Consider the following 72,089-nt stretch of genomic DNA (forward strand, 5'->3'; position numbering starts at 1 on the left):
AATTCCTGGGGCTTTCCCAAATTTAACTTTCTTCATTGCTTCCACAACTTCTATCCTACAGATTTCTTACTGTCTTCTCACCTCCCTCCTTCTCCCAGCCATTCCCCAGCCACTTATACTCGCAATACTTCCATCCTGTATGTTCAGCAATTCCTTAAAGTGTTCTCTCCATCTGCTCACTTTTTTTCCCTTCTCCACTAGTAATCTACCATTTTTATCTTTCACTCTCCTGCTAACTTCACTTCTGCCCTATCTTACTCTCTTCACCTCCTTCAAGAACATTTTCTTACAGTCCCTCCAATTTACACTGAAATTCCTTCCAAATTCCTCATCCACTTTCTTCTTGCTCTCTCTTACTAATATTTTCACCTCTCTCTTTCTTTCTACATATAACTCTTTCTTCCGCCTCTCAACTTCTTCCATGCCCCTATTTCTCATCCATTCATTGTATGCATTCTTCTTTTGTGCCACTGCCTGTCTCACCTCTTCATTCCACCACACTGTTCCATGCACTCCCCTCCGTCTTCTCTTTATCCCACACACTACATCACATGCTGCACATATTTCTTCTGTGAATATCCTGCACACACCTTCCACATCCCCCATCTGCTTCAATTCATATTTGCCCAATCGTTCCTCCACTTCTCTCTTATATTCTGCCTTTTTCTCATCCTCTTGTAACCTTTCCAGTCTCCTTGCAAATACTCCTTCTTTCCATCTTTCCCTTCTTCTATTTTTCCATCTTATTTGGATCTTGATTCTGGCCACCACCAAGTAGTGGTCAGAAAGTCCACTCCCCCAACCCCTATAAGCTCTTGCATCCATTACACATCTTCGCATCCTTTCATCCACACACACATAATCAATCATTGCCTTCCTTTCATTCAGTTCACCTCCCACCCTTCTCATCACTCGCCATGTATACCTGTGGATCATTTTATGCCTGAAGAGGGTATTGGCTATCACCAACCCCCTCTCAGCACAAATGTCCACTAATGCACTCCCATTCTCATCTATCTCAGCAGGCACACCCCACTCACCAACTACTTCATCCACCTTCACATTCCCCATTTTACCATTCATATCACCGATCAAAAACACTCTCTCATTCCTTTTAAACTTTTCCATGCACACTTCCACATTTGTCCAGAACTCTTCTCTCACTCTGCTTGCACGATTTTGCTTTGGTGCATACACGCACACAATCACCCACATTTGTATTCCAACTTTCAATCTTACCCACACAATCCTTGACCCAACTGATCCATATTCTCTTATGTTCTTCTTCCATCTTTTACTCACAACTATACACACTCCTTTTGCCCTCTCATTCTCACCTACTCCTGCACATATACCCCATCCATACTCCCATTCTCTCACACTCTCACCTCCCCATTTAGTTTCAGTTACTCCACATACATCAACTTTTGCACCATCGTGCACCTGGACAATCTTTCTCTCTTTCACCTTATCATTTGCACCTCTTACATTCCATGTTGCAATTACCATGTCCTTTGTCCGGTCCTTGGTCGTCATCTTTTGGTCAGTCCTTGTCCGATGCTACTTGTTCGTCTTTTTAGTTAGTTGTTTTCCGGGGAGGGGTACTAACCCTCCGCCAACCCTTTTAGTCGCCTTGCAGGGATACTGGGGGAGTATTCTTGAAAAAAAAAAAACCTACCCCCATGGGTATAGTGGTAAAGTGTGCTTTTTCATACATGGAAGAACGAGGGTTCGCGTCCTGCCAGGGTAATAAACTTTGGGAGCATTCTTCCGGCCACATACTGCTTTGGCAGAGGTAAAGGGTGCTGTGGTTGAACCAGTGTCACATACTATACAGTATGCTTGTACCGAGTCGGGTTGCGTGGGCCAAGTACTTTCGGTTCACAGACTACACACACATCCAAAGCCACTCCAACACTACAATTACACTTATAAGCACCTCTCACCCTACATACAATCTCTACCAGACAATCTAAGCCACTTGGGAGAGATACATAGTAGAGATGTGCCGATAGTATTGGTATCGGCAGTATCGGCCTTTTTTTTTTGTAAGTAATCCCTGTACTTTCCGGATGCCCACTTTTCGGACATCCCCACTTACCGGTTATTGTGGGCCTAGATCTTCGGAACCGAAAAATGGCAAAAGAAAAAAATCCCCCCAGAATACGAATTTTTTCCCACCCGTAATTCGAAATTGCCGCGCGGCCCCAAACAGCTGTTACATTATGGACCCTTCATCCCTTCCTTCCTCCCCCCTCCCCTGTCAGGTTGCCATTTGGTATTTTTCATTACCAAATGTGGGCCAGTTTGGTAATGAAAAATTCGTCTGGTAATGAATCAGAATAATGCAATACCAAAAGGATTTTTCACATGTATGAGGATACACAGGATGGAGATGGTGCATTGTTTGCTCTCTCTGATTAATCTGCTAGCCAAGATAGCGTGAAAATAATCAACATGCTGTTAATTATATGAAGAATAATTACATGTATTTCCACTTGTATATATAATTAGTGAAGAATAAATGCTAGCTTTATGAATTTGGTAATGAAAAGTTAAATTTGGTAATGAAAATTGAGGAGTTTGATAATGTGGCTGTTGCGATCTGGCAACTCTGTTTCCCCGTCATCAACAGTTATAGCCTAACTCCGATTGAAAGCAGATGCTTATCGCAATGATAGCCACACATGCTCATTTTTTGTGTGAATAAACTGCAATACCTCGCCACTAGACCACACGGGAATTTACAGTGTTGAACAGTGTTAAGAAATTAGAATTTAAGGTGCAGAGGATTAACTGTGGAGTGCATATTGGCGGTTGATACTGGCGGTTGTAAGTGGCGTGGTGCAGTTAAGAACACTGTGCAGTGTTAAACAATTATAACTCACTGTGCAAAGAATTAAATGCAGCACAACACTGGATTACTGTACGTGCTTCAAGAGCATTTTCACCACTGCCAAAGCCAGAGAAGGCGGCCACAGATGTGCTGTAAGTACCCTGGCTGAGGTACAGCCACTTCTAATTCCTCATTCTTTGGTTCCTTTTCATTTATATCATTCTTTATGTCCATCATTGGTGTGAATAGGGTCTTAAATAGGTTTAAATAGGTGCTATGCATGTCCAGTTGGGAGTTATTTAGGTGGCTTTCAAAGTTAGGCTGGGTTAGGGTCCTTAATTACCAGTCCAGGAGGCTGGGGCCCACTATCCGGACGGGACCACTTCCTGGACATGCCTTTGGCTCTATTGCATCGGATAGTGGAGAGATTACTGTATCAGTATCGGTATTGGCAAGGTAAAAATATGGCCAATACTCTGATACTTTTCTGGTTTATTATTTGTTTCAAGACACTCATGTTTCATGACACTGAAAAACAGATGGTTATGATATTATATTACATTATAATTACATGTATGATGTAACATTATAATATATTATAGTAAAGTGATGGTCTTTGAGAGAGGTGAAGTCAGTGAATGTACAGCGAGGTTGGATGATGAGGAATTGGAAAATGTGAGTACGTTTAAGTACTTGGGTAGTGTGATGAGTAAAGATAGAGGATTAGAGGGTGAAGTGCTTGAAAGGGTACAGCAGGGAAGAAAGGTTGCTGGTTCTTTGAAAGCAGTGATAAGAAACAGGGAAGTGAGCATGGAAGTGAAAAAGTTACTACATGACAGTATTGTGATACCAACTCTAACCTACGGAAGTGAAACTTGGACGTTGTTGGAAGGACACAAGTCGAGAGTGAGAGCAGTGGAAATGAGTTATTTAAGAGGAGCCTGTGGAGTCACATGGAGAGACAGGCTGACGAATGAGGATATCAAGGAGCGTTGTGGTGTGGATGTGGATGTGATAGGAAGCGTTATGAGGAACACATTAGGTGGTTTGGCCATGTGGAGAGGATGGAGGGTGAAAGACTGACGAAGAGAGTGTATGTGAGTGAGGTGGAGGGGGGAAGAGGGAGGGGGAGGCTGAGGATGAGATGGAGGGATGGGATGGAGAGGTATATGAGAGAGGGGGGTGTGACTTGGGAGCAGGGCAGTGAAATGGTGGGAGCCAGGGCGACTTGGAGGTGATTTGTTTGTGGCCACCGCAAAACAGGATTGAGGCATCTGACAATAGATAGATAGATAGATAGAATTTTATATATCGACTACTATATTGCTTCTGCATTAACAACACTAACGTTACTGGCATCAAATAAATCAAAATAAAATCAAATAAAATTAGAAAAAGTATTGGTATCGGCCATTTGTTTGTATCAGAGTATCAGTATCGGTTGAAAAGTGTGTATCGGTATCGGCCAACATCTTGGCAAATTTCAAGTTTCCCTTCTGCAACCCACCATCCTCCTTTCGGGGGATAGGGGATCAGCTGAGGGACGCTTGCATAACCAGACAATTGAGCCGTTCGTACTATCGGTGTCACCATAGATATATTTTGATGCCTTCTACACCCAAAAGCAGCACAGTGCTGCTGCATTTCTAGGTAAATTGTGGTCAGCTTTGCCCATCATCAGGAACACGACATTCGTCTGCCTCAACCGTTCCAAGATGGCGGCCGCACAGACGCATGTATGTCATCATACGGCATCTAGGCTTATTATATCTATGGGGTTAAAGGGGGGAATAACATCGTCCAAGCTAGTACTTCTGTCATAAAGACTTTGTAGTTACTTGTAGAGAAGTATATTTTAGACTTGTGGTCGAGCGGCTTTTATATCTTGTAGTAGTTTCCCCACCAGATGTCATGTAGTGACAGGAGAGGTAAAGAATAGTATGGGACTATTTTTATTTGTCTTGGAAATATTAAACAGGTATAAGAGTATAAGTCCCGGGTAGCTACCTCCCTGTCTCGCTATCTCTCTCTCTTTCTGTTCTAAGGCTAATCTCCGTCTCGACCTCTCTCTAGGGTCGCTTGTCTCCTTCTAAACTCTCTTTTCTAAAATCTGGTGTAGTAGGGGTGTGTCACGTATGTTCCTCATGGCAACAGATCTTTCTCACGAGAGGACTGCTGACAGCTAACTGCATCATCTCCTTACTGGCCGCTGTCGTCAGCTTTCCTCCGTGTAAGCATGTTTAGCGCTGCTAGATTCTCGCAGACACAACACCTTCTCATCATTTGACTTCCTGCTTCTATCTGTCTCTCTATCTATCTATTTATCTATCTATCTATTATGTAGTCCTATATTTGCTCGGCCGCGCGAAAATGGCGTACCATCGACATTTAATAGTTATAATATATTAATACATACTACATACACATTATAATGAACTTATAAGCTAATTAAGTGAAATACATAATATTGTAAAGTAACATAATTGTATGAATATTGTATACATATATTATTCATAGTAAATAGTGATTATTCAGTAATAATACATTTTAAATAAGTTGAATACATATTGGAATAAATGCATTAAAGTAAATTATTTAACTGTAATACAGTATGTACTTGGGATATTATAGTGAAATGCATACATGCAAGAATAAAAATAGTTTAAAATTAAGATTATTGTAAGAGTTATTAATATTTCATTCAAAGATAATGGTACTGGTCTGTCATATATGGGTCATTCTTCTTTGTGTTATTATTATTATTATTATTATTATTATTTTTTATATATAATTAATTAATACTATATACAAAATATATACACTTCATTCAGGGTGGTTAACTGTGATGTTAACTCTCCCCCCACTAAACAATGACTCCAAATTAGCAATTCTTGCATGCATTCTGTGCATGGCCAACAGCAATACTGCAACTACAATGCAGATGATTATAAAGACAGAAGGTGCTTGGCTATACACATAATATGGGTTGAACATACTCAAACTCAAATCTTCCCAGGGCTTCATTGTTTCATTGATCAGCTGCATAGTTTCAAACTTAGGTGAAGTCAGCTTAATACTTGTGCTCATGTTTAAGTTCATATCAGGCAGTGGGTGGAAATGTTTGTGTGTATGGTTGATAATGGCGTAGTGATTGATGGTGGAAAAAGTAGACATGGATGGTGTAAATACCGCACAGTAGTCTGGTGCTATGTATAATCCTGAGGCTGATGTATGAGATGGTGGTATATCATGACAGACTATGTAAACTGATGTGTTATGAGGGAAATAAAAAAACTGCGAGTGTCCAATGCGTTGATGGTGTACAAGTTTATCTGGAGCAAAAGTGAAGTTGCAATGATGATGAATATTGTTATTGCTGATGATAGCCATTTCACAAGGGACCGTATCAGTAGGCTGAAACGTGAAAATGTACGCAGGACAAAGATGAACAGCATGTAAGGATGTGCGGCACTTTCGCTCAATCGTTGACTCACTTGCGAAAGTGACAGTGTCTCGTCTCTTGGAGACCATGATGAGTTCGGTGTCTGTGTTGATGTTGATGATGACTAAAGTGTTGTTGTTTCTATAGGGGAAAGGGTGTATTTGGTATACTGTGAACAGGTCTTCCGTGATGAATGGTACATGAACTATCACTGATGTTGGTGTTAGTGTTGCTTCTAAGTATGGGTAATATTGCATAAATTCCCTACTGCGGAACAATGGCTTCAATTTATGTTTATGTATGCCTTGACTAACTATCTGACGTAGCTCATGAACTGGGAGTAAGTCATTTGTGATCTTGCCATCACCAGCATTCGAAATTCCTTGCATAAGTGCCCTGAAATGATCTCTAGTGTTCTCTAATTGTAGTAGAATCGTGTCAATATGTTCTGTGATGATGGAGAAGTGCTGGAAAAGAGTAACGTTGCCCTCTAAGTCATTTATTTTATCTATACTCTCGAGAGCTACGTTTTCTGCTTGTTTCAGATTTTTCACAATTGTCTTCATTGCCGAGTTCTGTCCTGTGATGAATTTATCCTGGTATGTTAGTACCTGAGCTATCTTATTAAATTTGTTGTTTATTTCTTTAAGGTCATCCTTTGTAGCCAATCCAAAGATGTTCCCAAGAATTGCGCCGCCCAGATCGAACAAACCGCGCTTTTGGCGAGTACGTGGGATATTGTTCCTGTCGCCCAGTACCTCCGTTCCATAAGATGGGAGATCTTGGATCATGACGAGCATAGTTGACTTCGCCTGTTCTAGTTTCCATTTCGCTAACTTCACCATTTCATCCACTTCCTTGGTGATATGTGATTGTGAAACATAATTCCCTATCTTGAAGTCTAGAGTTCGCATCGGCGTCGCAAGTCTTTCTACATAAGTAGGTAAGTCATACAAGTAATCTAGACTTATTTCAGTACTCATGACGTCCTTGACGATTGTAGTCGTGGCCGTTGGAGCTATGAGGCATCCTTGTCGTACTATATGCTTGGGGTCTAGGTGCGCATATACTCTTACTATGTATAGGAGAATCCATAGCATAAGTCCCTTCATCGTAACCTACCGGAAAAAAAAAATCTATTAATTTCCTATAAAGCTGTGGTTGATGATAGTGATGATGTGCGTTACGGTTGGCTGTTATTTCATTTATAGAAGGAGTTTAAATCGATATTTAATTCTCGTAAATGATGTACTGTAGATTTCATTGGAATAGTTGCACCTATGTTCGATTGTTTGGTATATGACCTTAATTTCTTTTTGTAATCATTGTTGTGTTCTTGCTTGGTTTCTTGAGGTACGTTCACCTGTTCGGTTGTATCCGAGGCTGAATAATTATGTGATAATTCCCTTGAAACTCGTTTTAAATGGTAAATATGAACTTGTTTTTCCTCGCCACTTGAAAGTGACTTAATTAAAACTTTGTTTGCCTTTATGTTAATTACTCTGTATGGGCCCTCAAATTTAGGGGATAATTTATTGTCTCTCGTATGAATGACTCCGTAAACAATGTCTCCTAAGCTGATAGGTGAATCTTTTGCCTTCCTGTTAAATGCCTCCGTCATTTCTTCCTTGGACATCGTTAATTGTTTTTTCACTCTTTTGTGAATGTCCTGGAATTCACGTAAACGGAGTTTAGAGTAATCATCGTAATTGTATATAGGCATGCTGTCACCTTCTAGGAGCTCATATGGTAATTTTTTATCTGTGCCATATATAATGAAATGTGGTGTGTCACCAATGGATTTATTTATAGACCCATTAATGGAGGCCTCTACTCTGGGAATCCAATCATCCCAGCTTGCATAATTTTCACTGAGAATGTGTCGTAGCACATCTAATACTTTTTATTTTGTCTCTCTACCAACCCATTCGATGCTGGGTGATAGGCCAAAACGTTAACCTTTTTAATGTTGTATTGTTTACATATTTCTTGTAAGATCTCAGAATTAAATTCTCCTCCATTATCACTTATTAATACCTTTGGGGTAGTAAAGCGACATATTACATTATCTGTTATTGCCTTTGCTACTGTCTCTGCTGTCTTATCTTTAATTGGAGCTAAAATGACATAACGGGAAAAATGATCCGTTGCTACGAATAAGTATAGGTTATTATTGTATGATAATGGCATCTTGAGTAAATCAACAGCGACAACGTCCCATGGTTGATGTGGTACAGGGTAATTACCCATCGGTGCAGGTGTGATTGGGTATCCTTTGTGTTTCGCACATGATTCGCATCTGTCTATATGATTGTTTATATCTCTTCGTAATGAAGGCCAGTAATATAATAGCTGGGCTTGGTTGAATGTCTTATCCTTTCCAGGGTGTCCTGCATGTGGGCTGTCGTGTATCATTCGTAATACTTGGGGTATCATGTCATTAGGTACTACCAACTGGTTAGTATTTCTTTGGCGTTTTGGTTGTTTAGAGTTAATTTTGTATAATGTATTATTGACCATTGTGAATTGTTCAAGTGGGACATGCAGTTTGGGTAATTGTATGTCATCTCCACTTTCTAACTTGTATATTACTTTTGACCATACTGGGTCAAGTCTTTGTGCCTTTGCGATATCCTCGTGGTTTGGGATATTTCCTTTGAGATCTAACGCCGCGACCTGAATTGTGTTCGGGTTCCTAGGTAATGCGTCAGCTACTATATTCATTTTACCTTGTATATAATGTATTTGTACATTGTAGTTTTCAACTGTACATTTCCATCTTGCTCTCCTCCCAGAAAGGAGTTTTTCTTTAAACATACCCACCAGTGGTTTATGGTCGGTGAATAAGTGGATTTCGTAACCATATACCAAATCTCGAAACTTTTGTAATGCAAAAATCACTGCAAGTGCCTCTAAGTCTGTAGTGCTATAATTTTTCTCCGCACCTCTTGTCTGTCTGCTGGCAAATGCAACTGGTTGATTCTTTCCTCTTTTATCTTCCTGCATCAGTACAGCCCCTAATCCTTTAACTGATGCGTCTGTACAAATAAGAAATGATTTCGTGTAATTCGGATATGCTAAACAAGGTGCATTCGTTAGTTTAATTTTTAGATTGTTAAATGCCCTTTTTTGTTCTTCTTCCCATTGGAATACAGCATCTTTTTGAGTAGTTGGAATAGAGGGAAGGCTATATGAGAGAACTGTGGTACGAAGGACCTATAGTACCCAGCCAGACCTAAAAATTGTCTAACTTCGTCAGTCGTAGTGGGTTCAGGAAAATCTCTCACTGCCTGTATTTTGTCATCAGTGGTGTGAATACCATCAGAACTTAATTTGTGGCCTAAGAAATTTATTTCCTTAAAGCAAAATTTGCATTTAGAAAGTTTAATTTTTAATCCAGCATCACTAAGCTTTTGTAAGAGTAAGTCTAATTTCCTGAGATGATCCTTAATATTCTTCGTTGCGATAATAATATCGTCAAGATAAACAAATATTCCTTGTCCTAAAATTCCGGACAATACGTAATTCATAAGACGCTGGAACGTACCGGGGGCTGTCCTCAGTCCCATTGGCATTCTTGTATATTGATAATGGCCTCTGTTTGTTGAAAAGGCAGTGTATTTACGTGACTCCTGAGATACCGGAATCTGATAGTATCCGTTTAGGAGATCGATGGTCGAGAATATATTATTCTCAGGACCAATATTCTGTAGAACATCACTTAGCAATGGCATGGGAAATCTGTCTGGGATTGTGTGATTATTTAGTTTACGGTAATCTACTACCGCACGCATTTCTCCATTTCTCTTGGGCACAAAGAAAAGGGGAGCGTTCCACGGAGAAACTGAAGGCTCAATAATTCCAAGCTTTAACATTTCATCGACATACTGATTTGCAAGTGTACGTTGGGAGTGTGGTATGCGATAAGCTGGTACGAAAATTGGTGGTGTTTCTGGGTGCACATTAATCATGTGATTAATCAAGTTAGTACACCCTAATTGTTCTCCGGGCAATGCTACGGTGTCCCTGTGTGTTTCCAGCAGGGTTAACAAATCATTTTCTTCGTCAAATTCACCTGAGTGAATTAAAGTCTCTTTTATCCTTTCTCTATCCGTAGATTTTATCTCACTTGTTACTCCACCAATATTTATTTCCTTCACAGGGGCGAAACATTTTTCAATATTAACTATGCAAGTTCCCTTCTTCAACTGAACTTCCCCATTCATGTGATTAATAATGAATATCTGAGTTAGCCCTTCGTCGTTCGTATGACATAATGCGTTTTCTACTGAAAATCCCTTTACTTTACATAATTCTTCTAAGACAAGAACAGTACTATTCCGTAATTTGCTCTTTATGGTAACCTTCATGTATGAATTAGGTGGTATAACCAAATCATTAGTGAGATGGGCTGGAAAAATTGATAAATCAGTACTGTTATCTGGGTCACTAATTCTGGAGGATGGGGTTGCTGGTGTAAGTGGATCTATACACTCATCTGTTTGTGTATGTTTGTTAAAGCCTTTAATATTACCAATTCTTTTTGGCTCTCTTCTACCAATCGGTGAGGGCTCTGAAAGTATTTCCTCTATGAATTCATTATCAAAGTCTATTCCATTCATTTGTGGGAGTATAGTTATGTTCTCAGTTCTCATGGATCTTAAGCCCAGTAACATATGAGCTTTAATTGCTAAGTTTTCAACGATATAGAACAATGCAGAGAATGGTCTTGTAGTTTCTGTGAAACTGAGATTTAATCTTATCATACCTTTTACTGTAATCTCTTGACCATCTACTGTGTATAATTCTAAATCAGCTTCATCCAGAAAAGTTACTTTCTTTTTATTTTTAAGAATTCTATTTAGTTCTTCATGTGTTATTAAGTTCACTGGAGAGCCTGTATCTAAAAATAAGGAAACGTTTTGATCCTCACATACAGCTGGTATCAAGATACACTCATTTCCCAACATGCCTCCTATGTGAAGTTTAACCTTGTTCTTCTTTACGTTTGTTCGTTTTTTGTCATGACTTGGTCTTCCCGATTTGAACATAGACACAATTTTTTCTACTGTTTTGCAATCACTAGTCCAGTGCCCTTGGTATCTATGATGCCTCCAGTAAGGACCAAATCCTTGTGTCTTTTGATTATCCTCTTTTGCCTTGATAAAGCATTCATACCTTGTGTGTCCTGGTTTTGCACAGTAATGACACAGAATGGACCTATCCCTTGACTGTGACCTACGAGGTGATTTCCCATAAAAAGTGTTGTTTATGGCGCGAGACCTGCTCGGGCTGCGCGAAAACTTATGAAACTGCCTGTAGGAAGGCGTGTGGGAACGAGGTCTAGGCGTCTTTGTTTGTTTGGGCTGCCTCATTTCTGGTCGCGATCGATTTTGTTCTCTGTTTGGGGTCGGTGTTGATGTTTTCACAGCAGATACTGTCTCAGGTACCCTGATTCAACCAGAATGTGCATGTGTGTCGACCACACCTGCTTTACTGCACTGCATCTCTACCTCGTTCATTAAGTCTAGTAAGCACATTCCCGGGGTGTACGCGATTGTTTTGGCGATCTTAAGGGTTCTATCAGGTAATTTACACAAGGCAGCTACATAACCAATGATGTCCACTACGAGGTCTGGGGACATCTTTCCATCATCTGTTATCCACTTAGAATTCTCCAGAGTAGCTAATAGGGTTCTCTTGATTGTGGAGACATCAGCAGTTATTTCACTGAGCACATGGTTTGTAGTGTGCTCCCTTACAAGATCTACAATTTTATGTAATTCTGGAATTATACCTGGCAAGAAGTTCATACCTCCAGAAAATTTCTTCAGAAATTCAGTTTTAAATTCATCATATGTCCTAGCACGATGTAGCTTATCGGAGCACAATAAATTGCTTGCTGGACATCTTTCCTGGCTTATGCAAGATGAAAAAATAGCAATTTTCTCTTGTTCATCTAGTATGTGGCGCTTGATGAACATTTGTTCGCACTGACTGATTAATGAAATGACATCAATGCGATCCTTGTCTGTGCCAGAGAATTTTGGGGCAGTCTTATCCTCGTGATACACAAAAACGTGAGGTGTGGTTTTTAGATCAGCAGTATTTGTTTCTTGATTCATATTTAATGATTGCCCTGTTAATTCAACTTGTACGAGTTTATCGTTATGTGAGGGAATGGTAGAATATGTATGACCGAACCGGTGAACCCTGTTAAGTATATTGGCATACGTATTCAAGGCAGCTGCAAAGTCGATACTCTCTACGTCTGAAGGGGTTTCCCACTCATCATCCGAAACTCCCGTATTTGTTTCCTTATCTATAACGTGTGGTGTGGGTTGTACAATGGGTGGGCTGTCTCTTAATTGTGAGTCTGATGTTGTGGCAATTTGTGTGTCATCTGGTATTAACGTGGGTGGTGGCGAAAATATTCCTGTCATTAAGATATGATGTTATGAAATACGCCTCTTGTTTATTTATGTCCTAGCAAACTAGATGAGTAAATAAGTTGAATATAGCTAATTTTAGCACTGAGAAGAAATGAGCAAGTATAATTTTACCCACTTGATACAGATCGTAGAGGTGTGTCGATACAAAAGTCGATCTCGGAAGAAAATACAGGTTTGATTGAAGATCTCTTGATAATTCTAGTGGTGTGTTGATGGACGATATTACTCAGGAAACTCCATGGCCTGGTATTTGTAGTGGTTAACGGCTGTTCCAAGCAAACCTCAGCATAGAACGTCGAATTTCCAACTTAACTGTGAAAATAAGTGAATATGAGTAGGAGCTATGTGAATAATGAGTAATGAGTAGTGGGTGAGAAGTGCCTGGTGTCAGTCACACGTTGCTTGGCATGGCAGACTCGCGTTGTGATGTCATCTCAGCACATGGTGACGTCGGCTTCCCACACTGGTAGCTGTGGTGAGTGAATGAGTAGCGATGAGTAACTTGAGTGAAGACGAGTGAGTAAGATGAGTTGTGAGTCATGTCTCACTCTTCGTTTGTTTGTTCCCTTTATTCTATGTGGAAGTTTTTTCGGTCCTTTTCTCTAGTGATTTACTCGTTGAGGGATGAAGACTGCCGCTACTTGTAGGTGCGTGTAGAAGATTATACAGACGACGTAGAGTTGTTAATTGTAGTTGATTGTAGATGGCTGTAGTTGATTGTAGATGGCTGTAGTTGATTGTAGATGGCTGTAGTTGATCTTGTAGTCTCGGTTGCTTTTGTAGAAATTTGCTTTCAATTCGGAGACGATGTCCGCAGATTTGCTGGTTTGTCGTTAAGCTACGTGCAAGGCGTCGAGTGATCTCTTGACCTCTGCATCAGCGTAATGATCTGGGAGACGGAGGGGGCAGGATGGAGAGAATACTGTCAGGAGCTGATGTTGTTGGTTGTTTTCAATCTTGATATTTTGTAGGAATTTAATGTTGATTCGTAGACGAGGTTCGTATACGTTCGCTGCCACCAAATGTCATAAAGACTTTGTAGTTACTTGTAGAGAAGTATATTTTAGACTTGTGGTCGAGCGGCTTTTATATCTTGTAGTAGTTTCCCCACCAGATGTCATGTAGTGACAGGAGAGGTAAAGAATAGTATGGGACTATTTTTATTTGTCTTGGAAATATTAAACAGGTATAAGAGTATAAGTCCCGGGTAGCTACCTCCCTGTCTCGCTATCTCTCTCTCTTTCTGTTCTAAGGCTAATCTCCGTCTCGACCTCTCTCTAGGGTCGCTTGTCTCCTTCTAAACTCTCTTTTCTAAAATCTGGTGTAGTAGGGGTGTGTCACGTATGTTCCTCATGGCAACAGATCTTTCTCACGAGAGGACTGCTGACAGCTAACTGCATCATCTCCTTACTGGCCGCTGTCGTCAGCTTTCCTCCGTGTAAGCATGTTTAGCGCTGCTAGATTCTCGCAGACACAACACCTTCTCATCATTTGACTTCCTGCTTCTATCTGTCTCTCTATCTATCTATTTATCTATCTATCTATTATGTAGTCCTATATTTCATTCATGACAGAATTACTATACTAGACCCCCCCTTTTTTTTTCCAGGTTTCACTTTTATAATCCAGTTTCCATCCTTTCCAATAACATTTCCATGTCAGTTCATAAACTAAGAGTGTCCCACCTCAGATTTTCCTATAAATTTCAACTAAAATTAAGTTTTCCTAGCAGGGGGCTTTTTTTTTTTTTTTTTTTTGTCATTATTTTGTCATATCACTCATGGTCACAGTTATGTGTGCTGCTTAGCATGGGTCGTCTGGCAAGGTCATGCAACAATTTGGAAACAGATATGCACCCCCGAGGAATTCCCCTCCCTAAGACGGAGCCGCAATCCCACCCCCACCCCAGGAAGACACCACGGTGGGGCAGGTAAGGGATACACCGGGTCCGAGCGAGACGGGCCCTGGTATGTCACGACCCCTTGCCCCTATTCCCTTCAACATGACCAACAGCACTGTCACAGTAATGGCCAACTACATCTCTGCCGGGCCAGCCTTCACCAGGATCGGGATGGGACTTGTGCTAGCACAGTCCCAAACAGCACCACAGTATTAGCCTCCGTCCGTGTCGGGAAAGGATCGGCCACCGTAGATCGGCCTGCTGTTGCCCCCTGCAGCACCGTGACATCGGCCACCGTCCATGTTGGGGAAGGGTCGGCCACCATACGCCATTCTGCCGCAGCCACACATGGAACCAGCCCCATGGTGGCGGCCACCGTATGCCCCAGGTTGGACATGTCGGCCACCATACGCACGTCGGCTGGTGTACCAGAGGGAGGCAGACCTGCGGCATTGGCCACTGTCTGTGTCGGGGAAGGGCCGGTCATCGTACGCACTTCATCCACAGCCTCTAGGGCTTCCCTGTCAGATGGAGTCCCTGGCATGGCCTGCCCTCCACCTAGAGGCCGTGTGGGATGTTTTCCCCACTCTCTCCACAAGTGTGGTTCCGAGGTGGAGCTGCAGTTCGAGGAGTGGTGGCAGGACCCGATTGCCATGGTGGGGATCCATGCCCCGCGGATCACACCCGGAGGGGATGCCACAGCTAACCCCTGATGGCACCCCAGCAGCATGGTGACTGCAGTCCCAAGGACGTCCCCCGGACCCCAGGGTGTGACCTCCTGGGCTCCTCCCGATGCTGGGCCTCTGCCTGGAGCAGGAGGGATCAGGAACGACTGCTGACCCTGTTCGGCCCCAGTCCCGAGGGCCACTCCCCAGGTCGAGGCTCTGCTAGGAGGGAGCCTCCATGCATTCCTGACGAGGACCGCCCCCGGGCCTCTACGCCCCCTGCAGTAGTCCCGTGCCTCCTATGGGAAGGCACGCCCGTGGGCCCACCCTCTATGCCCGGCCGCCACCTCGACTAAAGACCCAGGTTTCAGCAGCCCAAGAGACCCTATAGTGCAATTCTGTGTCCCACCAAGAAATAGAGACTGACCATACTCATACTGTGTTTGAACTCAGAACACTGACACAGTGAAAGCTATTAGTAAACATTACCAAGAACAGTGAACTCTGATGTACTATGTGCATTACTTAAGCCTAGAAACAAGGAACTATACACAAGGACTGTGGAAAAAGAATATATGAACTGTATCTCCAAGCCTCTATATATTATGTGTGCTAAGCCGACTCCGTTCCTTCTTTACCCCTGCTCAGGGGTTTTATCCACCCCTGTGTGGATTATAACTCTCATGTGTGGGGAGGCTTCCGACATACAGTTCTTCTTAATAAGGTGGAGTCAAAAGCTTTTCGCCTCATTAACTTTCCTCCTCTTATTGACTCCTTTCAACCTGTGTCTCATCACCGCACTGTTGCATCTTTATCTTTTCTATCGCTACTTCAGTGGTCACGGCTCCACCGAACTGTCTGCATGCATTCCTCCACCTCTGCGACGGGCGCGTCTAGCAGCAAACTCTCTTCTCTTTTCTGTCCAACTCTAATGCAAGCGTTAACCGTTACTCCCAGTCCTTTATTTATGGAACAGGTCACCTCTGTCTGTATTTCCTGCTTCCTATGATCTCCAGTCTTTCAGACGCAGTGTATCCATGCATCTCGAAATGACAGGATCTTGAATTTGACTCTTTCTTGTATTTTGTCTCCTGGTAGGAACAATTTTGCGGGCTCACGGCCTTTGGTTCCTTCTTCCTCACACACAAAAAAATGTATTCCAGACTGAGGGTAATCCCATTGTATGAACAGCTGTATACGTGTGTTGTGAGTATTATCTGTCTATCTATCTATTGCCAGATGCCTCAATCCCGTTTGGGGTGGCCACAAACAAATCGCCTCCAAGTCGCCCTGTCCCCCGCCATTTCACTGCCCTGCTCCCAACTCACACACCCCTCTCTCATATACCTCTCCACCTCATCCCTCCATCTCATCCTCGGCCTCCCCCTCCCTCTTCCCCCCTCCACCTCACTCACATACACTCTCTTCGTCAGTCTTTCACCCTCCATCCTCTCCACATGGCCAAACCACCTCAGTGTGTTCCTCATAACGCGTCCTATCACATCCACATCCACACCACAATGCTCCTTTATATCCTCATTTGTCAGCCTGTCTCTCCATGTGACTCCACAGGCTCCTCTTAAATAACTCATTTCCACTGCTCTCACTCTTGACCTATGTCCTTCCAACAACGTCCAAGCTTCACTTCCGTACGTTAGAGTTGGTATCACAATACTGTCATGTAGTAACTTTTTCACTTCCATGCTCACTTCTCTGTTTCTTATCACTGCTTTCGAAGAACCAGCAACCTTTCTTCCCTGCTGTACCCTTTCAAGCACTTCACCCTCCAAACCTCCATCCTTACTCATCACACTACCCAAGTACTTAAACGTACTCACATTTTCCAATTCCTCACCATCCAACCTCGCTGTCCATTCACTGACTTCACCTCTCTCAAAGACATACAGTTGTGAGTACTGCCACTAGTATTCATGTCACTGTACCTGTGCCTCATTTTGTATACCATAGTATGTATATTGTAAGGAAGTTGAATTAAGGGAACACATGAGTTAAGGTAGCCTGCTGAGTTTTTATGCCCATTTCCTCTGTTAAGGTGTTCTCGTTCCGGTCTCGAAAGAGGACCCTGCTCAGTAGCTAGTGTCTTCAGGGCGAGAAGTCGACCTAAAAACACTTAACATAACAAAACCAAATACGAAAATAATTCCAACACTTTCCCCCGCCGTTGATTATGCTTCTGGTGGTCCAAGCTCAGCCTCTAATCTGAACAAGCGGTGACAACTGACATCGGGTGAAACTTACTGTAAATGTTGGATACAGTAGGCTGAGAATCTCAAACTTTCATATTTATATAGACGTAATACGGAGATTAATCGTATAATTCTAAAGTATGTTGATCATTCACGTAAAGTCATTAGGCATTTATATAAATGGCAATGTCTCGTATGTAGCCTTGGTTCTTGGTTCTTGGTGTTGAGTTAGGGCTTTCAATTCCGAGGGGGTCGGAGGAGCCCTTCCGGTGGCTTATGGAGCAGATGTCTTGCCTAGATGCGATGCAGTTGCCTGGACTTCCTTAAGAAGACACACACCAAACGAATGACAGGATACCTTAGGGTACTGTTCAGACCCACACCTCCAAGGAGTACTGGCAGAGTGAAGTCTTGCACACCTAAGATAGACAGACGATCCCTCAATTCTGTGCGCATGGAGTGAAATCTTGGACAGTGCAAAAGAAAGTGGGCAATTGTTTCCTCTTGATCTCTGCACCACTGGCAGTAAGGGTCCGGCACCAGGCGTAGGCGGTGGAGATGGGACGCCAGACCAACGTGTCCAATGCGCAGTCTGGTGAGTGCCACGTCCAAGGCACGAGCAGTGGAACGGGCCCAAGGGTGACAGGAGGAGTCCGTGCGGTAAGCCCCTAAGGTGGAGGAGGGGAGCTCTGCTGCCAATTCTGAGTCCCAGGCCTTTCCACTAGCAACCGTCAGAAGCCTGCTACAAGTTGCCTCTTGAAGTGGAAGAGTCTCCACTGCTGCTGAGGTCAAAGCCAGCCTTGCAGCCCTGTCGACTATCTCATTGCCCCTGATGCCCACATGAGATGGTATCCACTGTAGGCGAAGTACCCAATTCTCCTGGAGAAGTTGACTCAGCAAGGTCTGGATCTCATAGAGGAGATGTCTCGCTGACTGTGCCTTGGGGGACACAATAAGGTGCAATGCTGCCAGACAGTCTGTATAAATGACCACCTTCTGGGGTTGGAGATGTGCCTTGATGAAGGCCAAGGCCTTGAAGAGGGCGAAAAGTTCCGACGTGACACTATCATGAAGTGCAGCCAAGCGCCATGTTTGGCAGAGAGAAAGGTCCACTAAGTATATTGCTGCAGCAGATGCTGCGGGTGTTGTGGTGTGTGAACCGTCAGCAAATACTTCAAAGTATCCCGCATACACCGTGTCCGACAGCTCTCTGTACAATGCTGGTGCTAGATGTCCATCTTGAGATTTGTCAAAAGACTCCGACAGGCAGAATGATACTAGAGATGAGAGGTCCCTCCAAGGCGGTGTTGGGGGCACTGAGGGGAGGGGCTGACGGAGTGGTGGTGGCAGTGAGAGGGACCTGTACGCCCAGAGAGCCCTGATCAAGAGTGGCTGGCGGGACCTCACAGGCCAAGCAGGATGTGACAAAATGACACCCGCCTCCTCGAAGAGCACTGGTAAAGGGTGATGGCGGGAGGAGTGTTGTATGGCCTGGTAGCGGCGGCAAACGAGCTTCGACCTGGTGACATGTAGAGGAGGGACACCACTCTCCGCCTGCAAGGACAGCACGGGGGAAGAACAAAATGCGCCCAGGGCAATGCGTAGGGCGGCGTTTTGTATCGGGTCAAGTTTTCGCAACTGAGTGGAGGATGCTGAACCATAAACTGAGCACCCGTAGTTAATCTATCCCAAGATGGCAGCACGGTAGTAGCCTAAAAGAAGGTCACGGTTGGCACCCCATTTAGACCCTGCTACACTCTTCATGACGTCTAGCCTCTTGGCGCAGGATGTTCGGAGGTATTCTATGTGGTGACGCCACGTAAGGACTGGCCCATCCAGACGAAGTCCCAAGAAGGTGTGAGTACGGACTACAGGAGGAGATTCAGTGCCTATCCTGACCACCGGCTGAGATGACATGCGACGCAAGGTGAAGGCCATCACGGCACACTTTGACACCCCGATCTCCAGATCCCATTGGTGAACCCAGTCCTCTAGAGTTGAGACAGCCGCCTGAAGTCTCCTCTGTGCACCTTCCATGGTGGTGTCCCTGCTAATGATAGTCACGTCATCTGCATAAACCAATGTGGAGACGTCCGGATGGTTGGGCAGGTCTGACATCAAAACATTGAAAAGCAAGGGGCTGAGAACTGAGCCTTGGGGCACCCCTCTACGGATGGGACGAGGAGAGGAAGTGGCCCCACCAACAGATACGACATAACTCCTGCCATCCAGATAGTTGACAAACCACGCCAACTTGTATGTAGCCTCTTGTTAAACGATGAAGTGAAAGATCGTACATCGCCTGATTCGCGTTTTAATATACAGTATTGATATTTTTTTCAGTTAATACCCACTATTGATACCTATTATTTGATACTATACTTTACATTATTATCAAAACAATAAACCACCATCACTTTTATGACTTACATAATTAAAAAAACTAGTGTACTTGCTAAATAAACCGATAATTTAATAAATGACGGGGAATCATCCTGACGGCGAATTGTGTTGTTATTTTTGTGATGAATTGTCCCGATTCCTGAAACCGAATTTATTTTATGGTGACATAACTGTATATGCTGAAGGTGTGTGGCAAGACCAACCACCTTCTTTTGTTGTATATGTATTCCCTATACATATACCACAACTATTTCAATCAACATTTCAGTTCATTTATATAGATTTAAGTTGGTAGAACAAAGTAGATCTATACATTATAAACGCTGTGAACAAGATGAAGAAACATGGCCGCAATCCTACGGTAGTTCTCTTCCCTAATTTTAATTCTTCCATCATCAGATATTTTGAAAAACCAAATAGTATGTTTTGGTGAGATACCGTTAAGTACTAAAAAGGCATAAAGAAGTATATTGTACGTTGCAATCCAATAGTTATATAGCAAAGCAGTGTTTTGATGAGTGAAAAGATGGCGAAAGTTAGCATCAGTGACAAGCTGTTTGTGTGACATGCGTGAGCGGCGTGATCGATGGTGCACTGTACAATACAGGCGGCGGTGGTAACGGGCGCGGGAGGCAATTGACACTGAATAATGGAAAAATCACCATCAGTAAGTCACACTGTGTCAGAACCATGCCTTATGGTTTTGGTATGCAACGCAGAAATGAACTGTTAAAGGTTAATAAAAATATAGTTCGACTCCTAGCGTTTCCAGTCACTCCATTTTAACCGAGTTGGCCAAGTTAAGTGTACCATCAAGTGAATTGATCATACAAGCCATAATTTTAGTTTGTTCATATTAGAAGTAGTAAAGAAAAAATTGCATTTTTCATCAGTCAACGTTATTTTGAGTATTTCTAACGTAAACTAACCCTACCCAACTAAGTTAACGTAATTATCTTAACCGATCAAACCTAACCAGCCTAATAATCGAATTTAACTAAACTACCCTAACTAAAGTGAGGGGTGTGACAGTCCGAAACTGCAATAATACCATTGTAAATTTGCATTTTCGGTGGTAAATTGTTTATTGAAAATCCCAATGGATTTCACAAGTAATTTTTTTTCACAGTTTTTAATGCAGTTGGATAATATCATTTTTGTTGGAAGCGAGCAGTTTTTTTTTTTTTTTTTTAATTATGAAAAGGGGTTGTTCCTTAGGTCAAATTTTACACGTGTACCTCATGCGGTTTTCGACTTCGTTAACATTTTCTAGTAGATTCGGTCATTCTAAGAATCTTTTCTTCTATGACTTTTTTGTTCCAAATTGATAATAACCGAGTTACACGCAATTTACTTCCGCCAATCACAATCACAGACGAGCGCACGCTATGTCCGCTCACTTTCTCACACTTGAAAGTTTGACCGTATTATTTCATATTTACACCCAACTCACTGACTACAAAATTGGCTAACTAAGCAACGTTGGGTCTGGTTAGTACTTGGATGGGTGACCGCCTGGGAACACCAGATGCTGTTGGCATCCCTACGTGTCAAGTGGGGTTAGTGGAGGATTAATGCCCCTCCCTGTAAAACAATTAACTCTAAGCCCTTGGCCACCCCGTTTGGGATACATGGCATCTGGCAATGAATGAATGAAAAAACCTTATACTTTACGCAATTCTAAGCCTTTTTTCTTCTGTGGCACTTCTGTCTTAAATCAACCGTTGATGAGTTATGAAATTTGTATTGTTTTTATTTTCAGTAGGATAGAAGTTGTGGAAGCAATGAAGAAAGTTGAATTGGGGAAAGCCCCAGGAATTGATGGAGTGTGTGGTGAAATGCTGAAGCATGGGGGAGAGATAGCAGTAGAATGGATGTGGAAGATGTGCAGATTGGCCTGGGAGGATGGTAGAGTCCCATAGGATTGGAAGTCAGGTATAATTATTCCCTTGTACAAAGGAAAAGCGGAAAAAGAAGTGTGTGGTAATCATAGGGGCATTTGTCTTCTTAGTATGATATAATAAGAAAAGTGTATGGTAGGGTACTTATTGACAGAGTTAGAGAAAGAACAGAGGAATTAGTTGGAGAAGAACAGGGAGGTTTTAGGAAGGGAAGAGGTTGTATAGATCAGATATGCATTCTTAGATCTTTAGTGGAAAAGTTTCTAGAGAAGGGAAAGAAGCTGTATGCGGCTTTCATGGATTTGGAGAAAGCATATGACAGAGTGGATAGACAAAGATTGTGGAAAGTATTAAGAATATATGGAGTATATAGATGGGAAGTTGTTGAATGCTGTGAAGAGTATGTATGATGGTGCTAAGGCTGCAGTGTGTGTGGATGGTGAACTAAGTGAATTTTTCTCTTTGAAGGTTGAGTTGAAACAGGGATGTGTCATATCTCCATGGTTGTTCAGTCTGTACATGGCTGGGGTAATAAAAGAGGTACAAGGTAGGGTAGTGGATGTTGGAGTGGCCCTGGTGAGAGAGGATAATGTTTGGAAACTCCCTGTACTGTTGTTTGCAGATGATGCTGTGTTGTTGAGTGAAGATAATGGGGAGCTGCAAGGCTTGTTGGATGAGTTTAGAAGAGTGTGTAAGAAACAGAATCTAAAGGTGAATGTAGGGAAGAGTAAAGTGATGGTCTTTGAGAGAGGTGAAGTCAGTGAATGTACAGCGAGGTTGGATGGTAAGGAATTGGAAAATGTGAGTACGTTTAAGTACTTGGGTAGTGTGATGAGTAAGGATGGAGGTTTGGAGGGTGAAGTGCTTGAAAGGGTACCGGTACAGCAGGGAAGAAAGGTTGCTGGTTCTTTGAAAGCAGTGATAAGAAACAGGGAAGTGAAAAAGTTACTACATGACAGTATTGTGATACCAACTTTAACGTATGGAAGTGAAGCTTGGACGTTGTTGGAAGGACACAAGTCAAGAGTGAGAGCAGTGGAAATGAGTTATTTGAGAGGAGCCTGTGGTGTCGCATGGAGAGACAGGCTGACAAATGAGGATATAAAGGAGCATTGTGGTGTGGATGTGGATGTGATAGGAAGTGTTATGAGGAACACACTGAGGTGGTTTGGCCATGTGGAGAGGATGGAGGGTGAGAGACTGATGAAGAGAGTGTATGTGAGTGAGGTGGAGGGGGGATGAGGGAGGGGGAGGCCGAGGATGAGATGGAGGGATGGGGTGGAGAGTATATGAGAGAGGGGAGTGTGAGTTGGGACAGGGCGACGTGGAAGTCGATTTGTTTGTGGCCACCCCGAATGGGATTGAGGCGTCTGGCAATAGATAGATTTATGCGAAGGATTTTAGTGCTTTTCGTTTGAATTTGATATCAGTTCTAGTCGGAAATCACTCGCTTTTGCGTGTTTCCCCCATCCAAAGCCCCGCTTTCCCACAGGTCCCCCTTTATTCTTGGGTGGGGGGGGAGGACCGTGAAAAAAAGTTATTTCCGACGGAAATGATTATCAGATTCCAATGAAAAACACTAAAATCCCTCGGAAGAATACAATGTTAATTTTCTTTGGGAGTTTGGTGTAAAGATGAAAATTTACCAGGTTAATTTCCTTTAGCTCTAACAATAGGATGTTTCACGTGGTAACAGGCATCCAGCCTGAGTGGTTTCTGTTGTTTTTGGTGTGATTTTAGTTGAATTTGACCAGTCGTTTCTACCGGAAATCGCTAGTTGCGTTTGGCAAAAACGAGCGACATCCGATAGAAATGAAGGTCAAAATCGATCGAATCACACCAAAAGCAACAGGAAACACTCAGGTTGGATGCAAAAATTGGATGAGGTAAACGTGTAAAAATTGACTGTATCTATTATTCAGGTTAACAGTGGGAACTACAGTATTTGCAAGTAATTGTTCCTAATACTTCCATTATTCATGGCCTCACAGGAAAAATGTAATTTTTACACAACTTAGTAATGTATGCAGCACCCAAATCTAAACTTAACCTGGACATTCTTTGGTCCAAGTCAGAAAGACACTACCTGAGATATAGCTGCTTTCTACCACTGTTTAGGAAATTGTTGTTGTTGAAAGATTTCCATGCATTTCATGTTTTTAAATTGTAGTTTTTATCAGAAATGGACAATTTTACCATTTTTGCCACCTCTCTCTTGCCCAAGGGAAAAATGTCAGACTAAAATGAGGTTAAAAGATTTATTTAAACATGTAAACTCATTAAAAAAAAAAAAAAAAAGGAGCCTTATAAAACAGGCTATACCAAAAGTAGGTACCTAATGGGGGGTGAATGCCCCCCAAACCTCCCATGATAAACCATCCAGACTGCTACTTGAAAGCAACTGAAACTAGGCTAACCACCTACTTTAGAAAGCCACAGCTGTGTCAACATGTTCGTCCTGTTCATTTGCATCAAATTTGGCAGGATAAGGACTCTTGCAGCTCAGCATACTCATGGTTTTAACCCCCTAGGCGCCGGTCCATGTCATATGACGTCTTGGTAGAGGCATACGGTCCACGTCACATGACGTTTTAATTTTTCGCAGGCATGTTTGAACTTAGTAGCATGCCACATGGACTCAGAGTATTGTCCCGGCATGGATGGTGCACGGGGTAATGCTGGCTGGCCATTAGCCCAGCCGTGAGGAGGGCTGTGGTGGAGGATGGTGGGAGGCTGGCACAGGGAGAGTGTGGCCTTGGAACCAGGTGATACTGGTTCAGGGTTGGGGTAGGGGTTGGGAGGGGTGGGGTAGGATGGGGTGGTGGGCAGGGCTACTAGGGGGCCCTGAGGGGTGTGGGGGAGAGTGTATGGGTGCTTGAGTACACTTGTACTCACCACAGTCAGACTTTAGGGAGTATCATACTGTCAAGAGTTACTAAAAACAGTGAAGTAATGTGTAAATAGTGTGTAAATAATAGTGAATAAATAGACATAAATTTGTTAGAAAATAAGTATCATGGAAAATATAAAATAAGCCAATCTTTATTAGTTACTTTCTTGTGTTTTTTTGCTATTTTAGTTGTAATATTGTGTTCATACGGCACTGTGAATTAGTGAGAGAAACAAATACACACTCAAGCTTATTTTGGCGTGAGGTAATCATCCCTCTTCCCTCCAGTAATACCACCAACACACCACCGTGACCTTGAACATGCTCAGCTCAGCTGCCACACACTGGCTTCCTCACACCACACCACCACCTCCAAATTACCAACAGAGAATAAGTACTTGCTTTGTACCGGTATGTGTTTTTTGTCATTTGTGATTGATTATGAAAAAAAAAAAAAAATGTGGGGAAAATCGATTATCCTGAAAATAACCCGGTTCTGGGACATGGATAGGTAAACCCATGCCCGGCGCCTAGGGATTAAGGATTTTTTCACTGCCACTATCTCATCCACATTATCTGAGCACACTGTATCACACTTATGACACTTTACCTGAGCAAGTAAATCCCCATGATTGTGAAAAGTCTCTAGGCTTGCCACACTATTGAAAGTACTGTTGGATCATGCCCCACTGCTCCAGAGTACAACCATTACACAACAACGACCTATTTGAAGGATAAGCTTCTTCCCATCACGAGCAGACAGGGTCGCATCCAGCAGGCCCAGGTCATCGCTAATTGGCTGAGGATTAGTCTTGCTTCTCTCACTGGTTCATTCATAAAAGAGTCAGGAAAGATTGGTAGAGGGCAACATGGTAAGAATAATGACCAAGAAGACTGGCAAAGGGCATCATGGTTGCAAATCACTTTTAAGGAGCTCCTGCAAAATCCAGACCTTGTGCCTTATTCTATCTATCTATCTATCTATAGCCCGACGCCCTAATCCCGCAAAGGGACGATCACAAAATGTCATAAGTACGCAGTTGTAATGGAAATGTCATAGAGAAGAATTCCCCTTTTTTTGAGGAGGCAATGTCATAGAACACTCTAGAAATACCATCAGGTGTTTGTGAGCTAAAGGGAAAAATTCTGTTCAGCACTAAGTGTGCTTGGAACACAACCATCATGTGCTACAGTATGATTAGCTTGAAACTGGTAGAATTATTGTTCATTCTGAGCAATAAAGTACATAAAACAAAACTTCTCAGAATATTTTAATGATCAGGTTGTGGTAGAGTGTATTACCAGGGTTTGGCACCCCTTTTTAATCTGACTGTCGTCGGACTGACACTGTTGGATAAGTGCATGTGACCATGATGCTACATGGGGAATAAGTTTGCACCAATCATATGGAGCTAGAATTCTGGGTGCTTGAATGGCTGATCAGTGGGAGTGTGCCCCATTCACTGGGCAAACTTTGGTTAGTATGTCAATGTTAATTTTTTTCTGGCTATGCCCGGCGACATATGACCCTGGCAGTTGCGCCGCCAGATTTTAATTATATTCAGTCAATATTTTCTGTCTGTGTGGATCCTGCCTCATCCTGCCCAGTGGTGAGAAAGGTGTGCATGATAATCATGATGATGATGATGATGATGCGTATCCTAAATATCCAAGATTCTGTGGTTGTACGAAGGTAAGACTGTTTTAAAAAATGCCATAAGGTGGGGCAACTGGGCACTTAGTGGGAAACCTGTCACGCATATGCAAACTTTCTTATATAACACCTATAAATCTGTAATTTTGTGCTCTTTCAGAGCTAATTGTATAGCTAAGTCCTCCAGCAATAACATACCTGAAAATCAACAATTAGAAATAGGAAAAAGTTGTCCACTGAACCTTGCAAGCATACGAGTGAAGTTTTCGAGAATTCACTGAATCCCCAACATTGGAAACAATAAGGAATAAGTTATCTTGCTTAGAAGTTAGGGAACTCTGTTTTGGCTCATTTAAACTCTGCTTTGTCTCATTTATTGGACATTATCAAAGGTCAGATGGGAACTAGTAACATGTTCCTACAGTTAAGCATCACCAGGTAATGGCAAGGGTAACTCAAGGGGGGTAACTGGGCACTTTGTGCATCCGGGCATATTAACTAATTATCATTATTTAGTTTCCAATAATGTGTCATAGAATCCTTGTCATCTACTGCTATATTGTTTAGTCTCAGGGATACAACAGGCTCTGAATCTAAGAGACTGTGTTTGCTTGTTTGCCCACAGAACTGCAGTGATGGTGTGGAACTACAAGATCCTGAGTAGCAGGAGTATACCTGTTTTTCCTGCTTACCATAATGTCGCCGAAACTGTAAGAAGACAATGTAATTTATTCTAAAAGCCATTCACTGTGACTAGATATGTTTCTTGGTTTGTTTAATTTGTTGTATTAAAAGTTTCCATAACATCAGTCTATGGAAGAAACAGGTGTGCTCTTGGTATGCAGAATTATACCAATTTAAGGTCTTCTTTTTGTACTGCCATGTTTAGCATGTAATGCCTGAATAAGTTTATGTTTTTAGTAGCAGTCAACTGTAATGATCCCCTTTATACAGTCAAAGAAGTTGCAGTTTTTACCAATGTGTTCTGTGATGACCGGAATCAATTGTGGTACTGTACATTTTAGGCACCAAGTGTTAGAATTGTCTGTTTTAGGTACTGAAATCTTAAAATAGTAATTCCTGCCTAAATTGTTGTTTAATAGCAGTCATCAGTAGTGAACACCATCATGCAGTAATAAAAAGGTCTGGGTGGCCGGTTGCCCCATTGCATGGGGTATCGGGCACCCTGTCTATTGCCAGACGCCTCAATCCCGTTTGGGGTGGCCACAAACAAATCGCCTCCAAGTCGCCCTGTCCCCCGCCATTTCACTCCCCTGCTCCCAGCTCACACCCCCCTCTCTCATATACCTCTCCACCCCATCCCTCCATCTCATCCTTGGCCTCCCCCTCCCTCTTTCCCCCTCCACCTCACCCACTTTGTTTTATTTCTAAGCAAGGTGCTTTTTTATCCATAAGTATGTGTCTGGTTCCAAAAGGTAGCCCTAAATGAGTCCTTTAAAAGCGTTTTTCACTTCAAAATTCCTGCCAATCTCAATATTGACCAAGAAGAACCAAAAATTGAGCCAAGTTGCCCCATCTTATGGTACTTATTTTTTCTTGCTATCACATGATGAAGTTAATTAAGATTCAGTGGGTTACAGTCTTCATGAACTCCTTCAGTGTGAGGAGTCATTAAGTTTGAATTTCAATTTACTATGGAAATCTGACAAATTTATTTGTTTGCTGTCTTTAACTGACAATTCAAAAACTTGTTTTGTATGACACTTCCATTGAAATTAAATAATGAAGAAATTAATGGTACCATACAGCAATTCAAATTTCAGACTTCTTTACCAAACCTAACCCAAATCTATTCAACCTATTCTAATCTAGCCCCATCCAGCCCAACATAATCTATTGTAGCTTACCCTAAACCTTTCATCACAACATGGTTTTAGAGCACTGCATCCCAGAAACATTAGTAAAATGGGGTAATTTTGTTGTGAATGGTGGCTTTTGCTAAATACAAACCACCACATAAGGAATTTTGACATTTTAATTGCTTAATCTATACATTCAGCCCATCTGGTAAGGATACTTGTAATAGTTTTTGGCAGAAGACAAAAGAAAAATGGTCCACACGACAGATTAAAAAAAAAAAAACAAAAAAAAACAATTGTGGTGAAATAACCTTGCCCGACTGGTTAATTTTCAGCAACCCAATTGTTATTATTATTTTTTATTATTATAATATTTATTACTATTGCTGTACTGTAATACCACACTACATATCACACAATTGATTGTAACTAGGCTTGGGTAGCCCAGGCTTCCATACAGAAGGGCCAGTGCCATGTATTAGATGAACTTTACATCGATGGCATCCATCATTGTTTCACTGATTGTTTCACAGTTGGTAAGTTGGTTGGGGCAACTCCCATGGCATGAGTGTATGACAGAGTACTGTTTTGTGTGTGTGTGTGTGTGTGTGTGAACAATGCAAACAATTCTGAACCACTTGTAACCTGAAACATGTAAATAATGGGTAGATAGATTTTTTTTTTTTTTTGCGATACTTGCTGCAAATTTTTGATAATTTAATTTTGCCAATGTCATTTTTTTGCTCAGAGGATCAGAACTTCACATGATCTCATAATCTTGTTAGGTTGACATTCCTCCATAACCTAAGCCCAACAGAAGCCAAATCCATACAGTAGTTTGGAAGCTAGGGCCTTTGAATTGGAACTATTGGCGTCGTGGCAAAATTACCCCGTTTTACCCTAGGCCTGCTGTACAAACCATTCTCACACAACTTACATCTGACGGCTGCTACTCTGCACATCTTGCACAACGTATACTTCTTACAACGATAGACAGCAGTAATGTTGTTGAAGCCTTCCTCTGATGCAAAGTAATCACTAAAGTCACAAACATGGAGAACATCGACAAACACTGGCACTTGAACTATATCTGACATGGTAGATTACCATGTGTTACACTCAGGACAGTCATCTTGAACAGGTAACTCTTCAAATGGAGTTCAACAAAGCTCCCTTCTTTCACCTACACATTTTAATCTGTACTTGTAAAACATTCCTAGACCCAACTGTCCACATTGTCTCATATATGAATAATATTATTATAACAACCTCACACCACACCACAGACACAGCCTGCAGAGTGCAACAAGATTTCCCCAGCACACTTCAGAAATGGGTCGAAGATAACAGGCTGGTGGTTATGTCAGCCAGATCCACCACACCATAAACAGCAGTAACCACAAGCAGAGGTACTCTCCTGACATCACATGTAACAATGTACCTGTGTCACACACATCCTCTTCTAAGATCCTTAGAGTGACTTATGACATTAAGCTTACCTTGAAGTACCACATACAAGACATTAGGAGACAGTGCACTGCCATACTCTACAAACAGTGTACTAGATCCATGATGTCCTATGCCTCCCAGGCATGGGCCCCAGTCCTATGTAATATCCCACACAGAACATTGCTATATGCATTTCACTGCAGCCAAATCACTTACATACCTCACCTACACTTTGAAGCTAAAACCCTCACCATCATATCAGTGTGTATCTCGCTGTGCCAATATACCACCCCATACAGGGGTGAGTTTAGTCACTGACGTGATAAATAGGATTATTTATGAGTGTGTTGTCCCAGATGATTGGCTGAAGAGTGTAATTGTAAATGTGTATACAGGGAAGGGTGATGCCCTGGAAAGAGGAAATTATAGAGGTATAAAGCTTTTAGATCAGATAATGAAGGTAATGTAGAGAGTTTTAGAAGGTATGATTAGAGAAAGAGTGAATATTGATGAGATGCAGTTTGGGTTTATGCCAGGTAGGGAGACCACTGATGCTATATTCATTGTTTGACAGCTTCAGGAAAAATATATTGGTAGGAGAAGGGACCTTTATTTTGTTTTTGTTGATTTGGAAAAGGCCTTTGACAGAGTCCCTAGAGAGGTGGTGAAGTGGGCAATGAGAAAGCTTGGCTTGGAGGAGTGGCTGGTTAGGGTGGTTATGGCTATGTATGTGGGTTCTCACACCCAGGTAAAAGTGAATGGAGATTTGAGTGATGAGTTTTCCGTGAATGTTGGTGTGCATCAGGGGTCAGTCTTGAGTCCCATGTTGTTTATCATGGTACTTGAAGCCCTTTCACGTGACTAGAAACGGACTCTCGTTGGAGTTGTTGTATGCTGATGATTTGGTGTTGATTGCAGAGAACGAAAGGGAGGCAGAGGAAAGGTTTAGGAAGTGGATAGATGGTATGGGGCACAAGGGTTTAAGGGTAAATGCAGATAAAACAAAAGTGCTGATATCTATGGTTGGTGGCGGTACTGTCAAAGACAAGGGAGAGTGGCCATGTGCAGTTTGCCACAACAGCGTGGGAAGTAATTCCATCTTGTGTGGTGTGTGTGATAAATGGGTGCATAAGAGATGTAGTGGTATCAGAGGTAGACTGCAAGATAATGCTGATTTTATGTGTACGGTGTGTCGGGGTGAGCAGGTGGAGATTGTCAGATGTGAAAGGATTGAACTTGCTGGTGAATCTCTTGAGTGTGTGGAAGAGTTTTGTTATTTGGAAGACATGTTGTGTGCTGGAGGTGGAGCTGGAGCTAGCTCTGTGGCTAGGGTGAGAAGTGGTTGGAAGAAGTTCAGGGAGCTCTTGCCTCTCCTGACATTGAGAGGACTCTTCCTACGTGCTAAGGGGTCTTTGTATGCAGCATGTGTTAGGAGTGTAATGCTGTATGGTTGTGAGACCTGGTCAGTGAAGGAGGAAGATATTTGCCGGCTCAGATGTACAGAAAAGACAATGATTAGGTGGATGTGCAGTGCGTTCCTGCGTCCAAGGCCTGGAGGGGCTGGGTTTACAATGGAAGAGTTGAGAGGTAGGATGGGACTGGAGTGTTTTGATGTTGTGATGAGGAGACGTAGATTGAGATGGTTTGGACATGTGGAGAGGATGGGGGATGATAATTGGGTGAGGAAGGTGAGAAGTGTTAATATTGGGGGTGGGGTTATGAGGGGTAGACCGAGAAAGATATGGGACGAGGTCACTAAGCATGACCTCAGGGTTAAGGGACTGAACAGGGAGGCTGCAGTGGATCATGCAGCATGGAGAGCCGCCATTAGGTGACCAAGGCCGACACATGCAAGCATGTTGGAGCCTTTAAAAACAAAAACGAAAACACCAACATTACTTGACTCACTTTGACAACATCCCAGCTCAAGACATTTCAACAGCGGATGTGAAGAAACACCACCAAGCTCACTTCATGCATGGGGCAATTCACCTTGATTAAAAACATTATAATACAAGCCCCCTCCTGATATCAGAAATATCCTTAACCCCTTACTCGAGGGGATGGCTGGACCATGCCGTGCCCTTTGCACGGGGATAGCAGGAAATCTAGACAATACATGATAGTTTACAGTAGCTACTTCCAGGTCACTGGAAATATCACTTAGCCTTTTTCCTTTTTTTTTTTTTTTTTTTAAGTTTGAGAAGAGGTCATAAGGGACATTTCATTGGGTAATGAACAGGAAAATTAGTGACCAAGTGCATGTGGGGTGTTGCCAGGTGATAAATTAGCTACTTCATGGCCAATGGCAGTAACAGCTGTTTCCCATTTTTTTATTTTTTTTTATTTTTTAGTATGAGAATAGGGCATGGGGCACATTTCAATGGAAAAAAACAGCCAGGAGTTGCGTTGCCAGCCACGCTGTAACTAGGTGGGGGAGGGGGTAAGGGAGGGGAGGTGAGAGGCGAGGCAAACACAGAGAAATGGCTAAATTGGTGACACTGGATGCGAATACTAGCGGAATTAGCAGCGCTGCCTATAGCTACACATTGGCAGTACTGATAGAGGGTACAAGACCGCACTTGAAAGCCCGGGCAATTTTTAAAATCCATAGATCACAGAAGTGATGCCCCACAGTATGGTACTTATGTAACGAGCGTCACAGTAGTGACGGCCCGCGGTTAAGGGTTAAACAAACTTGATTAAATTCCCCAAGGTAGGCCGAGATCAGGACATTGTCCAGCCTTCCTCAATTTTCGGCTTTGATTTGGGTTGGGTTGAATCACAGATAACATGTGTCTGCTTGCTGAATGAGTCCACGTAGCATAACACACATTATGGAGCACTGCATAACACATGCCACACTAGGACGCAGACACAACGTTAATGGTGTAAGGAATCTTTGGGATGACCCTGTAGGGCAGTTCTTACTGGTATTCAGTGCAACTGCTTGGCCAGGCAGACCAGAGTTAACTCCTAGGATACGCAATTCGATTGACCTAACACACAATTACCTGAAAACCTGTATGTGGAGCCGATTTTTTGACTCCTACAGAAGTAAAAAGTGTTATGCCCAAGGTTTAGAGCTTGAACTTACACACCTTTTGCCACAGACCAGAGCATTCTAGACCAACTGGTTACTGATCTATAGCCTGTCCAAGATTGTCAAAAATTGAACTGGCAACCCTTGCATATAGGTAGAGATAAAAAAATGCACCAACATTAATTTTGGTATTATACAGTGGAAGATCTTAATTTTACACACCAGAAAATGTATATGTCATTTGCATATGTCAAATGTTTACCACGTAGCCACAGCAAGAAAGTAGCAGCTGGAGGTGGAGGGAGTATGAAGGGTTGGAGGGAGTATGAAGGGGTGGAAGGGGGAGAATGAGGGATGAAAGTGGAGGGAGGATGGTGGGGTGAGTGTGGCATGGAAAAACCAGCTTTATAATTGGTAGGAGGAGCTGTGAGTCCAGTCACAAGTGATGGAGGGGAAGAGAGAACAAAGGTTTGTGGTAGAGGCAGGTGGTGAGAGGGCAGTGGGGGAATCATCCCCCCATCATGGGTAGGAACCTGGATCCTCGCCTCTCCCTACTCAAGACTTAGTTCTCATTGGTTTGCATCGATATACTTCACAATTGGGCCGAAGCCTAGTGTCTGCAGTTTTTTGTAAAGGCTCCTCTATCGATCCTATTAGGCATCAGGTGAAATTCAGGAAAGGATCGATTGATCCTATTAGTACTTTAGAGATTAAGCAGCAACACAAAGCAAGTGGAGGCACACATGCTCCACTCACTCTGGCCAGTGTTGCCTTTGGGTGACTACTCTTAATGGCAAGCAAATTGATTTCCTATACACAAAGAAACCATTTGCAGTCAAGTCTTGCTGTACATCTGTTCACCGTGTGACAAATTGTTATAACGATGGACAAAAAAGTTAGACCCATTTTCAGAGTAATGCTGGCAAAACTATTGTGAATTCTTAAGAATTATATATGCGACGGCCACTTCCAATGATATCATGCAGATACAGCGATGTATGCAAACCAACAGTCAGATATCTTACCCAACATGGCTGCCCAGTGTTTACATGCATAGAAACCCTATCTGGGGCCTCTGTGCAGGCGGCCTCTTCCGCGCCACATCTTTGAAGACCCTGTTTCACTTGTCCATTCACTCGTGTACTGCACATGTTCACTTGCTTATATGTCCTGCACATGTTCTACTCGCCCATAAGTCCTGCACGGGTTCCACTTGCTCGTGTGTCCCACACCTGTGATCATCTCCCTTACATTCTCTGAATTACCTAACATTCTCGTTTCTGTAAGGCAATTGCAATGCCATTGCAATCACCAAGTAACAGTGCAAGTATGTAATGAATAGTGCTGTGTGCAATAATGTCAAGAGCTACTCAGTAAATTTTTGTGTGTGAGATGGAACTTTTGACTTAGAAATCAAGTCTGTTGCATCCCCCAATGGAAAGTTTGGTGCTACTGATGCTGCAGAGGGTGAGGCTAAAAGTCCAAAGCATAGCCTTTCCCATGATATGAAATTAGATATTCTTAAGCACCATATGGAGTGGCAGGGAGCGAGTAAGATCACCAAGGCCCTGAAGCTGCCCCAGTCCATCATCTCGACAGTATTAAAGAAAGAAAAAAAATTGGATGGTGTACTAGTGGTGTCAGAGAATGTGCCTCCCCTGACTGCTAAACAACTCACTTGAACAAGGGAACCTATAGTGGAGGAGATGGAATATCACCTAGCTCTGTGGGTTAATGAACAAAGCTGCTTAAAGCAGACTCTTCACTGTAGTTTAGTTTGCACTATGGCTCTCAATACGTGCAGTGATCATGGGATAAGCAAGGCAAGGAACCCAAGGAGGGGTTCAAGGCCAACATGGGTTGGATTAAGCAGTTTATCTCATGGATTGCACAGTTACCTTTTTTATCCTATCCTGTGGTGTGCAAAAAATAAAATTAGTTTTTGTTTGTCATAAACTTGATAAACAGCCAGGACATCATCGGTAAAAAAAAAAAAAAAAAAAAAAAAAAGTCTCTGCCTAGCACCACGTGTAAGTTTGCTTAGGGGTGTAGTAAAAAAAAATAAAAAGAATTTCTTTTTTCTAGTTTTTATTAATCATAAACTTGAAGATAAACATCCAGGGCATCATCTGGTGAAAAAAAAAATCTCTCTCTCTCCATCTTTGCGTAGCGCCATGTGTAAGTTTGCATAGGAGTGTAGTTAACAGTGATGCTTGGCCACTGGGAGGTTAACACAGCCTGAGCTGTAGCTCGCAACACAATGCTACCCAGCCTGAGCTGTGGCTCACAATCCATGGGTTTAGGCTTGTGCTGGCCTTAGACATGTGACCATGCATGATGAGGCTGCTGTAGTCGCAGCGCAAGAATCTGAGGTTGTCATTATTGTACCCTGGCAACCCACCATTCAAAAGTGCGTCCGATTTTGTATCATATTATACATGAATCATATTATGCATGAATATATTATACACAAATATTATTATACATGAGCATATACATGAATCACATGCGTCTCATATTATACACAAAATCAGATGGACTTTTGAGTGGTAGGTTGCCAGGACATAATAATAACAACCTTTGAGTCGCATGCCGCGACTATGGCGCTGACCACATGGCAGCTGAGATCTTCCCCACAAAGCTGAAGGCAATCATAAGGGAAGGGGGATTCTCTCCAAAACAGGCCCACAGCTTTGACAAGACAGGCCTGTTTTGGAAATATATTTCAGAACACATACATCAGCAAGAAAACAATGTATGCCAAGGTTTAAGGATGCCAAGGATTGCATCTGTCTCATCCATGGTGTGAATAAAGAGGACCACTTGTAGCTCAAACCATTCCTGGTGTATCTCTGGATGAACCTCAAAGTGCTGACAGGGTTCATGGAGTTATTTGTAAGAAGTAACTCCTGGGGATGGCTTACCTCCACATTCTGCTGTTCTTACATGGCAGTAGGTATGTCCCCCCACCTGTATGACTATTCCAGCCAGAGCAGTCGTGCCAACCAATTCCTCATGCTGGTTGAGAGTGCCCTGAGCTATCCTGTGGGCATGGAGGACTGAATGATTAATATCAGAGTGTTGTACCTACCCCCTAACACAACATCGTTGCCCCAGCCAACAGATCAGGATGTCAATCGCCACATTCAAAGCCTACTACGTCTGCCGCACCATGGAGGAAATGGTGCGGGTGAGTGATTCTGGATTGAGCGATGCAGTGCGGTGGTTCTGGAAGAATAATAATATCAGACACACCATCAACATCAACATAGCAGCATGGAATGAGGTGCAGTCGAGCTTACTGAATATTGTCTGGTGCAAATAATGGGCAGAATGTGTGTGCTTCGTCATGGGGTTCCCAGCGATGGAGACTGTCTGTCATGACATCCCCGACCTCTCGTACGATGTGGAATTTTAGGAGGTCGATAAGATGTGCAAGAATCCCTGGATAGTCACAATGAGCAGCTCTCTACAGAGGAGCTCATTAAGCTGAGGGAATGGGTGTTAAAGGCACAGGAAGGTGGTGATGACTGTGGCAAGGACGAGCACTTACGTGTTCTTGACGTCAAGACCTTGAAGGTGTTCTTTGCAATAATGGACAAGGGAATTGCCTACATCCAGGACAAGGACCGAATCCCGGCAGGGAGTGACATGCTGACGCATGGCATCAAACAACATTTGAAGGCATACACCGAGATAATGGGAGCTAAGAAAAAGGATGCATGGCAGATCACCATCAATTCCTTCTTCTCCTTTCTCAGCAGATCTGAGAAAGAGCCAAGGCCATCAATGAGTGGTTTACATATGCAACATCCTGCATCACCTGCCTCTGTCATGTCTGCCTTCTCTTCATCGCTGTCTGACACACCCATACGTTGCCCCTTCACCACACTCTCCCTTGTCCTCACTGTTACACTCTCCATCGGCCTCATTGCATCGCTCTTCCTTGGTGTCACTGCTTCACTGTCCCCATCTCTCATCACCTCCTCCTGAGGACCTGAAGTGATCATTCAGATCCTCCAGCTGTCACCCAGCCTCAGGAGGGACTCTTGGTGATGGTTTGGATTGCCCTAGGATTTACTTCAGATGGGTGGCAGAGTTTTTTTTTTTTTAGGGCTCTGTGATGATGGGTCCGCTTCCTACCCTCACTGAACCCAGGTTATATTGACCTCACTAAATGACAAATTACTAAGCAATGGGTTGTCACTTGATGTAACCCTATCTCATAATGAGGTGTGACTGTACAGCAGTGGGTGATATGGGTGATTATTAAATACCCAGATGACACTCCATCTGGGTGGAGCCAGGGGTTTTTATTAGAGGGATGGCTGGAGTGTATTGCTCATGGAATGCCACTTATGAACAAGTGAGGCTGGTCACTCTGTGCTCCTGGTAGGGCAAAAAGTATTGGATGATAGCTGGATGGATGGATGAATTAGACAATGCTAACCCAAGAAAGCCAGATCCTTCAACCTCTGCATCCTATAGACCTAATCTTTGCTGGCATTGGAGCTTTCAGTAACCTTTGCATCCATTGGACCAAACCTTTCATCCTTTAAACCTAAGCCTTATATCATTTGGATTTAACTCCTCCACTTATTCAGATTTATCATCTTTGCATACTTCAAACCTAACCTATGCATTACTCTAACTTTTGCATCCTTCAGATCTAACCTTTGCATCCATCAGACCTAATCCTTGCATCCTTTAAATCTAAACTTTTCACCTTTTGACTGTAAACTGCAATTTCATATTCATTTAAATGTCAAAATATAGAAAGTTGGGTTGAATTTCTGTTTTGTAGAGTTTCGTTCATTTCTTTATATCCTACAGTCAATTCTTATTTTGTTACAGTTTTCATTTTTCCAGTTTTGGTTAATTGCTGATGAGTAAACCATCACAAAGTACACTGACTAAAGGTGTATCTTGAGATAAATTTGCATATTTTTTTTTATCATCCAAAAATACACTTTAAACATTTTGATTGTAATGTCTTGTGATGTCTAAGGGCACTGCAAAGGGTTTTTAGGCAATCATATGGGCAAATTTTGGCTGTGGGCATCCTCTGTGAAAAGTTTTAATTATTCACAGATTTTCAGCATTTGTGGGTGTGTGTTTTGCCTGCCACCTACGAAAAATAGAGGATGACCATACCATTAATTTTAGTGCATCATACTGTACTTAAATTTCATACCCCCTGCCACATACACATACAGTTGTGTGATACAGTATTAAAAAAGATATTACTGTAGTGAATGGGATACAGTGTGTGTTCATGAGGCAAAATATGAAATGGATTTATGTTGTGTTCCAGGTGAGTGGTAGGAGAGAAGCATGAGAGTGGATGCCTGATGTACAAGGCAGCTAGCAGTCATGCACCAAAAGAACTGATGTGGACATGGATGACCTTAACTGTAAGGTAATGGTTGTGGCTTTACTTAAACTTATCATACTCTCCCTCCTCACTCTGAATGCATACAGTGCAAATATAGTGCTGTCAGATTTACAGGGATGTTGGCCTAATGGCAGTTATTGTTTCAGGTCCGTAGTTGACGTCAGATCAGTGCAGCAGACACATCAACAGTTTGGGTATATGGAAGCTGCTTGAGCAAGGAATGCAAAGAATCCATGGAAAGTACAAATACTAGTGCCAAGACCATTTTGATAAATTTGTCTTGGCACATTCTCCAAGAATCTGGCCATCTTTACTAGAAATACTGTAAGGATTGACTGACTGTGGGGTAATAGCAGAACCTGGGTAATTTAGCTGTGGCCTTTCTACGTTGGCATGTTTTACAGGTGTTGTATGTAGAAATTAGGGGAGAACAGTTAATTTGAGGATTGTAGTGCTAGTTTCAGTTTGGTGAAAGTTAAGATTCATTAATAATGCCCTGTATCTGGACAGTTTTATTCTTTTGTGATGACTTTGTGTGTTAACAGTTATTATTCACTAGTAATGATCTGCAGTATGTGATGAGAATTAGTGTTTAATAGTACCCCAATGTGTGTGTGTGTTGACTGTTGTGGTTCAGCAGTAATATATACCTATTCAGATGGTCATTGATGTTATTGGTTACAAGTAATAAGGCAATGGATAAGGAGGAGCAGATTGGAAAGTAGGTTACATTTGGGAGGCATTAAGCGAGCTGGGAGGATGATGTAATGGAGGTGGTTAATGAAGGACCACATCTTAAATTCGAGTGTGAGGTGGGTGTGGATGTGACTGTTAATGAAAATGAGTGTGTCCAAGACCCAATCACTGTCTTGGCTGAAGGTGAGAAGTTCAAATGTTTGCAGTGTGGTAAACCTTTTACTTTTAAGAGCCAGCTTACCCAGCATGCAGTAGTTCATTCTGGGGTGAAAGAGTTTGAGTGTATTGAATGTGGTAAACTGTTCAGAAGAAAAACGCACCTCACTCAGCACCAGTTAATTCATTCAGGAATAAAAAAATATAAATGTAATGACTGTGGTAAACTATTTGGGGACAAAGGCAATCTCTCGAGGCACTCATTAGTTCATTCAGGAGTGAAGAAATTTAGATGCGATGAATGCGGTAAACTGTTTGGTCGAAAGAGCCACCTTGTGCTGCACCTTCAGTTTCATTCAGGAGTGAAAAATTTCAGTTGTGATGAATGTGGTAAACTGTTTAGCCAGAAAAGCCACCTCACCCAGCACCTATTTACCCATTCAGGTGTAAAGAGGTTCAAGTGTGATGAATGTGGTAAAATGTTTGGCGATAAAAGCGGACTTACTCAGCACATACAAATACATACAGGAGTGAAAAGGTTCCAGTGTGAAGAATGTGGTAAACTGTTTGGTTGGAAAAAAGGCCTCTCCCAGCACTTACTTGTTCATTCAGGAGTGAAGAAGTTCAAATGTGATGAATGTGGTAAGCCATTTAGATTTAAACATGATTTGGTCAGACATGTTGCCATTCACCAAGAGGTAAAAGAACATGTGTTTTAAGCGTGATATGATTGTGTGTTGTGGGGGATGGAATAAACTATAAACTTCAATTATGCCAAATTTTTAAAAAATATCCTAAAATTCAGAGGAGTACTGTAGGTTCCTCTACACTTTGCATATACCTAAGATCACTACTTCTCATGGAGTAGGAATAACTTCACAGTTTACTTAAAATTTTACAGAAGCCATCTGCTGTCATTAGGATTGTTTATGTTACATCCTTGTCCCACACTGACACAGGCTCGAACACCATAAGGTCAGGAAGGAAGGACGTTGGTCAGTGAGTTGTTTTTCCTAGAGGCAGCCTTTAGGTATACAACATGAGATCAGCTAGGGCATTGTATGTAAACAAGAGCTGCTCATGTTTGTTGTGTTTATTTAGCAAATAATTACACTGTCAACTTCACAACTCCAGAGCTACACAAACTTTACAAGGCCACAAGTTCAGCTAAAATTGACTGAGACTGCTCTGTTCTTTCCCCCATCCTTATATACTGTAATCATGCTAGTGATGCTTGGCGGGCCTGTAGGGCCCCACCGAAACTCCGGTCCGGGGTGTGCGAGGGAGGTCCAGGGGACGTTCCCTCGGTCAGGCAGGATCGTTGGGCACTTCTTGTGCTCCTAGGGAAGGCAGGAGTCGGGAGAGACTCTGAGACACCGCCGACCCAGGCGGCTGAGAGATAGTGCTCGTTGGGCTCTCCTGGCCACAGCCATGGATCCGGTGGAGCCTGCGCTTCGGCCATAGGGCCTGGGATTCCTGCCCCAGCGATGGTGGGAGGAAGAGGTCAGACAAACTCTCTCGGCTTTTGCCACAGCTTCAATGGAGCTTGCCTTGCTTCTGCTGGGGTCAGGATTCCTGTCCCAGCGACGGTGGGAGGAAGAGGTCAGACAAACTCTCTCGGCTTTTGCCACAGCTCCAAAGCAGTGTGCCCTCCTTCCAACGGCAAAGGTTTTGTCCCAGGGATGGGGGGAGGAAGAGGTTGGACGAACTCGTCCAACTCGTGTGATGTGATGCCATCCTCGTGGGGGCATGTGTTCATCCCCCATTGTATTATTATGATTGTGCTGGCCAGTCGTTGTCTTGTGTGGCTTGTATCCTGGTCCGCACCTGATTGAGAAGAGTGTGGTGGCTGCGCTCGCAGATGCCGTTCCCTTGCGGCCAGTACAGGGAGGAGTGGGAGAGATTACATCCGAACAGGGCAGATAGTTCCTTTCAAACTGTTCCTGTGAATTCAGGAGCATTATTGGAATGGAGGGTGTGGGGGATGCCGAAGTACAGAAATACATGGTGAGTCAGGGCATTGGCGACAGCAAGGGTGTGGTGTTCTTTCGCCGGGCATGCTATCAGGAATTTAAAATATGTGTCTACAAACGTAATGATGTGGAGGTAGCCCGATTTGGGTGAAAGGGGCCCGATGACATCAAGTGAGAGCAACTGCCAAGGTTTACTGGCCACAAGGTGGCCGGAGGGGCCCGGCGTGTGAGTGGCGTCTTTCCCGAGGGCGCATGCTCAGCATACTTGCACAACTTGTTGCACGAGTTTGGAGGGGTGTGAGGCCCAGAATGTGTCATTGAAAGACTGGAGCAATCTTCTCTTGCCAAGGTGTATCCCAGTGTTAGTGTGGAGGTGGGAGAGGGTGTCTAGGGCGGCATCAGGATCAAGAGCTATGTGGCCAGAGTGGATGTAGAGCAGGTCGCCATTCCATTGTAACTTGGAGAATAGATGGGTGGGCATCCATTCAGGGTGGTCCTTCACCTGCCAACGCTGCAGGAGGGTGGGAGCAGTCTGGATGGCATTCACGGGAAGCCTGGAGAGGGCGTTGACATTTGTGTGGAGCTTGCCGGGCCGATATGATATATCAAAGTCAAATTCTTCTAAGGTCTCCCTCCAGCGGATCATCTGCACATTCTTGGTGTCGGATTGCCGGAACCATTGTAGGGACTGATGGTCTGTGATGATGGTAACGTGGGTACCCACCATGTATTCACAAAAGTATTCGAGTGCCCAGATGATACCGAGAGAGTATCATTTCATGGCCGCATAATTACGTTCCGCCTGGTTGAGGGTGCGGCTGGTGCAGGTGATGATATGCTCCCTGCCGTCTTGTACCTGGGCTAGTACAGCGCTGATGGCCACCAGCAAGACGTCAGTGTACAGGCAGAATGGTGTCTTATAATCGGGGAACGCCACTATGGGGGCCGTGATGAGTTTGTCCTTGAGAGTCTGGAAGGCTTGGAGGCAATCTTCTGTCTAAGTGAATGGCTCCCCTTTCTTGGTGAGGTCATGCAGCGGCTTGACGATGGTTGCAAACCCCTTTGCAAAACGCTGGTAATAGGAGGTGAGGCCTATGATCGCGCAGATCTCTTGCACGTTCCATGGCAGGGGAAGTTCGGCTCTAGCCTTGAGTTTTTGAGGGCCGGGTGCGATGTCTTCCTTCGATATGACATTCTCCATGAAGGAGACTGATCTTTAGGCCAAGACACACTTGGACAGGTGGAGCTTGAGCCCGGCTTGGCGTATCCTGGAGAAGACCTGGCATAGGCGGTGGAGATGGTTGGCCCAGGTCCTACTGAAGATGATGACATCATCGAGGTAGGCGAGACAAATTTCCCGCATGAGGCCACTGAGCACGGACTCCATCATGTCAGAAAACACTGCTGGGGCATTACAAAGTCCGAAGGGGAGCACGTTAAATTCGTAGTGCTTCCTGTTCCTGGTGAAGAATGCGGTCTTACCTCAATCCTACGGTTGAATGGGGACCTAGCAATATCCTGACTGTAGGTCCAACGTGGAGAACCAGGAGGCCCTGTAGAGGGAGTCCAGGGAATCATCGATTCTCGGTAGGGAAGTGGCGTCCTAAGTGGTGACATCATTTAGACGACGCTAGTTCACACAAAATCGCAGCGTCCCGTCTTTCTTCTTGACGAGGACAAAGGGAGAGGACCATGGGCTGGTTGATGGGGATATCACACCAGCATTTAACATGTCCTGGACCTGCCGGTCTTCTTTTGCCTGCTGCGTGGGGTTTTTATGGCGAGCAGGATGCCGTATGGGAGGGCCCATCGTGTGTATCTCGTGGGACAGGATGGTGGTATGGCTGATGTCCATAGGTCCCGACGAGAAGATGTCCTGAAAGTCTAGAAGTCGTCGCAAATCGGTGGTTTGTTGTGAGGAGAGGTGGTTGGGGAGTGGGGGTAGGGCGGGGAGGTGGAGCAGGGCTCATGTTTGGTGAGCCACAGCTCGCAAATGCGAGTTTTTTTCCCTTCGGCGAACAAATTTTACATGCAAGTTGCGTTTTGGCGAGGAGAAAATACATCTACTTTGACGAGGAGTAAACTACAAATAAATCTCACTCAAATGAACAAAACACGTTGTGATCGATTATTAAGTCTTTCCTTGTCGCCATTGTGAATGTTTAAAACCTCATAATATGATTCTAATCATCATAATATATAAATAAATATATTTACTGCTCGTAAAATATTTCAGCTCGTAGTCAATTTGGCTACTAAAAGTTTATTTGGCTCGTAAATCTCAAACCTTAGGAGCCAAATGGCTCGCAACCATCGACAGTTAGCAAGAGCCCTGTGGGGGGAAGAGGGTTGGGGCAAGGCTCGGCTTCCTCCATTTCACCCACCACTAAGCCCTTAGGGAGGGTGAGGGGTGAAGTGATGTCAGCCGCGCGGATCGTGGCGAGGTGAGGGGGGAGGAAGGTGGGGGAGAGAAGGCAGGAGGCAATAGTGCCCGCCGGTGTGGTGGGGGAGAATACTGCATGGGTGCAGGCGGGCCGTTACAAAGGGAGCCAGGCCTCATGGTGGGGAGGAATAGTGACAGTGGAGGAGAGTGTAGTGGGGAAGGTGGTGGGTGGGGCAGGTGGAGTAGGGGCAGGAATGAGGGGAAGGGGAGAAGGGGAGGGGGGCATGGGGAGGGGGGGCCGATGTGGCATAGCACGTGCAGAGAGGTTGGGGGATCAGATCTGGTGACTTGTTAAAGTGCAACCACCTCCCATGGCAGTCGATGTTGGCCCGGAGATTCTGCAACAGATCCAACCCCAAATAACCGTCGTATGCACGGCAAGTGGAATCAGATATAATGAACTGATGTTGGGCGGTTGCTTTCTGATGTGTTTGAACACGGAGAGCTCGTGTCTCCCCACGGATTGGCAGGGGGCCTTCCCCCGCGTCCATGAGGTGGGGAGGAGGGGGCCGAAAGCCTTGGCCTGACGGGAGTAGAAGTGGTGGTATAGAGAAGATCTGGCTGCTCCTGTATCATCCAGCAGTCGAGCCTTCACCCCATTCAGCCTGGCCTTATCGTAGACTGGGGGGTGGTACTTGTGGGAGGTGGCCCCCGCCACCATGGGGAGGTGCAGGGATGGTCCTAAAAATTCAGTTGGGGTAATCCGCCCTCCCCCTCACCGCCTATGTCCGCCTTTTCAGTGTCGGGGGCCTAGGTAGGGGGGAAAGATTCGTCTGGTGGGTCGCCTTCGATAGCTGACACCTTGCAGCGCCCCTTGTTCACAACCCTCTGCCGGGTGGCCTTTAACTGTTCTCGAATGTCGTGTATGGGGCAGCGATGTCTGCATGTGGTGAACTCCCAGGGATTGATGGAGATGAGGTTAGATGTCTCCCTGGGAGCGGGATGCTTTCGAGTGGGGAGAGCTCGTGGTAGGGCTGACGGTTCCAGGGGCGGGGGGTATGAGGTGGGCGTCCGAGGCTTGTTAGGGGGCAGCTTCTGGGTGGGGACTCTGCTTACTGCCCCTATTTTGGGGGAGTGGTGTGGGCAGCGAGCAGGCGCCTCACCGACTGGATGTCCCTGTCAATATCCCCAGCCAGGTTGTAGATCGGGAAGTGTTTCCTGACCAAGCTGGGAAGTACTCGGAGCAGGGTATTAAACACATGTTGGTCCTGGGTTTGTAAATCTGCCTCCGGGTAGGCCTTGGTGATGAGACGTTGTATTTGAATGAGGGTGTCATCTAAGTTTCCATCATAGGTGAGTGTCCAGCTGGGAGAAGGTGACGACCTTCCCTAGGAAGGGTGTGACAGCTTGGGTCATGAGTTGTAGGAACTGGTCCCATTTGACCTCCGGGACTATTTTAGTGGTTATACTTGAGACAATCTTTCCGAGGTGGGGGATTGTGACTGCTATTTTTCTCGGTCATTCTCAAAACTTATGTCTAGTATTGCTTGGATCATAGACATATACGTTTGTATGTCGTACAGTTCGGAGTCGAACTTAAGAAGTTGTATGTGCAATTTGGCCGCCATGTTTCCGAATTTTTCATTCCTTGCCATTCCACCGCTGGGTCAAGAACCACCGCTAGCCACCAGTGTTATGCAGCATCTTCTGTGCCCCGACTTCTCGGGTGCAGATCCGGTGCAACCTTGGGTTGTTTATTCCTGACCGGGTTGGTACTAGCAAGGAAGGAAAAACACAAACACCACTAGTCAAAGGCACACTTATATATTATCAAAAGACAAAAGCACAAACCGTTTTATGAGCAAAACTAAGAAACTTACAATTTACTTAGAATAACATTTACAACAATCACTTTCCACCTAGTTCAGCAAGTCTGGCTTATACACGGGATTTCACCTTCCTGAATTAAGGTTATATCTACCCAGTGTCACAAACCATATTACCACAATATGTCATATTCCCATATAAAGACAGCATAGTACAGTATACCCATTCCATCAGGCGTGTGACATAGATGACAAGCATATACAGTAATCCCTCTTCTATCCGACGTAATAGAGCCAAATGCATGTCTGGAAAGTGGTCCCGTCCGGAAAGTGGGCCCCTGGCTACTGGACTGGTACTTCAGGACCCTAACCCAACCTAACTTTGAAAGCCAACTAAATAACTCCCTATCGGATATGCATAGCACCTATTTAACCCCTTAAGCTGGGCATGTCGGAGGTGATCCGTGCACCTCACGCGGGGATATTCACATTCCGACTGACTTTTTAAAAATATTTGCCAAAAATCAGTTATTAGTCCTAGAATATTATAATTATATATGCATATGGCACATACCTTCAGCTTTCTTTCGGGATGTTTGTTGAGCCTTCGTTGACTACCATAAGACGTGTGGAGACTTCTGAAGTTGGTTAACGAAGTCTCCACTTTACACTTCCGAACACCCTATAATATGAGTACCACAACCTGATACTATCACTAGAAACACTATTCTATGATTTTCAAGTAGTTTTGAATCCATACACCAAAAAAAAAAACACCGTGAAAGCAATGAAAATTACGAGTGCATACGAGCTTCCCACTTGCGCTTGTTCCCCGCAGGCATTGTCATTTATTATTCATAAACACACTCACACTTTATATTCCCATTACTTTATTACACTTTACACACACACACACACATATATATATATATATATATATATATACAGTATTTATCCATAAGTTTCCTTCAGTAATAGTAGTTTATTTTCGCTCCAGACATTAAGTTTCTCAAATTCGTAAAGCTAGCATTTATTCTTCACTAATTATATATACAGGTGGAAATACATGTAAACACTCTCCTTATAATTAATAGCATGTTGATTATTTTCACACTATGTCAGCTAGCAGATTAATCAGAGAGAGCAAACAATCCACCATCTCCATCCTGTGTATCCTCATACATGTGAAAAATTCCATTTGGTAATGCATTATTCTGATTCATTACCAAAGGAATTTTTCATGCAGCGTGGAGAGAAGTCATTAGGTGACCAAGGCCGACACATGCAAGCATGTTGGAGCCTTTAAAAACAAAACGAACGAACGAAATTGGCCCACATTTGGTATTGAAAAATACCAAATGGCAAACCTGACAGGGGAGGTGGGAGGGGGGAGGAGGGAAGGGGTGCAGGGGCCATGGTGTAAACAGCTGTTTGGGGCAGAGCAGCAATTTCAAATTACAGGTGGGAAAAAATTAGGATTTTGGGAGGATCTTTTTTTTCTTCTTTTGGCCATTTTAGGATTCCGAAGGTCCTGGCCCACAATGTCCAGTAAGTGGGATGTCCAGAAAGTGGGCGTCCGGACAGTACAGGGATTATTGTATTCTAAGTCCTTGAGCCTGGGGATTCGTGTGACATAGACGAGGCCCTAGCTAGTACAATATGTACGCATAACATAGGTGAGGCCCTAGTTAACCTTAAACTATGTACGCATCACATGGGACGAGAGTATATGATGTCTCACACTTGATGGGGGGAAGGGGGGGAGGGGGATTAGTGAGTCTGGGGTGGGTTTATTCATGTGGGGAATGGGGACTGGGGGTCTGGGGGAGGGAGAGGGAGAGCACACTGGGGGAAGGATCACACTGATGTATACTGCCCTGTGGGGGGGGGGGGCCAACACTGCGAGGCGGGTTGTCACTATCGGGGAACCGACCCCGGGGGAGGAGTGTCGAACACTCCGCATACGAGATCACAGATAGAGTTCAGTATGACACACTGAGGGGAGATAATACCGCAGCTGCCGGGGGGAAGAGGAAGGAAATGTACGGGAGGGAGGTAGAGCACTGGGGAGGGTTATACAACACTGGGGAGACACACCGCGAGTACGGGGAGGAGTCACATGGGTTAGTTCACTTGGGGAGGGATCGAACAGCACTGGGGAAGCACATAATCATAGTGTCTGGTACTCACAATTTGTGCAGAGGGGAGGATATGGCCCACGGGACAGGAGGGCCTATGCCAGGAGCTCCAGATGACGGCCAGGTGAGGAAGGTGGGCCGTCCGGCGAGTAGTGTAGGGGAGGATGGTCCATGTAGCTGCCAGTAGCCCGGGAGGAGTGGTCAGGTGGTGTGTTGGGCGGCTTCCTAGCCGCAACGGTCTGGCTGGAGGCAGGGCTTTCCGGGCCAGGGCCGAAGAGGGCCAGAAGACGCGCTTCTTGGCGCTGGTCCTTATTCATCGTCGGGGTCCTGGGAGAGGACCTGGGGAGGCCTGGGCCTAGGGTCAGCCGGGAGGAGGGCGATGGCCTTACTAGGCTGCCGTCTCGTCCGGCAGGGGCGGCCGTCAGGGAGGAACTGTGGCCACCTGCACCAGGGGAGGTCCGACTGCCACAGCGAGGTTCCGGGGAGGCCTGCTGACTCCGGGAACTGCAGACTCGGCTGGAGGAGGAGGCCGTCAGGACTGGACTGCAGCCTCTCATCCTGGCGGAGCCCGACAGCACCTGGTGAAGGCGAGGCTGCAAGTACCGGACACCCGGCCTCGGGGAAGTCTCGCCCAGTCTGGTCTCGGGTGAGGAGCCTGTAGGGGAGCAAATCCCACCTTCTCGGGTAGAGAGGTGGGGAGAGGGGCGCCTCGTTCTGCCACAGAGGTGGTGGGCGGAACTAGAGGTGTTCCCTTCTATAGAAGTCTGGGGACTAGCGGAGGAACAGCAACCGAGGGCCGAGCCTCCTGCTTGGCAGGCCCGTAGGGTCCCACCAAAACTCTGGTCCGGGGTGTGAGGGGGAGGTCCAGGGGACGTTCCCTCAGTCAGGCAGCCCTGTTGGGCACTGTCTGTGCTCCTAAAGAATGCAGGAGTGCGGGAGGAGTCGGGAGATACTCTCCGGGACAACGCCGACATGGGCAGCTGAGAGATAGTGCTCATTGGGCTCTCCCAGCCACAGCCACGGATCCAGCTGAGCCTGTGCTCCGGCCGTAGGGCTTGGGACTCCTGCCCCAGCGACAGTGGGAGGAAGAGGTCGGACGAACTCTCTCGGCTTTTGCCACAGCTCCGATGGAGCATGCCCTCCTTCTGTTGAGTTCGGGATTCCTGTCCCGGGGACGGTGGGAGGAAGAGGTCAGACGAACTCTCTCGGCTTTTGCCACAGCTCCAACAGAGTGTGTCCTTCGGACCTGGTAGGTTTTGTCCCAGGGACGGGGGAGGAAGAGGTCAGATGAACTTTCTCAGCTTTTGCCACAGCCCCAGTGGAGCGTGCCCTCCTCCCGTAGGGGAATAGCAACCCTTGAGGCTCCTCCTGGTTCCTCTATTAAATAGGAGGTCGATCCAGGGGACTCGGCATCTGAGGATGCGCTTGGGATTTTGCCACTGCAAGTCCCACCCCGATTCTGGCGAGCATTCCCACTGCTGAAGAGTAGTGTTTTCCTGTACACTGCTGGGCGGTCTGGCTGCAGGGAAGAGGGGTGCCGGATCATGGGAGATATATGTTGCTTTAGCCTGGACGGTGAGTCAGCTAAGCCAGTCTCTCCATCGTCCCCTTGTGAGGTCGGTGTCACCCCCTCATACTCTCCTCCTGGAGTGGTGGTGTCAGGTTCACCCCACCACGTGGGTATTTCAGAAATGATAGGAAACACTTCAATCAAAGCAGTCAGGCTTGATGAACAACTATCGTTATTCCGTATACCATAAAAATTTTCTAGTATAGCTAGCAGTGTCATTTTCTTACGAAATGGATCACAGATAAATGCTTTACAATATTCTATAATTATTGCCGAAATGTTTATGTCTGTGAATAAATGAGCACTGAATAAATAAGTGAATGATACAATATGGCAATTCCTTTCTTTTTAGATTTTTTTTTCGTTCCTTAGGATGATGAAACAACAAATTGTTGTGAAAAAAATACAGCAAATTATATGGTTGGACTCAACCTATGTCCAACGAGTGTGAGCGGTTGATTTCATTTGGACGAATCCTGAGTCAAAAGAGTGCGAGCGGTTGGATTTCATTTGAACGAGTCCTGCGTCTAAAGAATGTGAACGGTTGGATTCTTCACCAGGCCCCCGTGTATGAAAGGGTTAAAGGATCTAAGCTATGAAGACTAAAAAAACTGAATCTGCCTACACTGCAGGAGAGAAGGAAAAGAGGAGACATTATTATGCTATATAAATCCGTATCAGGGATGAAGAAAATAGTCATAAATGATTACATAACCTATGGGGATGCATCAGCAAGAGGACACTGCAAAAAACTTCACAAAAGAGAGGGGATAAAGACATACGGAAATTTAGTTTCCCAAATAGGGAAATTGATCAGTGGAATGCACTACCGAATGAACTAATGTGTGCCAAAACAATTAATAAATTTAAGGATATATACGATAAAAATGGTTTAAGACACGGAACAGTACGAGCTTGACTCATTCCTGTAAAGATACAATTAGGTAAGAACACACACACACACACACACACACACAGGGAGCAGACGTGCAACATCGGCGCTCCGTACCGAACCTACACGGCCAGTGGCATTACCTAAATTAGTATCTTTATATGAGTCAAGCTCTGTACCAGGTTAGACTAAATGATTTTTCATTATTAAAAGAAAAAAAAAAAAGTTTAAACAAGGCTTGTTCAAACAGAAAAGAGAACCAAGAGGCGAAAGAATGCACTCAGTCAGCTGAGGTTTGTTTAGACTACAGCTGCACGGGGAATGTAAGTACATACTCTGTACTTTTAGTATTGCAAAATGGATACATACTTTAGTAAAGCAAATTTGGAAAAGAAAAGGTATAAGGGTAGAAAGCAAAATGATTTCTACCAAGAACTGGTTGAAGTGGAGACTCATAATAGACTGGTTGAATGTGTACACAAACTAGAAATGGCTTTCAAAAATGAAATTGATGAAAAAAAGAAGCAGATGCACTTGCAAAAGGAAGAAATAGAAAAACTAGGAAGGGAGGCCAATAAGAAAGACACAACCATCAGTGAACTAACAGTGGAATTGAGTACACTTAGGAAGAAAATGAGTGAAATGGCAAGTACAGTAGTCAATCACAAGAGTGTTATGGAAGAGTTCAAAAATGATACAGAGACAATTAGGCAAGTAAGCAATCTGATAGACCAAAGCAGTGATAATGAGGAGAAGATAACACAGGTGAATGAAGCTGTGCAAAGCTACAAAAATGATGTGGAAACCACGTATGCTGAAATGGTGAAAGTAAAGACAGACTTAGAAACAAGGGTGGAGGAATAAAGCATTAAACAGGAAGTGAAAAGAATAATCCAAAACAATCCAAAGTTAGTCAGAGATTCAGTAGATATAAACAAATCTATAGTAATCACTGGTATAGAAGGGGAAGAAGTAAAAAACAAGATCACAAGAGACAAAAAGGAGATGGCAAATGTAATGAGCTTACTGAAAGAAGTATCAGAGGAAATCTGTAGTAAAGACATAGAGGAACACAAAAGGTTAGGGAAATACGAGAAAAGCAAGACAAGACCTCTAAAGGTGACTTTCCAGAGTGTAAACACTGTGGAGGAGATACTAAAAAATGCAAAGAATCTTATGGAAAAAGAGTTCAAAAATGTATGGATAAAAAGATGCCTAACACAAGAGGAACTGGAATTACTGAAAGAGAAAAGGGAGGAAGCAAAAACAAAAAATGAGGGAAGATCAGAAGAGAACAAATTTTTTTACAAAGTAATAGGACTGCAGGTACGAAAGTGGTACACAAACAGGATGGAATAAAAAGGAGGAAGGTAGTAGAACCATGCCATGACAAGTATTTAAAAAGATGATAAAGTTGATGTACTCAAATGTGGATGGAATGGTATCTAAATTACTAGAGATGAATGATTATGTCAGAGAAAGTGAACCACAAATAATATGCCTAACTGAAACAAAAGTAACACCAAGGATATCCAATGACATACTAAACTTAGAGGAATACAATATATGGAGAAGAGACACAAATTAAAAAAAAGGAGGAGGAATTATAATATTAACTAAGAAAAATCTAAAAGTCAATGAAATAAAACTAGATATACCATCACAAGTAGAACTGATTGCAATAGAGATCAACACATCTGAAGGGAAAGTAATTGTATCCAATTTGTACATGCCACCCAGATCAAACACATGGGAAAGAAACGAATATGAGGACCTGGCAGAGAGTACAATCCAGAGTTTAAGATCATTACTACATAAAATGGAAGAGAAATCGGAAAGAATTATACTAACTGGAGATTTTAATATAAATAAAAATTGGAATACTCTAGATATAATTAGCCAAGAAAGCTGTTGGGACCCAAAGCTCCTGGATCTCGTGCAAGAGTTTTTCCTAACGCAACATGTGAGGGAAACCACCAGAAAAAGAGGACTCGATGTACCTTCAGTGCTAGATTTAATATTTACTAGGCAAGAAAATGATATTGACAGTTTAATATATCACCCTCCACTCGGCAAAAGCGATCATGCAGTACTAAATTACAACTTCAGGATAGCATATGACATATACAACAGCAATGAAATTTACAAAAAGAGCCTAAACTATAAAAAGGGAAATTATCAAGACCTAAAGAAGTATTTCTTAGAAGTTGACTGGGAAAATGAGCTTAGAGGACAAGATTTAAAAGCTGTATATAAAAAAATTCTGTGAATTTTATGAAATAGGGGTCCAGAAGTACAACCCACAGCACAAAGAAGCAGATAAGAAAATAAAGAAATGGTTCAATACAGAATGTAAAAAATCAAAAGAAAAAAGAGATTTGTTGTGGAATAGATACAGAAGACACAATAGTGAAAGGGCGTATAATAATTACAAACAGGCAAGAAACGATTATACAAGAACAAAGAGGAAAGCCCAAAAACAGTTTGAGGAGGATATAATAAATAAAAGTAGTGATCAACCAAAGCTGTTTTACAGCTACATCAGAAGCAAAACCAAAGTAAAAGATATAATACAATCCATTACGAATGAGGGAATCACTTATACACAGGAGAAAGATATTTGTGAACCACTAAATAAGAATTTCCAATTAGTTTTTACAGAAGAAAAAATTTTGAGAGGGACTATGTGGAACACGCATGTCCACACATACTACCAGATATACAAATAGCAGAAAAAGTAATACAGGAGGAGTTAAGTAAATTAGACAGAGGAAAAGCAAGTGGTCCTGATGAAATTTCATGTTGGGTACTACGAGAATGTGCAAAGGAGTTAAGTAAACCATTATTTTTAATTTTCAAATAAATCCTTGAGTCAAGGTAAACTGCCTGATATTTGGAAGAAAGCAAATATTGTCCCCTCATTCAAGAAAAGAAATAGACAAAATCCACTCAACTACCGACCAGTATCACTGACCAGTGTTGTAAGCAAGGTATTAGAAAAGCTTATAAGAAAAGCTTGGGTAAATCATCTACAAGAACACAGTATGATAACAGAAAGACAGTTTGGTTTCAGAAAAGGAAAATCATGTGTTACTAATCTGTTAAGCAACTATGATAGAGTAACAAACACAATACAGGAAAGAGAAGGATGGGTGGACAGTATCTGTTTAGATTTCAAGAAAGCTTTTGACACAGTACCACACCAAAGACTTTTATGGAAACTGTACCATCAAGGAGGAATTCGAGGCAAACTGTTTTGTTGGATGCAAGATTTTCTCATAAAAAGAGAAATGAGAACAGTACTAAGAGGAAACTACTCATCATGGAAAGAAGTGACTAGTGGAGTACCACAGGGTTCAGTGCTGGCACCAATCATGTTTTTAGTGTATATAAATGATATAAACAGTAACACTGGAAATGAGAGCTATCTGAATATGTTTGCAGATGATGCAAAAATACAAAGGAGAATTACTAACACAGACTCGTGTACAGAGCTACAAGAAGAATTAAATAAACTTCATGAATGGAGTAGTACATGGTTAATGGAATTCAATGTGGACAAGTGTCATGTAATCAAGTTTGGTTAAAGTGGAAAAAGACCTGATTGGGATTATAAGTTAGGAAATAAAACCCTATACACATCAGAAAGAGAGAAGGACCTAGGTGCGATTATCAAGAACAGACTATCTCCGGCTGACCACATCAGCAAGAAGGTACGGAACATGTATACACTGCTTGCAAATATGAGAATAGCATTCACATACATAAATGAAGACATGCAAAGAAGGATAATAACATCATTCATTAGACCAACCCTGGAATATGTATCAGTAGTCTAGAGTCCTCATCTCAAAAAACACATAGACAAGATTGAAAAAGTTCAAAGGGCCGCTACAAGATGGATACCAAGCTTAAGGGACCTAAGCTACGAAGAAAGACTAAATAAACTGAATCTACCAACACTACAGGAGGGAAGGAAAAGAGGGGACATGATAATGCTATATAAGTGCATATCAGGGAAGGAGAAAATAGACATAAATGATTACTTAACATATGGAGAAGCATCAGCAAGAGGACACTGCAAAAAACTGCATAAGAAGAGAGGTGATAAAGACGTAAGGAAATTCAGTTTCCCAAACAGAGCAACTGATCAATGGAATACACTACCGAATGAAATAGTGTGTGCCAAAACAATTCACAAATTTAAGGATATGTACGATAAATATGGTTTAAGACACGGAACAGTACGAGCTTGACTCATTCCTGTAAAGATACAATTAGGTAAGAACACCATTTGCATCCATGCAGATGTCGCTGATATAACCATTATTGTGTCTTGCCACGCGGATTGATTCAGTTCATTTGATGAGCTAGTCTCACTTTGCTAGTTTGGCTGGTCGATGTGTTTTTGAGATTTCCTAAAGGCGTTTATACTGATGAGAATGACCAGTAGACATTCTTGCAAGCTGTCAACTGATACATTTTGATATGTATGTGGAGAATATATTGGAAAGATGATCAAAGACAAGATTCACCTTGATGCCAAATTTGTTCATGCATAAAATGCATATGGCAATGAGCAGTCAAGATAAGGATTGGGCTCTGCACTACACTTGTGGTAGCTGTCACTTTGCACTTAAAGCTTGACTATGAGGAGCGAGAATGAAGATACCTTTCGCAGATCTGACCGTGTGGTGAGAGCCTTCGAATCACCATGACGATTGTTATTTTTGTATGGTTGATATAAGTGGTGTGAAGAGCATTAAGGGCAGAAAGAACATTGTATATCCAAATTTGCCTTCTTCAATCGCTCCAGTGCCTCACAATGATGAGTTGGCGAGTCCTGTCCCTCCTGCAGACATGGAAGTTGTCTCTGACCATGAGCACATCGTCGATGATGGAGGGGAAAGTGATGATGAATCGTATGTCGGAGAACGTTCCGGAGACACTCCACACTTTCCCAGTCAGCAGGAACTGGATGACTTGGTCCGGGATTTAGGACTCACCAAGTCCAATGCTGAGCTGCTGGGCATCATGTCTAAGTGAAAGAAACTTGTTGGATCCCAGCTACAAGTTGAGTTATAGGAATCGCCACGGCAAGTCTGCAACCTTCCTCAAATTTTGTGGAGAAACCAAGTTATGTTACTGTTTTGATGTTAAGGGTTTGTTCCAAGCCATGGGAGTAGAATACAGGGCCTCAGAATGGCAACTCTTCATAGACAGTTCCGTGTAGAGCCTAAAGGCTGTACTTTTGCATAATGGCAATGAACTCCCATCAATTCCAGCTGCACATTCTGTGGAAATGAAAGAAGGCAATGAGAATGTGAAGAGTTGTCTGACAAAGATCAAGTATTCAGATCACAGCTGGGAGGTTTATGGGGATTTCAAAATGATTTCGTTTTTATTTGGAATGCAAGGCAGTTATATGAAGCACCCATATTTTTTATGCTTGTGAGACAGCCGGAGCGATGCAGAACATTTCGTGAGGAAACATTGACCTCTTAGAAAGAATCTCACACCAGGCTTCTGCAATGTTCTGAGAGCTCCACTGATCTTCAGAAAGAAAGTAATGCTACTGCTGCTACACATAAAACTTGGTTTTGTGAAACAATTCGTGAAAGCCATCGACAAGGTGACGATGCGTTTCTGCATATCCGATCAATGTATCCCAAGTTGTGTGGCAAAGGTGACAGCTGGCATATTCACCGGATCGCAAGTTTGAAGAATGCTTGCAAGTCGTGAACTCCATGGTAAAATGACTGATGATGAACAGCGCGTTTGGAATGCTTTCAGAGGGGTTGTGAAAGGTTATCTTGGCAACCAGAGGAAACCAGATTCTGCACAGCTTGTCAATGACCTGATCAGCGCGTTCCACCAGCTTGGATGCAGAATGTTAATCAAATTGCACTATCTGTATTCCCACCTTGATTTCTTAAAAAAGCAACTTGGGTGCAGTTAGTGAGGAGCATGGCAAACAGTTCCACCAGGACATTCTGTTGTTAGAAACCAGATATCAAGGCAGGTGGAACGAGGCAATGATGGGCGAATACGTTTGGAGATTGTTGCATGATTGTCATCACAGCTACAGAAAAAAGCCGAGATCAAAAGTGCACTTCTAGATACTATGTACCTTGCATTCCTTGTGATGTTACTGTTTGCTCATTTCTAGTTATATACATAATATACACCTGGAAATATATAAATTCATTAACATTCTCAACATTCTCGAAATAGTAACAAGTTGCAGTTCCTGTCCTTGTACAACACATGTTGCATAATTCCTGTAACTCTAGATTTACACAAAAACAAATGGCCTATTCGGAATCTACATATTGACACTGATCACAAAGAGCACACACACAAAAAAATTGGTTTAAATTTGTAACACAGTGTTATCTCTCTTGATCCTTTATCCTACGCTCTTTCCTACGAGTAGATGAAAATTAAACATAAAATACAGTACGGTATTGTTACAGTACAGTTGTGAAAAATGTTTAATAGTTCTGGTAAACAAATCGGGGCCCTCTTTCTGGGCACCAAAATGTGAAAAATATTTAATGTATACAAGTCGGTATCCCTGCCGGGGCACCGCTATGCAAGAATTTTCTGGTAAACAACTCGTAGGTCGTTACTTTTCCCTAAAGTTGTCTTCAAGTAAATCAAACAAGTTTCATAGAGTTAGGTGAAACATAACTTAACCTTAACTCACTTACAATAACTATTTCTCTTCTGTCTCATAGCTAATCCCCCCTTGAATTGGCCAGTTCGTAAAGGTTACTTAGCTAGTGAAGAGGGAGTGATCGTTAACCGATGACGATGAGTCTCCTTAATGTAACTGCTTGAGCAAGCAAGCGTCCTTAAGGTGCGTATGTACTGTACAACTGTGCTAGCTTGAGAGTGACTACGAACAGAGTGCTAACTCCACAAGGTCTGGGAGCAGAGTGAGGTGTGCGGCAGGATCTACCTCCGTCATAGAATGGCTGATCTGCTCTCGATAGGTTCGACCGTAAGGAGACTGATCAAAGATAACTTGTGGTTACTCACTAAGGATTGGCTTGAACAGAAACAGTACAGTATTGCTGAGATTAGTGTAGTGAACTTGGATCCTATAGTACCTGAGCCAGAAGTAACTGACATCAGCCGATTCTCGTCAACAAGACACTTTCTAAATACTACTAAATTGGTTGTTGAATTTTTGAATAAGAAGGTGGGGTTTCAGAAATTAGATCCCCTAGAATACTGGCTGAAAAGAGTACAAAGAAATTCTTACGAGGAAACATATAAACTTTCAGGCCAAGACACTGGAAAAGGGAATAAGCTGATGAAGAATTTGCTTGTTCTTAGACGGGAAAGGTCTGATAAGATGTCGAGGCCGATTGGTAAAGGCTGACTTGCCCATCCAAACCAAACATCCCATTTTATTACCCATGAGCGGATGCTTTGTACAACTTATTATAAAAGAAGCCCACGATTCCACTCTCCATGGAGGTGTACCGCAGACCTTAGCCCAAATTCGGGAAAGGTACTGGATTCCTAAGGGTAGACAGGTTATTAAAAAATATCTCAAAAACTGCATCATTTGTAGGAGGTATGAGCAGCGACCTTATAACTAACTAGGACCACCAGCCCTACCGAAGGAAAGGGTGAGCATAAGTCGGCCCTTCCATATAACAGGAGTGGACTACGCAGGGGCTATAACTGTTACGGGTGAGGAAACTCCCCATAAAGTTTACACTTGTTTATTTACTTGTGCCTACACAAGGGCAGTCCATCTAGAATTAGCGGAAGACCTAAGCTCAGAGACATTCCTCAGTGTCTTTCGCAGATTTGTCTCTAAAAGGTCTTGTCCTGGCAAGTTAATAAGTGACAATGGAACTAATTTCGTTGGAGCTGCACCTTTACTGTTGAACATAATGAACGACCCAAAGGTTAAGTTGGCGCTGGGAATCCGAAATTGTAATTGGCAGTTCACAGCTCCAAGAGCTCCATGGCAAAATGGATTTACCGAAAGAATGATTGGTATTGTCAAGAACTGCCTGAGGAAAACATTACATAGAACTAAGATCACAAGAGAAGATTTAAGAACAGTATTAATTGAAATTGAAACCAGGATTAATAATAGACCTTTGACTTATCAAGATGACACTAGCGACTCGCTAGAGGCCTTAACACCGGCACATATGTTATATGGCAGGAAGCTCCATCCGATGCCTTGTTTGGATATCCAAGAAGAAATTGATGTTCCAAACATAGAAAATAATGATTTAGGACATCATCTGTGGGAGGGATATCAACGTCTGAAAAGGGTGTTGGATACTTGAAATAGACATTGGAGCGATGAGTATCTTTTGAGCCTACGAGAAAGGTTTTATGGAGCTCAGGCCGCCAGCAACAAATCAGTTATTAACATAGGACATGTGGTCTTAGTGATGACCGAATAACCAAGATCCCAGTGGCCATTAGCTAAGGTGATCTCAACACACCCAGATTCTGAGGGGGTACTGAGACTCGTAAAAATAAAATGTAGGGGACATACCAGCTTGAAAACTATTGATAAACTGGTACCCCTTGAGTTAGCAGCCACTCCGGATCCAGGGGATGGTGAAGATCAAACGGGTCAGGATGCGCGACCTAGAAGGGACACAGCAGAGAGTTCTCGAGAACTATAGAGAGAACTCTTGGCTAAGGGTCATATTACATGATACAATGTATCATTTTCCGCCAGCCCCAAAACTGTGGGAAATATTTTCCCCCAGAGCAGTTGCGCTCTCTACTTTTATCATAGTTATCCCTGGTTAAAGGCAGAGGAAAACTTGAGACCATTGTTAATTGTTCAAGCGGTTTTCATAACCCAGAAATTACGTTCTCTTTAATAATTCTTGTTATTGATAAATTAAATGCTACTGCGTTTAACCCCCGTGGACAACTATACATTGTAAATACATGTAATTATGTGGAATTTTCCACTGACCTAAACTGCATCTGTGTGTTAGATGACGTGGCGAATAGGGAAAGATTCTCGTGTTAAGCAGATGTGGAAGTAAGATATTTACACAGTTAAAGGGAATATTTGGTCTAACTTTAGTTTAATTAAAACTAAGACTAATTTGTTAGATTTGCCCTGTATATATCATGATGTAATCTAACTGTATTTGGTACTGTAAATAATTAAGAGTTGGCAACCTACCATTCTATGACGGAGGTAGATCCTGCCGCACACCTCACTCTGCTCCCAGACCTTGTGGAGTTAGCACTCTGTTCGTAGTCACTCTCAAACTAGCACAGTTGTACAGTACATACGCACCTTAAGGACGCTTGCTTGCTCAAGCAGTTACATTAAGGAGACTCATCGTCATCGGTTAACGATCACTCCCTCTTCACTAGCTAAGTAACCTTTACGAACTGGCCAATTCAAGGGGGGATTAGCTATGAGACAGAAGAGAAATAGTTATTGTAAGTGAGTTAAGGTTAAGTTATGTTTCACCTAACTCTATGAAACTTGTTTGATTTACTTGAAGACAACTTTAGGGAAAAGTAACGACCTACGAGTTGTTTACCAGAAAATTCTTGCATAGCGGTGCCCCGGCAGGGATACCGACTTGTATACATTAAATATTTTTCACATTTTGGTGCCCAGAAAGAGGGCCCCGATTTGTTTACCAGAACTATTAAACATTTTTCACAACTGTACTGTAACAATACCGTACTGTATTTTATGTTTAATTTTCATCTTCTACTCGTGGGAAAGAGTGTAGGATAAAGGATCAAGAGAGATAACACTGTGTTACAAATTTAAACCAATTTTTTTGTGTGTGTGCTCTTTGTGATCAGTGTCAATATGTAGATTCCGAATAGGCCATTTGTTTTTGTGTAAATCTAGAGTTACAGGAATTATGCAACATGTGTTGTACAAGGACAGGAACTGCAACTTGTTACTATTTCGAGAATGTTGAGAATGTTAATGAATTTATATATTTCCAGGTGTATATTATGTATATAACTAGAAATGAGCAAACAGTAACATCACAAGGAATGCAAGGTACATAGTATCTAGAAGTGCACTTTTGATCTCGGCTTTTTTCTGTAGCTGTGATGACAATCATGCAACAATCTCCAAACGTATTCGCCCATCATTGCCTCGTTCCACCTGCCTTGATATCTGGTTTCTAACAACAGAATGTCCTGGTGGAACTGTTTGCCATGCTCCTCACTAACTGCACCCAAGTTGCTTTTTTAAGAAATCAAGGTGGGAATACAGATAGTGCAATTTGATTAACATTCTGCATCCAAGCTGGTGGAACGCGCTGATCAGGTCATTGACAAGCTGTGCAGAATCTGGTTTCCTCTGGTTGCCAAGATAACCTTTCACAACCCCTCTGAAAGCATTCCAAACGCGCTGTTCATCATCAGTCATTTTACCATGGAGTTCACGACTTGCAAGCATTCTTCAAACTTGCGATCCGGTGAATATGCCAGCTGTCACCTTTGCCACACAACTTGGGATACATTGATCGGATATGCAGAAACGCATCGTCACCTTGTCGATGGCTTTCACGAATTGTTTCACAAAACCAAGTTTTATGTGTAGCAGCAGTAGCATTACTTTCTTTCTGAAGATCAGTGGAGCTCTCAGAACATTGCAGAAGCCTGGTGTGAGATTCTTTCTAAGAGGTCAATGTTTCCTCACGAAATGTTCTGCATCGCTCCGGCTGTCTCACAAGCATAAAAAATATGGGTGCTTCATATAACTGCCTTGCATTCCAAATAAAAACGAAATCATTTTGAAATCCCCATAAACCTCCCAGCTGTGATCTGAATACTTGATCTTTGTCAGACAACTCTTCACATTCTCATTGCCTTCTTTCATTTCCACAGAATGTGCAGCTGGAATTGATGGGAGTTCATTGTCATTATGCAAAAGTACAGCCTTTAGGCTCTACACGGAACTGTCTATGAAGAGTTGCCATTCTGAGGCCCTGTATTCTACTCCCATGGCTTGGAACAAACCCTTAACATCAAAACAGTAACATAACTTGGTTTCTCCACAAAATTTGAGGAAGGTTGCAGACTTGCCGTGGCGATTCCTATAACTCAACTTGTAGCTGGGATCCAACAAGTTTCTTTCACTTAGACATGATGCCCAGCAGCTCAGCATTGGACTTGGTGAGTCCTAAATCCCGGACCAAGTCATCCAGTTCCTGCTGACTGGGAAAGTGTGGAGTGTCTCCGGAACGTTCTCCGACATACGATTCATCATCACTTTCCCCTCCATCATCGACGATGTGCTCATGGTCAGAGACAACTTCCATGTCTGCAGGAGGGACAGGAATCGCCAACTCATCATTGTGAGGCACTGGAGCGATTGAAGAAGGCAAATTTGGATATACAGTGTTCTTTCTGCCCTTAATGCTCTTCACACCACTTATATCAACCATACAAAAATAACAATCGTCATGGTGATTCGAAGGCTCTCACCACACGGTCAGATCTGCGAAAGGTATCTTCATTCTCGCTCCTCATAGTCAAGCTTTAAGTGCAAAGTGACAGCTACCACAAGTGTAGTGCAGAGCCCAATCCTTATCTTGACTGCTCATTGCCATATGCATTTTATGCATGAACAAATTTGGCATCAAGGTGAATCTTGTCTTTGATCATCTTTCCAATATATTCTCCACATACATATCAAAATGTATCAGTTGACAGCTTGCAAGAATGTCTACTGGTCATTCTCATCAGTATAAACGCCTTTAGGAAATCTCAAAAACACATCGACCAGCCAAACTAGCAAAGTGAGACTAGCTCATCAAATGAACTGAATCAATCCGCGTGGCAAGACACAATAATGGTTATATCAGCGACATCTGCATGGATGCAAATGGTGTTCTTACCTAATTGTATCTTTACAGGAATGAGTCAAGCTCGTACTGTTCCGTGTCTTAAACCATATTTATCGTACATATCCTTAAATTTGTGAATTGTTTTGGCACACACTATTTCATTCGGTAGTGTATTCCATTGATCAGTTGCTCTGTTTGGGAAACTGAATTTCCTTACGTCTTTATCACCTCTCTTCTTATGCAGTTTTTTGCAGTGTCCTCTTGCTGATGCTTCTCCATATGTTAAGTAATCATTTATGTCTATTTTCTCCTTCCCTGATATGCACTTATATAGCATTATCATGTCCCCTCTTTTCCTTCCCTCCTGTAGTGTTGGTAGATTCAGTTTATTTAGTCTTTCTTCGTAGCTTAGGTCCCTTAAGCTTGGTATCCATCTTGTAGCGGCCCTTTGAACTTTTTCAATCTTGTCTATGTGTTTTTTGAGATGAGGACTCTAGACTACTGATACATATTCCAGGGTTGGTCTAATGAATGATGTTATTATCCTTCTTTGCATGTCTTCATTTATGTATGTGAATGCTATTCTCATATTTGCAAGCAGTGTATACATGTTCCGTACCTTCTTGCTGATGTGGTCAGCCGGAGATAGTCTGTTCTTGATAATCGCACCTAGGTCCTTCTCTCTTTCTGATGTGTATAGGGTTTTATTTCCTAACTTATAATCCCAATCAGGTCTTTTTCCACTTTAACCAAACTTGATTACATGACACTTGTCCACATTGAATTCCATTAACCATGTACTACTCCATTCATGAAGTTTATTTAATTCTTCTTGTAGCTCTGTACACGAGTCTGTGTTAGTAATTCTCCTTTGTATTTTTGCATCATCTGCAAACATATTCAGATAGCTCTCATTTCCAGTGTTACTGTTTATATCATTTATATACACTAAAAACATGATTGGTGCCAGCACTGAACCCTGTGGTACTCCACTAGTCACTTCTTTCCATGATGAGTAGTTTCCTCTTAGTACTGTTCTCATTTCTCTTTTTATGAGAAAATCTTGCATCCAACAAAACAGTTTGCCTCGAATTCCTCCTTGATGGTACAGTTTCCATAAAAGTCTTTGGTGTGGTACTGTGTCAAAAGCTTTCTTGAAATCTAAACAGATACTGTCCACCCATCCTTCTCTTTCCTGTATTGTGTTTGTTACTCTATCATAGTTGCTTAACAGATTAGTAACACATGATTTTCCTTTTCTGAAACCAAACTGTCTTTCTGTTATCATACTGTGTTCTTGTAGATGATTTACCCAAGCTTTTCTTATAAGCTTTTCTAATACCTTGCTTACAACACTGGTCAGTGATACTGGTCGGTAGTTGAGTGGATTTTGTCTATTTCTTTTCTTGAATGAGGGGACAATATTTGCTTTCTTCCAAATATCAGGCAGTTTACCTTGACTCAAGGATTTATTTGAAAATTAAAAATAATGGTTTACTTAACTCCTTTGCACATTCTCGTAGTACCCAACATGAAATTTCATCAGGACCACTTGCTTTTCCTCTGTCTAATTTACTTAACTCCTCCTGTATTACTTTTTCTGCTATTTGTATATCTGGTAGTATGTGTGGACATGCGTGTTCCACATAGTCCCTCTCAAAATTTTTTTCTTCTGTAAAAACTAATTGGAAATTCTTATTTAGTGGTTCACAAATATCTTTCTCCTGTGTATAAGTGATTCCCTCATTCGTAATGGATTGTATTATATCTTTTACTTTGGTTTTGCTTCTGATGTAGCTGTAAAACAGCTTTGGTTGATCACTACTTTTATTTATTATATCCTCCTCAAACTGTTTTTGGGCTTTCCTCTTTATTCTTGTATAATCGTTTCTTGCCTGTTTGTAATTATTATACGCCCTTTCACTATTGTGTCTTCTGTATCTATTCCACAACAAATCTCTTTTTTCTTTTGATTTTTTACATTCTGTATTGAACCATTTCTTTATTTTCTTATCTGCTTCTTTGTGCTGTGGGTTGTACTTCTGGACCCCTATTTCATAAAATTCACAGAATTTTTTTATATACAGCTTTTAAATCTTGTCCTCTAAGCTCATTTTCCCAGTCAACTTCTAAGAAATACTTCTTTAGGTCTTGATAATTTCCCTTTTTATAGTTTAGGCTCTTTTTGTAAATTTCATTGCTGTTGTATATGTCATATGCTATCCTGAAGTTGTAATTTAGTACTGCATGATCGCTTTTGCCGAGTGGAGGGTGATATATTAAACTGTCAATATCATTTTCTTGCCTAGTAAATATTAAATCTAGCACTGAAGGTACATCGAGTCCTCTTTTTCTGGTGGTTTCCCTCACATGTTGCGTTAGGAAAAACTCTTGCACGAGATCCAGGAGCTTTGGGTCCCAACAGCTTTCTTGGCTAATTATATCTAGAGTATTCCAATTTTTATTTATATTAAAATCTCCAGTTAGTATAATTCTTTCCGATTTCTCTTCCATTTTATGTAGTAATGATCTTAAACTCTGGATTGTACTCTCTGCCAGGTCCTCATATTCGTTTCTTTCCCATGTGTTTGATCTGGGTGGCATGTACAAATTGGATACAATTACTTTCCCTTCAGATGTGTTGATCTCTATTGCAATCAGTTCTACTTGTGATGGTATATCTAGTTTTATTTCATTGACTTTTAGATTTTTCTTAGTTAATATTATAATTCCTCCTCCTTTTTTTTTAATTTCTGTCTCTTCTCCATATATTGTATTCCTCTAAGTTTAGTATGTCATTGGATATCCTTGGTGTTACTTTTGTTTCAGTTAGGCATATTATTTGTGGTTCACTTTCTCTGACATAATCATTCATCTCTAGTAATTTAGATACCATTCCATCCACATTTGAGTACATCAACTTTATCATCTTTTTAAATACTTGTCATGGCATGGTTCTACTACCTTCCTCCTTTTTATTCCATCCTGTTTGTGTACCACTTTCGTACCTGCAGTCCTATTACTTTGTAAAAAAATTTGTTCTCTTCTGATCTTCCCTCATTTTTTGTTTTTGCTTCCTCCCTTTTCTCTTTCAGTAATTCCAGTTCCTCTTGTGTTAGGCATCTTTTTATCCATACAATTTTGAACTCTTTTTCCATAAGATTCTTTGCATTTTTTAGTATCTCCTCCACAGTGTTTACACTCTGGAAAGTCACCTTTAGAGGTCTTGTCTTGCTTTTCTCGTATTTCCCTAACCTTTTGTGTTCCTCTATGTCTTTACTACAGATTTCCTCTGATACTTCTTTCAGTAAGCTCATTACATTTGCCATCTCCTTTTTGTCTCTTGTGATCTTGTTTTTTACTTCTTCCCCTTCTATACCAGTGATTACTATAGATTTGTTTATATCTACTGAATCTCTGACTAACTTTGGATTGTTTTGGATTATTCTTTTCACTTCCTGTTTAATGCTTTATTCCTCCACCCTTGTTTCTAAGTCTGTCTTTACTTTCACCATTTCAGCATACGTGGTTTCCACATCATTTTTGTAGCTTTGCACAGCTTCATTCACCTGTGTTATCTTCTCCTCATTATCACTGCTTTGGTCTATCAGACTGCTTACTTGCCTAATTGTCTCTGTATCATTTTTGAACTCTTCCATAACACTCTTGTGATTGACTACTGTACTTGCCATTTCACTCATTTTCTTCCTAAGTGTACTCAATTCCACTGTTAGTTCACTGATGGTTGTGTCTTTCTTATTGGCCTCCCTTCCTAGTTTTTCTATTTCTTCCTTTTGCAAGTGCATCTGCTTCTTTTTTTCATCAATTTCATTTTTGAAAGCCATTTCTAGTTTGTGTACACATTCAACCAGTCTATTATGAGTCTCCACTTCAACCAGTTCTAGGTAGAAATCATTTTGCTTTCTACCCTTATACCTTTTCTTTTCCAAATTTGCTTTACTAAAGTATGTATCCATTTCGCAATACTAAAAGTACAGAGTATGTACTTACATTCCCCGTGCAGCTGTAGTCTAAACAAACCTCAGCTGACTGAGTGCATTCTTTCGCCTCTTGGTTCTCTTTTCTGTTTGAACAAGCCTTGTTTAAACTTTTTTTTTTTCTTTTAATGATGAAAAATCATTTAGTCTAACCTGGTACAGAGCTTGACTCATATAAAGATACTAATTTAGGTAATGCCACTGGCCGTGTAGGTTCGGTACGGAGCGCCGATGTTGCAAGTCTGCTCCCTGTGTGTGTGTGTGTGTGTGTGTGTTCTTACCTAATTGTATCTTTACAGGAATGAGTCAAGCTCGTACTGTTCCGTGTCTTAAACCATTTTTATCGTATATATCCTTAAATTTATTAATTGTTTTGGCACACATTAGTTCATTCGGTAGTGCATTCCACTGATCAATTTCCCTATTTGGGAAACTAAATTTCCGTATGTCTTTATCCCCTCTCTTTTGTGAAGTTTTTTGCAGTGTCCTCTTGCTGATGCATCCCCATAGGTTATGTAATCATTTATGACTATTTTCTTCATCCCTGATACGGATTTATATAGCATAATAATGTCTCCTCTTTTCCTTCTCTCCTGCAGTGTAGGCAGATTCAGTTTTTTTAGTCTTCATAGCTTAGATCCTTTAACCCTTTCATACACGGGGGCCTGGTGAAGAATCCAACCGTTCACATTCTTTAGACGCAGGACTCGTTCAAATGAAATCCAACCGCTCGCACTCTTTTGACTCAGGATTCGTCCAAATGAAATCAACCGCTCACACTCGTTGGACATAGGTTGAGTCCAACCATATAATTTGCTGTATTTTTTTCACAACAATTTGTTGTTTCATCATCCTAAGGAACGAAAAAAAAAATCTAAAAAAGAAAGGAATTGCCATATTGTATCATTCACTTATTTATTCAGTGCTCATTTATTCACAGACATAAACATTTCGGCAATAATTATAGAATATTGTAAAGCATTTATCTGTGATCCATTTCGTAAGAAAATGACACTGCTAGCTATACTAGAAAATTTTTATGGTATACGGAATAACGATAGTTGTTCATCAAGCCTGACTGCTTTGATTGAAGTGTTTCCTATCATTTCTGAAATACCCACGTGGTGGGGTGAACCCGACACCACCACTCCAGGAGGAGAGTATGAGGGGGTGACACCGACCTCACAAGGGGACGATGGAGAGACTGGCTTAGCTGACTCACCGTCCAGGCTAAAGCAACATATATCTCCCATGATCCGGCACCCCTCTTCCCTGCAGCCAGACCGCCCAGCAGTGTACAGGAAAACACTACTCTTCAGCAGTGGGAATGCTCGCCAGAATCGGGGTGGGACTTGCAGTGGCAAAATCCCAAGCGCATCCTCAGATGCCGAGTCCCCTGGATCGACCTCCTATTTAATAGAGGAACCAGGAGGAGCCTCAAGGGTTGCTATTCCCCTACGGGAGGAGGGCACGCTCCACTGGGGCTGTGGCAAAAGCTGAGAAAGTTCATCTGACCTCTTCCTCCCCCCGTCCCTGGGACAAAACCTACCAGGTCCGAAGGACACACTCTGTTGGAGCTGTGGCAAAAGCCGAGAGAGTTCGTCTGACCTCTTCCTCCCACCGTCCCCGGGACAGGAATCCCGAACTCAACAGAAGGAGGGCATGCTCCATCGGAGCTGTGGCAAAAGCCGAGAGAGTTCGTCCGACCTCTTCCTCCCACTGTCGCTGGGGCAGGAGTCCCAAGCCCTACGGCCGGAGCACAGGCTCAGCTGGATCCGTGGCTGTGGCTGGGAGAGCCCAATGAGCACTATCTCTCAGCTGCCCATGTCGGCGGTGTCCCGGAGAGTATCTCCCGACTCCTCCCGCACTCCTGCATTCTTTAGGAGCACAGACAGTGCCCAACAGGGCTGCCTGACTGAGGGAACGTCCCCTGGACCTCCCCCTCACACCCCGGACCGGAGTTTTGGTGGGACCCTACGGGCCTGCCAAGCAGGAGGCTCGGCCCTCGGTTGCTGTTCCTCCGCTAGTCCCCAGACTTCTATAGAAGGGAACACCTCTAGTTCCGCCCACCACCTCTGTGGCAGAACGAGGCGCCCCTCTCCCCACCTCTCTACCCGAGAAGGTGGGATTTGCTCCCCTACAGGCTCCTCACCCGAGACCAGACTGGGCGAGACTTCCCCGAGGCCAGGTGTCCGGTACTTGCAGCCTCGCCTTCACCAGGTGCTGTCGGGCTCCGCCAGGATGAGAGGCTGCAGTCCAGTCCTGACGGCCTCCTCCTCCAGCCTAGTCTGCAGTTCCCGGAGTCAGCAGGCCTCCCCGGAACCTCGCTGTGGCAGTCGGACCTCCCCTGGTGCAGGTGGCCACAGTTCCTCCCTGACGGCCGCCCCTGCCGGACGAGACGGCAGCCTAGTAAGGCCATCGCCCTCCTCCCGGCTGACCCTAGGCCCAGGCCTCCCCAGGTCCTCTCCCAGGACCCCGACGATGAATAAGGACCAGCGCCAAGAAGCGTGTCTTCTGGCCCTCTTCGGCCCTGGCCCGGAAAGCCCTGCCTCCAGCCAGACCGTTGCGGCTAGGAAGCCGCCCAACACACCACCTGACCACTCCTCCCGGGCTACTGGCAGCTACATGGACCATCCTCCCCTACACTACTCGCCGGACGGCCCACCTTCCTCACCTGGCCGTCATCTGGAGCTCCTGGCATAGGCCCTCCTGTCCCGTGGGCCATATCCTCCCCTCTGCACAAATTGTGAGTACCAGACACTATGATTATGTGCTTCCCCAGTGCTGTTCGATCCCTCCCCCAGTGAACTAACCCATGTGACTCCTCCCCGTACTCGCGGTGTGTCTCCCCAGTGTTGTATAACCCTCCCCAGTGCTCTACCTCCCTCCCGTACATTTCCTTCCTCTTCCCCCCGGCAGCTGCGGTATTATCTCCCCTCAGTGTGTCATACTGAACTCTATCTGTGATCTCGTATGCGGAGTGTTCGACACTCCTCCCCCGGGGTCGGTTCCCCGATAGTGACAACCCGCCTCGCAGTGTCGGCCCCCCCCCCCCACAGGGCAGTATACATCAGTGTGATCCTTCCCCCAGTGTGCTCTCCCTCTCCCTCCCCCAGACCCCCAGTCCCCATTCCCCACATGAATAAACCCACCCCAGACTCACTAATCCCCCTCCCCCCCTTCCCCCCATCAAGTGTGAGACATCATATACTCTCGTCCCATGTGATGCGTACATAGTTTAAGGTTAACTAGGGCCTCACCTATGTTATGCGTACATATTGTACTAGCTAGGGCCTCGTCTATGTCACACGAATCCCCAGGCTCAAGGACTTGAATACAATAATCCCTGTACTGTCCGGACGCCCACTTTCTGGACATCCCACTTACTGGACATTGTGGGCCAGGACCTTCGGAATCCTAAAATGGCCAAAAGAAGAAAAAAAAGATCCTCCCAAAATCCTAATTTTTTCCCACCTGTAATTTGAAATTGCTGCTCTGCCCCAAACAGCTGTTTACACCATGGCCCCTGCACCCCTTCCCTCCTCCCCCCTCCCACCTCCCCTGTCAGGTTTGCCATTTGGTATTTTTCAATACCAAATGTGGGCCAATTTCGTTCGTTCGTTTTGTTTTTAAAGGCTCCAACATGCTTGCATGTGTCGGCCTTGGTCACCTAATGACTTCTCTCCACGCTGCATGAAAAATTCCTTTGGTAATGAATCAGAATAATGCATTACCAAATGGAATTTTTCACATGTATGAGGATACACAGGATGGAGATGGTGGATTGTTTGCTCTCTCTGATTAATCTGCTAGCTGACATAGTGTGAAAATAATCAACATGCTATTAATTATAAGGAGAGTGTTTACATGTATTTCCACCTGTATATATAATTAGTGAAGAATAAATGCTAGCTTTACGAATTTGAGAAACTTAATGTCTGGAGCGAAAATAAACTACTATTACTGAAGGAAACTTATGGATAAATACTGTATATATATATATATATATATATATATATATATATGTGTGTGTGTGTGTAAAGTGTAATAAAGTAATGGGAATATAAAGTGTGAGTGTGTTTATGAATAATAAATGACAGAATACCTGCGGGGAACAAGCGCAAGTGGGAAGCTCGTATGCACTCGTAATTTTCATTGCTTTCACGGTGTTTTTTTTTTTGGTGTATGGATTCAAAACTACTTGAAAATCATAGAATAGTGTTTCTAGTGATAGTATCAGGTTGTGGTACTCATATTATGGGGTGTTCGGAAGTGTAAAGTGGAGACTTCGTTAACCAACTTCAGAAGTCTCCACACGTCTTATGGTAGTCAACGAAGGCTCAACAAACATCCCGAAAGAAAGCTGAAGGTATGTGCCATATGCATATATAATTATAATATTCTAGGACTAATAACTGATTTTTGGCAAATATTTTTAAAAAGTCAGTCGGAATGTGAATATCCCCGTGTGAGGTGCACGGATCACGTCCGACATGCCCAGCTTAAGGGGTTAAATAGGTGCTATGCATATCCGATAGGGAGTTATTTAGTTGGCTTTCAAAGTTAGGTTGGGTTAGGGTCCTGAAGTACTAGTCCAGTAGCCAGGGGCCCACTTTCCGGACGGGACCACTTTCCAGACATGCATTTGGCTCTATTACGTCGGATAGAAGAGGGATTACTGTATATGCTTGTCATCTATGTCACACGCCTGATGGAATGGGTATACTGTACTATGCTGTCTTTATATGGGAATATGACATATTGTGGTAATATGGTTTGTGACACTGGGTAGATATAACCTTAATTCAGGAAGGTGAAATCCCGTGTATAAGCCAGACTTGCTGAACTAGGTGGAAAGTGATTGTTGTAAATGTTATTCTAAGTAAATTGTAAGTTTCTTAGTTTTGCTCATAAAACGGTTTGTGCTTTTGTCTTTTGATAATATATAAGTGTGCCTTTGACTAGTGGTGTTTGTGTTTTTCCTTCCTTGCTAGTACCAACCCGGTCAGGAATAAACAACCCAAGGTTGCACCGGATCTGCACCCGAGAAGTCGGGGCACAGAAGATGCTGCATAACACTGGTGGCTAGCGGTGGTTCTTGACCCAGCGGTGGAATGGCAAGGAATGAAAAATTCGGAAACATGGCGGCCAAATTGCACATACAACTTCTTAAGTTCGACTCCGAACTGTACGACATACAAACGTATATGTCTATGATCCAAGCAATACTAGACATAAGTTTTGAGAATGACCGAGAAAAATAGCAGTCACAATCCCCCACCTCGGAAAGATTGTCTCAAGTATAACCACTAAAATAGTCCCGGAGGTCAAATGGGACCAGTTCCTACAACTCATGACCCAAGCTGTCACACCCTTCCTAGGGAAGGTCGTCACCTTCTCCCAGCTGGACACTCACCTATGATGGAAACTTAGATGACACCCTCATTCAAATACAACGTCTCATCACCAAGGCCTACCCGGAGGCAGATTTACAAACCCAGGACCAACATGTGTTTAATACCCTGCTCCGAGTACTTCCCAGCTTGGTCAGGAAACGCTTCCCGATCTACAACCTGGCTGGGGATATTGACAGGGACATCCAGTCGGTGAGGCGCCTGCTCGCTGCCCACACCACTCCCCCAAAATAGGGGCAGTAAGCAGAGTCCCCACCCAGAAGCTGCCCCCTAACAAGCCTCGGACGCCCACCTCATACCCCCCGCCCCTGGAACCGTCAGCCCTACCACGAGCTCTCCCCACTCGAAAGCATCCCGCTCCCAGGGAGACATCTAACCTCATCTCCATCAATCCCTGGGAGTTCACCACATGCAGACATCGCTGCCCCATACACGACATTCGAGAACAGTTAAAGGCCACCCGGCAGAGGGTTGTGAACAAGGGGCGCTGCAAGGTGTCAGCTATCGAAGGCGACCCACCAGACGAATCTTTCCCCCCTACCTAGGCCCCCGACACTGAAAAGGCGGACATAGGCGGTGAGGGGGAGGGCGGATTACCCCAACTGAATTTTTAGGACCATCCCTGCACCTCCCCATGGTGGCGGGGGCCACCTCCCACAAGTACCACCCCCCAGTCTACGATAAGGCCAGGCTGAATGGGGTGAAGGCTCGACTGCTGGATGATACAGGAGCAGCCAGATCTTCTCTATACCACCACTTCTACTCCCGTCAGTCCAAGGCTTTCGGCCCCCTCCTCCCCACCTCATGGACGCGGGGGAAGGCCCCCTGCCAATCCGTGGGGAGACACGAGCTCTCCGTGTTCAAACACATCAGAAAGCAACCGCCCAACATCAGTTCATTATATCTGATTCCACTTGCCGTGCATACGACGGTTATTTGGGGTTGGATCTGTTGCAGAATCTCCGGGCCAACATCGACTGCCATGGGAGGTGGTTGCACTTTAACAAGTCACCAGATCTGATCCCCCAACCTCTCTGCACGTGCTATGCCACATCGGCCCCCCCTCCCCATGCCCCCCTCCCCTTCTCCCCTTCCCCTCATTCCTGCCCCTACTCCACCTGCCCCACCCACCACCTTCCCCACTACACT

General features: G+C 43.3%; 1 protein-coding gene and 1 long non-coding RNA gene across 3 annotated transcripts; one reads left to right on the forward strand and one right to left on the reverse strand.

Moving 5' to 3' along the window:
- Nucleotides 1-15,727: 15,727 nt before the first annotated feature.
- LOC145398669 (uncharacterized) lies at nucleotides 15,728-19,620 on the reverse strand. Its single transcript, XM_080271474.1, has 3 exons — nucleotides 19,206-19,620; nucleotides 17,861-19,154; nucleotides 15,728-15,752 (listed from the first exon to the last, which is right to left on the reverse strand). The coding sequence occupies exons 1-3, from the start codon at nucleotides 19,618-19,620 to the stop codon at nucleotides 15,728-15,730; spliced, it is 1,734 nt and encodes a 577-aa protein (XP_080127600.1).
- An 866-nt stretch (nucleotides 19,621-20,486) lies between these two features.
- LOC145398633 (uncharacterized) lies at nucleotides 20,487-39,671 on the forward strand. 2 transcript variants are annotated; one of them, XR_013897168.1, is made up of 4 exons: nucleotides 20,495-20,572; nucleotides 26,976-27,060; nucleotides 37,977-38,081; nucleotides 38,204-39,671. It is a non-coding gene; the product is annotated as an uncharacterized LOC145398633 (long non-coding RNA). The 2 variants fall into 2 exon arrangements; XR_013897169.1 differs by lacking the exon at nucleotides 26,976-27,060 and having other exon boundaries at nucleotides 20,487-20,572.
- Nucleotides 39,672-72,089: the final 32,418 nt, after the last annotated feature.

The sequence above is a fragment of the Coenobita brevimanus genome, chromosome 46, assembly GCF_032717465.1.
Source record: "Coenobita brevimanus isolate Jiangsu-jjx chromosome 46, ASM3271746v2, whole genome shotgun sequence".
Lineage (NCBI taxonomy): Eukaryota > Metazoa > Arthropoda > Malacostraca > Decapoda > Coenobitidae > Coenobita > Coenobita brevimanus.

What these genes read in the sequence shown, in the direction of transcription:
- LOC145398669 (XM_080271474.1), bottom strand. Translation starts at nt 19,620, where the DNA reads ATGTCAGACCTGCCCAACCATCCGGACGTCTCCACATTGGTTTATGCA. An exon ending in CCTTCTTTTAGGCTACTACC is followed by an intron (nt 19,155 to 19,205) that starts GTGCTGCCATCT and finishes TTTATGGTTCAG; the next exon opens with CATCCTCCACTCAGTTGCGA. An exon ending in GGTCTGAACAGTACCCTAAG is followed by an intron (nt 15,753 to 17,860) that starts GTATCCTGTCAT and finishes TCACTGTGTCAG; the next exon opens with TGTTCTGAGTTCAAACACAG.